The sequence below is a fragment of the Vipera ursinii genome (assembly GCF_947247035.1).
Source record: "Vipera ursinii genome assembly, chromosome: 2".
In the NCBI taxonomy this organism is placed as follows: Eukaryota; Metazoa; Chordata; class Lepidosauria; order Squamata; family Viperidae; genus Vipera; species Vipera ursinii.
Genome location: NC_139513.1, coordinates 153,751,880 through 153,823,968, shown reverse-complemented (window position 1 = coordinate 153,823,968; position 72,089 = coordinate 153,751,880). Strand labels below are relative to the sequence as shown.

At 40.1% G+C, this 72,089-nt stretch overlaps 2 protein-coding genes across 3 annotated transcripts in view; both read right to left on the bottom strand.

Moving 5' to 3' along the window:
• Positions 1-12,684, bottom strand: part of LOC310636662 (17-beta-hydroxysteroid dehydrogenase type 6-like) — a 16,497-nt gene extending 3,813 nt beyond the window's left edge. The window contains exons 1-4 of one of the 2 annotated variants that reach the window (XM_083356662.1): positions 12,320-12,684; positions 11,877-11,937; positions 8,902-9,223; positions 1,874-2,132 (exon numbers count right to left, since the gene is read on the bottom strand). In XM_083356662.1, coding sequence (XP_083212788.1) covers positions 1,874-2,132; positions 8,902-9,223; positions 11,877-11,906 — 611 coding nt within the window. In that variant the 5' untranslated portion in view covers positions 11,907-11,937; positions 12,320-12,684. The remainder of the gene's footprint in view (positions 1-1,873; positions 2,133-8,901; positions 9,224-11,876; positions 11,938-12,319) is intronic. The other variant, XM_083356663.1, reaches the window with a different exon arrangement.
• An 18,648-nt stretch (positions 12,685-31,332) lies between these two features.
• LOC310633420 (retinol dehydrogenase 16-like) lies at positions 31,333-56,938 on the bottom strand (the record flags this gene model as incomplete). Its single annotated transcript, XM_083351125.1, has 5 exons — positions 31,333-31,441; positions 42,244-42,454; positions 46,218-46,375; positions 53,127-53,385; positions 56,626-56,938. The coding sequence occupies 5 exons, from the start codon at positions 56,936-56,938 to the stop codon at positions 31,333-31,335; spliced, it is 1,050 nt and encodes a 349-aa protein (XP_083207251.1).
• Positions 56,939-72,089: the final 15,151 nt, after the last annotated feature.

Sequence of the window (72,089 nt, the reverse complement as noted above, 5' to 3'; positions counted from 1 at the left end):
AATTCTTTTATTGATTTATGTAACAATATTTGTAACTTGCCTCAATTGTTAGATTTTGGGCAAGATACCACAAGAGCAACATCAATAAGAATACAATGAAAAACAACATCAGGGTAATACAGGTAGTCCTCGACTTATAACAGCTCGCTTAGTGACCATGCAAAGTCACAACAGCACTGAAAAAAGTGACTTGTGACCATTTGTCACACTTATCACAATTGCAGCATCCTCATGGTCACGTGATCAAAATTCAGATGCTTGACAACCAACTTATTTTTATGATGGTTGCAATGTCCCAAGGTCATGGGATCCCCTTTTGTGACCTTCTGACAAGCAAAGTCAATGGGGAAGCCAGATTCACTTAACAACCATGTCACTAATTTAACAACTGCAGTGATCCACTTAACAAATGTGGGAAGAAAAGTTGTAAAATGGGCCAAAAGTTACTTAACAATTTTCTCAGCAACATAAATTTTGGGCTCAATTGTGGTACTCAGTTTAATCTTTTCCAGAAGTACTAGGAATGGTCTCCGTATAAGTGTATTCTCCTTTCCTCCTGAGGGGTCTTGATCCCTAGGACCTGATTTAAAGCTTGTCATAATTTATTTTGGCTTTCAACAAGCACAACTAAAACAGAAAGACCTCCAAGAATAGGGCTAATAACGCCAGAATGTAAAAATCAGGATGACCGCTATGTGGCAGCATGAAGACCTAAAACTCAAATTATCCCCTTGCATTTAATTGATCAGGTAACATAGCTTGTTTTGTTTTGGCTCAGCATGTTCCACGAACCAAGCTATTCCTGTTTACAATAAATATTCTATGACATTAGCATCTTAAATTATAGCTTATTCAACAAACCAGTTTGCAAAGCAAGTTTTAGGACAGAAGTGCAGAAGACAAGGCCCTGTGAGAGTCTTAACTGTGGTCGCAGGAAGTTTCCCAAATTAGTACTAAATTATAATTTTGATATAACAGGCAAAAATGCTAAAGGAATGTCTGAATACTCTTTATTTCCATTATTTCATTTTAATTAGCTTTAAGATAAATAAAGTAAAACATATCTAATTTTTCTACTGGTCCCACTTACTACTATTTGGACAGCACACTATTCGAATGTTGAGGCTCAGCTATGCCTAGACAACTTGTTCATTCCTATTTCCTCTGTTCCTCCATTTATTTGTAAATTGTTCTTATTTACTATTGTAAATTGCTTAGAGAGGGCTGTAAAGCACTGTAAACTGGTATTTAAGTCTAAGTGCTATTTCTAGTGCTACTTGGATATTGCCCACCTACCAAAAGATTGTTCCTCCAACACCACTTTTATCTCAAGCACTTTTATCTCATGTTTAGATCTTTGGGACAATCCTTAACAGACACAACTGTATTACACAGTGTCTGCTAGAAATCACTGCAGCTCGGACTATCTCAGACATGTCAAACACAAGGCCCGGGGGCCGGATGTGGCCCGCGAAATGGTTTCATGTGGCCCGCGAAGCCATCCTGGAAACAGTGAGGGAACGGCCCCCACTGCCTTGGCCCTGGCCCAGAGACCCTCCTTTTGCCAGAGACCCTCAGATCTGTCCCACTCCTGCCCAGGCCCCCATAGGCACCCTTGATGTGAATGATGTAGAGCTGGCCACGCCCACCCAGTAGGCCATACGCACTCTAGCCATGCCCACCCAGTAGGCCACGCCCACCCTGGCCACACCCACCTGGCCCCTTGAGGGCAACCGCAATGCTGATGCGGCCCTCAATGAAATTGAGTTTGACACCCCTGGACTATCTGAATCTGTGTATCTACTTGTTTTAAATGGAGCTGGAAAGAGATCCATGCACTTAAAACTAATTAAGAGAGAAAGTTAAATCTTACCTCAAAATGTCCGAGAAGGCTTCCACACCATACTTGGATAGGCAATATCCTCCGCCAAAGCATGCTAATCTTCCCATCACACTGCTTATATTGACCAGTCTCCCTCTGGCTTTCCTCACCAGGGGCAACATCTGCAATGTCACATCAATCAGCCCAAGCAAGTTGACATCCAGCAGTTTGGCAAAATCTTCCTTCGTCAGCCATTCATTGATAGCTATGGGTTCACCTCTACCTGCATTGTTTACCAATCCCCAGAGCCCTGAACAAGGAGAAAGAATACACGGTCATGATGTCACTGTCAATCTCGATCCCCACTTATGTTCACAACTTGAGCATTACCACTACTTTAAGGGTTGCATGAAATATATTTGTTGGCACAAGCAAAATGGCCAATTTCCCAAAACAGAAAGGGATAAGGAGAAAATAACAAAAAACAATTTAGGCTTTTTTTGGGGTGTGTGTTACTTATGCCATGGCAACATCAGAGGAATGACAAGGATTACATTTTGCATCATTTATTTGCACAAATGTCATGAAGCAGACTTTATTGTGTGTTTATCTGATTTCTGTGTTGGTCCTCCACTGGCTAAAACGCCTTTGGAAAATTATGGAGGATGAAAATATTGCATGGGTGGAGGGACTTGTGATTTTGCGCGGTAGCAACTGGTTGCAGGCTTGCGGATTCTCCCACCACCATGGCTAATTTCGCCCTGCCAGGGGACCCTAAATAGGTCTAAGTCACCCCGGAGAGGCGACGAAGAAAGATGGATACTCCAGTAATTCTGGAATGGCGTTAGCCATTCCGTTCGACTTGGGGAAAGCCTTCTAACCAGACTAGAGAAAGGCTGGCTGTATTGCATCGACCAGCCCAAGCTACTAACAACTGAAGTCCCAAAGCACTAACCAGCACTACTATGAACAGTGTGCTTGAAACTGGGTGAGGAATTCGATCTTCTCTTTTCTATTCTACATTTAATTTCCTGGAAAAGATCCCCAAGGAGCAAAATTCTTCCGAAAGGGAAGGAGGGGGATTTCCGCCCCACCCTTATACTAACAGAAGTGGCGAATTAATCTTTTTATGGAGGATCAAAATATATGAAAATGAAATAAATATAAAACCTGAAATTTAAAACTTAAATCTTAATAAATCTAAAATTGTCTGAATGGTTAAGACTCTCATTCTAAAGATAATTGTTCATTTTGGAAATTGAAAAACAAATAGTTGCTGACATGTAGTGGTGGATGAAGACTATGACAGCTAAGACTTAAATATAAGACTCGGCAAAACCTGGGAAAAGCTAATCTGTGTTTTTGACCTTCAAAGCTTTAACAAAAAAGAACAGGTGTGACAAAAAAGACAATAATCTGGGCTGTAGGCAAAGAGAACTATAAATTTCAGAAAAAAAATCTTTTTTGAACTATCTGGATTACAAATATCTATTTAATTGGGGCTCTAAAGCTATTTGCAGAGAAAAGAAAGGAAGAGAAAAACTCAAATTCTTGGCCATCATGGATCAGAGACATGTAGAAAGAACATATCAAGAAAACATAAATACTTCATAGGAGAGATATATAGTATACTGCAACTAATTCAAACAACAATAACTTTAAACCACAGAGAAATCCAAAAATAATTTTGAAAATATAAATCAATCCATTTCCAAGTTATCTCTACAACAAAAACATTCCCAAAAAACAACAATAGAAAAGGAGCAGATAAAACAGATAAATGGATATAGAATTGAGAAGAGAGACTCAAAGATGGAACTTAAGAAAACAAGGAAATGTGATTTAATCCTAGTGGGGAAAAACTGGAATTGGAAAAAACAACTTATCCCTTAAGACTACAAAATAAATCTGAGGTTGAGAAAACATTGAATAAAATGGACTGTAGAGATGTCAGGAACATTGGATAGAAAGGAAATTTAGATTTAGATTTAGATTTTATTAGATTTATATACCGCCCTTTCCCGAAGGACTCAGGGCGGTTTACAGGGCATTTTAAAATCATATCAATATAAGTACAAAGTTAAAATGATAAGAGAAGCAAAGAGAAAGAAAACTATTTTCAACAAACATGGAAAGGCAGAAGCCCCGTACAAAGACACTTCACCTGATTTACTTTTTATATCTACAGCAACATTTATGAACATACAGGAAAAAATTTTGATTCAGCAAAATACATTGATTAAGATAGACTAAAATGGAAACCAAGAAAATAGATGTTGGGACTTACCAGAGAGAATATTTAAAAAAGAAACATTTGTTTGAATATAGTTAAAGAACTAGAAATATATATGGAATATATATGTCATTCTAAGAGGGATGAATTCCCTAAATAATATAGTATGCTTTTTTCCCTTTTTTGTTCTCTTTCTTGATATGAGTAATATAAAAAAGTTGAAATGACTTAGATAAAGGAAATGTTTTGGATACTTAAATGTGATTGAATATAAGAAAATTGTAATGGATAAAAAATGTTTTTTTTTATTGAAAAGTTTTATCATACATTTTATCTTTAACAAACCCCCCTACCCCTCCCCCTCCCTCCTTACCCCTCCCCCCCTCCCCCCCCCCGACTTCCCAGAGCTAAGTACAAGGTATAAAAAACAAAAAAAAAGAATCATAAACAACCATATGCTAACAACCGTAAACTCTAAAATCTATCACTCTCTAGCTCATATAGGATAACTACAAACACTATTAATATAAAATATATAAAAATATATATAAAAAAAGAAAGGGAAAAAAAAAGGAAGACTTATTCAAATGCTACATGAAACTTCTTAGTCCCGTATTTGTTCTGGATATACTCAATCCATTTTCTCCACTCCATAATATAGCGTTCTTGCGAATGATCTTTCAAATAGGCCGATATCTTTGCCATCTCTGCCAGGTCAGAAACCTTTAAAGTCCATTCTTCTATAGTTGGCAGTTCCTCCTTCTTCCAATACTGACCTATTAAGAGTCTTGCTGCCGTAATTAAATTCAACATCAACTTAGTGTCCACAACTGTAGCATCTGTAATTATTCCCAACAAAAAAAGTTGCGGACAAAACTTTATCCTCTGTTTAAAAATCTTCTGCATATTCCACCAGACTTTTATCCAAAAAGCCTTAACCTTTTTACAAGTCCACCATATGTGAAAATATGTTGCGTCTTCGTCACCGCACCTCCAACATTTAGGCTGATAATTCGGATACATACTTGCAAGCTTTTTAGGATCTAAATGCCATCTATAAAACATTTTGTAAAAATTCTCTCTTAGATTTTGAGCTTGTGTAAATTTTACGTTCCTCACCCAAATCCTTTCCCACGTATCCCTTGTAATAACTTCTTGGATATTTTGGGCCCATTTAATCATACAATCTTTAACAAGCTCTGTTTCTGAGTCAATTTCTATCAATGCAAGATATATCCGTTTGATATGTGCTGGACCCTGATTTCTAATTTGCTTTATCAAATTTTCATCAGTCATTGTAAAACCAATTTTCTGGTCTTCTTTCCACCTGGCCCGTAGCTGAATATATTGAAACCAAGTTTGAACAACCTTCTCTTCTCGCAAGAGGCTATATGATTTCAAACACCAGACATTTCTTTCCAAGCTCAAAATCTCCTTGTACGTAGTCACATCATGTTTGAAACCAGCATGTATATTTTCTATTGCGTGTTTTGGAATTGCCCACAGTGGTATCTTGCAATCTAGCTTATGTCTATACTTCTTCCAAACTCTCAACAATGCCTGTCTTAGAATATGCACTCTAAACACATTGTCTACCTTCTTGTCATACAACAAATATGCATGCCAGCCAAACAACAAATCGTGGCCCTCAAGATTTAATAATCTCTCTTGTGTCAAATTAATCCAATCACTTATTCCTACTAATGCAGCAGCTTCATAATATAGTTTAAGATTGGGCATTTTAAGACCACCTCTCTCACGAGTATCCTGCATAATCTTAAGTTTAACTCGTGGCCTTTTCCCTGCCCAAACAAATTTATTGATACCTCGCTGCCATTCCTCCAAATTAGAATCTTTCTTAAGAATCGGTATCATTTGAAATAAAAATAAAAATTTAGGCAGGACATTCATTTTCACTGCTGCGATCCGTCCCAACAAAGACAATTGCAATTTTTCCCAACTCTCCAATTCTTTTTGAATTTCCCCCCATAGTTTTTCATAATTATTTTTATATAACTTTGTATTAGAGGGCGACAAAAGCACCCCCAAATATTTAACCCTTTTAACAATCTCAAATCCAGTTAATCCTTCTAAGAGAGCCTTTTGCGAAACTGTCATATTTTTGGCCAGAATTTTGGTTTTCTGTATATTAACTTTAAATCCAGAAACCTTCCCGTATTGTATTATTATCTCCATCAGGTCCACAACAGAGTTCTCTGGCTGGGTCACTGTAACAACCAGATCATCTGCGAATGCTCTCAATCTATAATCCTGATCTCTAATTTGTATACCCTTAATTTTTTCCGAATTCCGTATTTTAACCAATAATATCTCTAATGTTAACACAAATAACAAGGGCGATAACGGACACCCTTGCCTTGTGCCCTTCTCAATATTACATACTTCTGTCAGACTATTATTAACTATAATTCGGGCAGTTTGTTTTTGATATAATGCCCTAATCGGTTGTAAAAAATTTTCCCCAAAATCCATTTTGTCTAAAACTTTCATCAAAAATTGCCAATTCAATTGATCAAAAGCTTTTTCAGCATCTAGAAAAATTAGCGCCGCAGGGATCTGGTTGTTCCTTTCCAAAAACTCTAACACATCAACTATATGCCTCACATTATTTTTCATTTGCCTACCACTAATAAACCCCGTTTGGTCCCCATGAATCACCTGTTGCAGAACCCTCATCAGTCTATTAGCCAACACCTTAGCAAATATCTTGTAATCTGTATTTAAAAGCGATATCGGTCTATAATTTTTAACTTGAGTAGCATCTTGGTCTTCCTTCGGAATCAAGGAAATAAAAGCTGTTCTCCAAGACGGTGGCACCTTTCCCCCTCTGGATTGTCTGGAACAGTTCCTTTAACGGTTTCATCATCTCTAATTGTAAATTTTTGTAATAAGCCGCAGACAAACCATCCGTACCTGGTGCTTTATCCACCTTCAATTCCTTAATTGCTGTAAAAATTTCTTCTTCTGTAATTAATTGATTAATCCCCTCTTTTTGTACTTGCGTAAGAACCGGGATGCTAGCATTCTCCAAATATATATCAATGTCTTTTTCATTAATCTTCTCCTTAGCATATAATTTAGAATAAAAATCCACAAAAGCATCCTTGATAAGGTCCTGTTGAAACACAACCCTTCCTTTATGCTGAATTTTGTCTATATTAGAAGCCCTTTGCTTTTTCCTCAATCTATAAGCTAACCATCTACCTGGTTTGTTAGCGTTGCAAAAGGTATTATGCCTGGCAAACCGCAAATTGGTTGCCACTTGGTCAGCCATTAATTTATCAAATTGTCCTCTTAACAGTTTAATAGCCTCCTTAGTCTTCACATCCTCTGAATTCAAAATCAAAGCCTTTTATTTTTCCTTTATTTCATTCTCCAGTTCTTTCCTCCCAGCTTCCACAGCACGTCTATGTTTATTATTCATATATATCAACACCCCTCTCATATAGGCCTTACTAGCATCCCAAACCATGAATAAGTTAAAGGACTAGATAACTTGATGTATTAAATGGAATGTTTAAAGATTACACATATTTTTAATTATGGTTTAAAAGAATAAGAAATTTAGGAAGTAAATATATATTAGCTTAGGAGGGATATATATTTTAAGTAGTATGTTATTTTTTATGTTTCTTTACTCTTGCTCTCCTTTCTTTTTTTCTTCTTTTTTTCTATTCCTTGAGAAATGTAAAAGTGTGAGATGGTTCATATGGAAAAATAGAGTTAAAATTTTAAATATAATTAATTTTTGAGAAAATCTTAACCAGTTAGAATACCTAAAATTTGGTGGGAGAAACAAATTAAAATAAGGACTGTAACAGGATCTACGATAAGGCAACCAGAATGACTGGATAGAAAAGAAATATTATATTGATGTGATTATTTTTAGGAATATTGGGGGAAAATTATATATTTAATTGTTCTCTATCAAAACTGTAAGAATTGTATTAACTCAATGTTTGCAAGAGAGGATATTCTGGGGAAAGAGGAAATCAACTAAAACCATTATGAGGATTATGGGCAATAGAAATCAATTGTTAGTGATTGTTTTACAAATGTAACCCAGACAACACACTCTTCACCAATTATTAAGTGATTTTTTTTAAAAAAAATCAATATATTACAACAACAACAAAAAAGAAAATATTGCACGGGTGGGATTAATGGTTTATTCCTGTTCTCCAAAACTGCTTAGATTAAGATAGAATTTCCCAGCAACTGCTTTTAAAGGAAAATTAAATGAAGAGTCCGTCTTCCTATCTTTCATTTTAGCTCCCTACATTTGTCATTTTAATTGTGAATCCAGTACTGGCTGGATTCTCATGGAGAATTCACTTGCTGCCAAAGACATAAAACACTTTATCCTAGCATATTGGTACTCCTAGCTGCTAATATTTGAAATTAGGTACAGGCAGTCCTTGATTTATGACAATTGGGACCAGGATTTCCACTGCTTAGCAAGGCAGCTGTTAAGTGAGTCATGCCTGATTTTATAATCTTTTATGCAGTTAAGTGAATCACACTGTTGCTAAGCGAATCCAGCTTCCCCCATTGCCTTTGTTTGTTGAAAGCTTGTCACAAATGGCAATCATGTGCCTCTGAGACATCAAAATCTGTCATAGATTCCAGTTGCCAGGCACCCAGATTTTGATCACGTTACTGTGGGGATGCTGCAATGTTTGTTACGTTACTTTTTCAGCAGCATTGTAACTATACAATCGCTAAATAAATGGTTGTTATGTCAAGGACTATCTGTATCCAACCCCCTTGATCTACATATGTAGGTATGGCCAGAGCATTAATATAAATAGAAGGAGTTGATTACCTTTGTTCCCCACACATTCTTTCACCCATTCGGTTGCTGCTGCGACACTCTCGGTGCTGGTGACATCCAGCAGAGTAGTTTTCAACCGGTCCGATGTGAGTTTCTCCAGCTGTTGTGCTCCCTTCTCGGTGAGACAAGCGGCCAACACCCTCAGACCCCGAGCATCCAACTGCCTGGCTAGCTGGTTCCCAAAGCCAGAATCACAGCCAGTAATGAAGACGTATTTATCAGTCAGATTCTCCACTGTCTGTCTCTCCCGGTACCATCGGCGAAGAAAGTAAAGTCCCACCAGGACAGCTAGGTAGAACCACATAGCTGAAACCTACCAGGAAGAAGCAAGTGTGGTGAATGAATAGGGAGAGATGCATCTCGCCAGCTTGGGAGGCACGGAATTTACAGTTTGAAATCTTTGGTGTGAAGTTGCTTTTGGTGGGAAGACAAAAGGCCCATTGATGAAGTGAACTTTTTTCAGTGCCACTGTAACATTGTATGATTGCTAAATGATTGCAAATCGAGGACTACCTGTATCCAAGCCCTTTGATCTACATACACAAGTATGGCCATTAAGTTCTTAAGTCAGCATAAAATTTACATGGCAAAAGGGAAGAACAAATATGTTGTCAGAGTACATTTGCACTATGGTTTTATGGAGAGGCAGAAAGTCAGGAGTCCCTGCCCTCTGCTGTTTGGAGCAAAGACTGGATTAAACAATGTTGGGGTTTGAATTCAGCAGGAGCCATTATTAGAGGATGTGCTCCGGAACACTTACAAAGTGTTAGATTCGTTAAACAAACACCAAGAAATAAAATAGCTGTACATTGTCCTAAAAAATATTCGTAACACAATTGTCTTGGAAAGAGATTATGTGCTTAGTCCAACTATGAATAATTCTAAGAGATATTCATTATATTTGAATTAAAAGATAATTTTATTAAGAAATATGCAAGGATGTTAGCAGAAATGGCAAAATTGACTGCTTTGATTAAAGAAATGACACTTTTTAGCTTTGTTTCCACTCAGAAAATATGGTTGGATTTTTTGATTGAAACTTAAAATAATAAGAGTTTAACTTTGGGTTTTGATGGTTAGGTATGTTTATGATGATAGAAGTATTGTTCATTGTGGTTCATTCTAGATCAAAGGGACATTAATTTATAGTTTCTATCTGAACAGAAGAAAGTCAGAAGTTCCTTTATTACTGTAGCTTTATTGTGTTACTGTTGCTTTCACTCTTTAATTTCCCTTGTTTGCTTTTTGAAATTTAACAAGTTTTGAATTAAAAAAGAGAAATATACAAGGACAGAGAAATCTCATTGCCATCCGAACTTCATCTTGAATAGAGAGAAGCACAAGAGACAGAAAAAATTGGAGCAGACTTTTGATCATTTGATTTGTTGGGAAGACAACTAATATTAGGAGTAATTTATCCCACAGTCATATTTCCACTTACTGGACAGGGTTTGAAATATCAGAGGCAGTCTTCCAAAGAAACTTCATTAGAGAGGGCTAAGCATTTACCTTAGAAGTTCAGCTACCCTGCTGGAAATGTTCACAGGCTTAATTTAATATTTCTTTCCTTTGATGTAAAGGCTCTTCTCCCCTTTCCTCTTCACAATCACCACATTACTTTTTTCTTAATTATACGTTGCCCATCCCTGAAGGCTGTAGGTGACTTAATAGTTTAGATTAGCATAGAATAAAAAGGAATTCTGGGAGTTGAAGTCCAAAGTTGCCTACCCTTGATATAAACAAAATTGATATCTAAATAACAAATATACAAAGCAATGTGCCTGCTAGATTCTACCCTTCAGTCACAAGATACCTTCTTCCTGCACTAATGCCTCTCCCAAAATCCAGGAGGGAAGGAACAAACTGGATATCTGCAGGAAAGTAATCCTAAGTGATAATTGAGAATGCCTGCTCCTAAAGTCCCTTAAGATGACTATCTTGTACAGACAAGATCTGGAAGGAGCTGATTCTTTGTGATTAAGTGAAAAAAATAAATACAGGAAAAGACAGCCCTCTAAATACCTGGATATCCACAACTGACGGCTTTAATTAGAGAAAAGAACATATTCATCATTGTTCCTACTTAGAAATCGCTTCTGGACTTTGTGCTCAAGATAGAAAAAAATGAACTCTTGACTTTGGGTTTTGCTGATTAATAGTCTTGTTAGTAAAAAGCTGAGGCTGTAATTTTATGTTGTGCTTTGCTGCATTGAAAAAAGTTGGGAGTCCACGCTTTCCTACTTACACCCTTCTTCCTCTATTATATTTATTTTCATTTGTATTTTATATTATGATAATTTTAGTAAAATTATTACTAGATAACTGGATATCTACCTAGGGATTTTAAAGTGACAATCGATATCCTGAATCACACCTGGAAGTGTGATTCTGTCTGAGATGGTTCCTCCCTTTTCAGATCTTGACAAACATCAAGCATTGGATAAGTACCTTAGTTCTACAGCAGCAGTTTCCAACCTTTTCTATACCCCATGCCCCTAGAACGCTTCTGATATATTCTCGCACCCCTTACAAAAATTCAAAATAATGGCAACGAATTATGCATATACACTATACTATGCTTATACACTATAATTTTGAAAACCCCAGTTTTGTAAATGTCCCAAAAGATTAATAAAATGCCTACTTGAAATTTAAACCCACACAGTGCATGCTATTAACTTACCTTGAACAAAATCCTAGTCTTCAGATACACTAAAAATTGAAGGGTTTTTTTTCAACTACAAAGGTAAATCTTGTAGGGTAGGCAAGGCGGGTTGCGTGTGAGTTCCAGAACTCTTTTTTTTTTTTTTACAAAAAAAGCCCTGCATACATACATACACTCCCTAAGATTCACATTTTTGGGGTGGTACACATTTAATGTATTAAAGGTGATGATCGAAAGCAATTTACAATATTGCAGCAATATAGCACAAATATGTACATTGTACAATAAATTCATCCCCTACCAGATCTGTGGCTACGCATCTGAAGACCATAAATGTCTCCCAAAACCTTGGTGTGCCGTTTCTAAGAGAGAAAAAACTGACAATGCGTTCTTGTCTCACCTATCCTATTCTTCTATTCAGTCTCCCCAGGTTTGCCTTCACTATCCACTTTCCTCTTACAAGTACATTTCTAGATCGAAGTATGGTATCATCTGACGGATTCTCCTTCCATAGGCTGGCGTGGCGGAAAAATCCCAGTAATGCACAGATACACACGTTTCCAACTTTTCCCCTCTATTCTCGCAATAGAAATTCCGCCCGAGGTTTTTCTCCACTTAACGGCGAGATTGCATCTCCCCAAAGTGTTAAATAAACAACAGCCTGCTTTCTCGCGAGTTTTTCCAAAGGGTTAAAGCAAATTATGGATTGGCTGTACCCAACTGGCTAGGGTCCGTGTGACTAACCTGCAGTTGATTTAAGCACGACCTCCGCAGCTTTAGGCGGTCTTGGAGGCTTTTCTCAGCTCCTCTCACCACTTATATCACTCATCCCCCCCCAATGATGTACACAGGCGGCCAGCTACACTGCTGGGTTTGGAGCCACAGCATTGGCCGCCAACAGCTCCTCCCTTGGCTTGAACTTCGTCTCAAGCAAATTGGAACAAACTCTACTTCAGAGCAAGGGTCTCTTCTCGGAAGGAAAAAAAACCATTCTCCATCCTCGTAGACTTTGGGAACGAAGTAGGATGGGCATAAGCGCAAGACTTCCCCATTCGGCGGATGCCTACAGAGCAGATGTCTCCCTTCGCCTAACAAAACTGGAAAAGCCGGAGACCATCGGAAAAAGCCTCGAGTGCGCAAAAACCGCAACTGCGCAGAAGCAGAGATCCCAGATGCCCCCCCCCCAAACTGCCCTATTGTGTTACCTGTAAGCGGGCCACGTTGGCGCACGGAAAATTCCCTCACCTACTTAACTCTTGTGTTTGTGTAAATCCATTTTTTTTGGTAATTGATTACAGCATATACTATACTACGAAGTATATACACACGTTCGCCACCTTAAGTTACTTGTAACTTTAAGGTAGCGAACATGTGTATATACTTTGTAGTGTATATTCTCCGTTATTTGTAAAAGTAGCAAAGGCGGGATATAACTAAATACAATAAATAAATAAAGTACATGACCCGTATGCTTTCCTCTGTTGTGAATCGGCCAAGTTTGCAAAAAAATGTCCTCAAAATTCCAAAGCGAGCATAAGATGGTTTAAAAGCTCGGACGTGTGTAAAAATGCAGACATGGGAGACTACTTACAATAGCAAGGGAGCTTTTTAAAATTACTTTTAAAATAATGACAAACCACACAGTAAAACAAAACACAAAGATAAAAATACATACATGGTCAAAGAAAAAAACTTGTAAAAAACGACAGGAAAAAAAGGCAAATTATTTTAGCAAGTAATTATTTACAATTCTATATATAGTTATTCAATGCAATTAATATTCAAGTACATATATACTTCTAATGCATTTATGTGATTCAAGTTTTTTTAAGAAACCTATTATATTTTATATAAACGAATCCCAAGTTTCATTATACTTGTGCATACGAAGTCTATATCTACAGGGAATTCATTCATAGGTAGCAAGTGGAATCAGGCAGCTTTTATTTATTTTTTGCTTTATTTAATTCGTCATATCTTATCCTACAAGAAAATGCCTTTTCGTGCCACAGGGACCCCATTACCTACAGGGTGTACAGGGTTTGAAACCCCAAATGCAATAATGAATATTTTGCTGGCATTTCTGATAATAGAATGATTTGTTGATTTTAGAAAAATGATTTGCTTCATAAGGACAGATGCCTATTCAGAATGAAACTGTATTAACCCTCACCTCAAAATAAATTGCAATATGAGCAATGTTTGTAAAGCAATGCATTGAAACAGTATGACTAACAACCAAATGAAATGAGATGTACAGTAACTGTGCAAGATTCTGGCTTCTGTCTCCCAAGGTGCTACAAAGCAAATGGGAGTGTGAGCCAAGCATCTTTTGAAGACTGAATCCAAACTGAAGAGGACTGATGGATCTATGTGAAATGGCATAATGAGTTTCTATGCAATAAGAAAAAAAGATGCAAGGTGTGCTAACTTTACTCTGATATTTTCTGATTTGCACAAAACAGAAATGAAGTGTCAAACGAATGAGGGAGCCTTTCTTTTTCTTTGTTCATTTCCCAAGTTAGGATTATAATAAAAACACCAAATAATCAATTGAGGTTAAGGTTATTATATTTTTGACCCAAAATTGTAATTACTTTGGATGTGAGGCCATGCTAGGGCTGCCCTTTCATTGCCTTTTCATTGCTTTTTATAGGCATTTTAGTTTAAAGATTTAGCCAGTTGTTATCAATAGAATATGTTAAAACAGATGTTTTCTTAAAGTGAAAGCAGATGCCTCCTTATTTAGAATATAGTTAAATTTATGTCAGCTAACTGAGAGCTAAAACAATGGGCATAATATCTTTCCTTTTCATCTTTCCTCTTATATTGTTCTATTCATAAGATACATGTTTTCCTTTACATAGATTTTGCTACATGATATTTATTTATACTGACAGGAACCAACATTACTATATTCCTTTTATAATCTTCCCTTATTGCAAACATATAATGAAAATATTCCAATAAAATGCTTGCACATGGAAAATTATGACTATTAAATGATTTACTCTACTAACATATATTGATATGTTAGGCTGAACATATATTGATAGTTCTCCAAACTTTCTCAAAAGTATTGGAAACATGTCTGTATGTTTTCATTGGGGACTAACAGTTCAAGTAAAATCCCAATACATAACAGTACTCATGATTTGTGGTTTTGATGATTAGAAAAAAGAATTAGCAACAAAATAAATGGAGTTTTTCTTTAAAGAAAACAAAAAAGAAGATACAACACTACAAAACTTATGGGATACAGCCAAAGCATATTTTAGAGGTATAGCTATAACATATACGATGAAAAAAGTAAAGAAAAAAGACAACAATATATATTATTAAGGGAAGAATTTGAAAAATTAGAATTAGAACTGCAAATGAATCCACAAAAGAAAATACTGAAAAGACAAATGGAAACAATAAAACATAAATCTTTTGGAATCAGAAAAATTGGCACAGCAAATTAAAAGAGCAAAAAAAATTTTTTTAAAAAAATACAAACAAACCAGGAAGCTGGTTATCTTATAAACTCAAAAAACAGAAGGAGAAAAAACTGATAAATAACTTAGTAGATGACAAAGGTTGCTTACAATTTAAAAATGAAGAAATAAAAAAGACAATTAAAGAATACTATAAGAAACTGTATGATGTAGAAGAAATTCCACGGGAGAAAATGATTCAAAATTTGGAAGAAAATAATCTACCAAAAATTTCAGAAAATTGAAGGGTTCTGGAACAAAGGGAAATTGTTTAGTCTAACTGTTGCTTTCTTGTTTTTTGTAATCAACCTTTGCACCAGAGAAATTTCATGCAAGCTTGGGAAACATGTACATGGATGGGATATACTGAAGGAAGGAATAAGGGAGTGTACAGGAATGATTGATGTCTTTCTTATGATGTAATGCTCCTGTTGTCTGATTTTCTTTGGCTAACAAAGTTTATAAAGCAATGCTACCAATTTTCTAATGCATGGGACTTCTGGATGTAACTCTGCCAACATTCCAGATTGTTGGCCATCCAGCTGCTTAATCTGATCAAATAAAGTGCTGCTTGATCAAGAAGTCTCCCCTTGGGTTATCTGATTAGATTGATATGATATCTCAAGTTCAAGTAATGAACTGGGACCTTACAAAACTTTAAAACTATGTTAGAGGAAAAAATAACAATGATGGAACTAACAGAGGCTATAAGAAGACCCAAAAAATGAGAAAACGGCAGGACCAGATAGGTTACCGGCAGTGCTATATAAATCTTTACAAGATACATTAAGTGTACCATTGAAGAACGTATGTAATGAACTTTTGTTGGAGGCTAAACTCCCAAATACATGGACAGAAGCAAATATTACCTTAATACCAAAAGAAGATTCAGACTTTATGATCCAGCAATTAAAAATAATGGACTTTGGACAAAACTTTATAAATATGATTAAAATAATATATAATAAACAAACAGCAAAAGTGATTGTGAATGGAAACTACACAGAGAACTTTGAGATAAGAAAAAGTACAAGACAAGGATGTCCATTATCTCCATTGTTATTTATCTTAACTTTGGAAATTCTAAATAAAAATATTAGACAAGATACAGAAATTAAAGGACTAGAAATAAAAGGTGAAACATACAAATTGCAAGCATTTGCAGATGATTTGCTATTTATCCAGAAGAACCTTTGGAGACGATCCCTAAGCTACTGGAAAAGATAGAACAGTATGGAGAAATAGCAGGAGTGAAAATAAACAGAGAAAAAACTAAAATAATAGTTAAAAATCTCTCAGATAAGAAAAAAAAAACCCCAAACGTCAGAAAAAATAGAACTACAAATAGTAAAGAAGGTTAAATACTTGGGAATATAGTTAACAGCAAGATGTTCAACGATAAAAAAAGATAATTACACAAAATTATTGAACCAAATAAAATTGGACTTGGAAAAATGGAAGAGCTTGCAACTGTCCATATTAGGAAGAATTGCTACTGTGAAAATGAATATGCTACCAAACATTTTATTTCTATTCCAAACAATACTTATAAAACTTGAGGAAAAAATTATTTGAAGATTTAAATTCATTAATTTTGAAATTTATTTGGCAAGGAAAGAAAGCTAGAATCAAGATGAAAATGTTACAAGACGCCAAGGAAAAGGGAGGTTTTGGTTTGCCAGAGTGGGTCTTATATTATCAAGGATCTGTATTAACATGGGTAAAAGAATGGGTAACTCTTAGAAACAAAAGATTGTTATATTTGGAGAGAGATGATTTACAACTAGGGTGGCACGCTTTTTTATGGTATGGGAAAAATAAAATCCATAAGTACTTTCAAAACCACTATATAAGAAATGCATTATTATTAACATGGGAAAAAATAAAATGCAAAATATATCTAAAAATTTGAGGATGGCTTTCAACAATGGAAGCATTTGTTCATCCAAATTTAGTTAATTTTGAAAAAAATAGGACATACAGAGATATTCTAAATTCTGAAGGTAACTTAAAATCTAAACAAGAAATAGAAAATCAGGGTGTCAATCTATCATGGTGGGCATACTTACAAATGCAAGTTAGATATGATAAAGTCAGTGGTGGGATTCAGCTGGTTCGCACCAGTTCAGTAGAACTGGTAGCTAATTTTTTGTTGTCCAGACCCAGAATGGATTTCCGGAAGCAGCATCCACACAGAGAACTGGTTGTTCACATATTTGAATCCCACCACTGGATAAAGATGCTAAACTATGGATTTTATAAGGAGCAAACCATGTTTGATAAGATATTAATGACCTCTGATGAGAAATTAATTAAGAAAATTTATAATTTTCTATTAAATTTGAAAATGGAAAGCGAACAAGTTAAAGAAACAATGATAAAATGGGCAAAAAAGTTTGGATACAATATAGAATTAGAAAAATGGCAAAACCTGCGGGAAAGAAATTATAAATTGACAATGTCAACTTCTTATAAAGAAAACTTATATAAAATGTTTTATAGATGGCACTTGCCACCAGCAAGATTAGCAAAAATGTTTAAAAAACATGTCAGATAGATGTTGGAAGTGCTAACACAAGTCAAGTGCATATTACCATGTTTGGTGGACATGTGCTAAAGCGAAGAGTTATTGGAAAAAAATACATACGTGTCTGGAAAAGATGTTGGCAAAACATGCAGATTTCAAACCTGAATTTTTTAAATTAGGTATAATGCCATAAAAGACTGATAAACAAAGCATATATTTGATTTTACATGTAACAACAGCGGCAAGAATATATTCACACAATGTTGGAAAAATGAAGAAATACCATCAGATGAAGAAATAATTAAAAAAAATACTAGAATGTGTGGAGATGGATAGACTGACTTTGAGGTTGAAAGAAAAAGAAGAAACAGAATATTATCAAACTTGGGACTTATTTTATCAATGGCTAGAGGAAAGAATAAAGGATTCGGAATTAAATTTGTATTAGCGAATGTAAAACTCAGCACTTTTGTTGAACAAGTACTATTGAATGTCTGAAAAAATTAATAAAAATCTTTAAAAAAGAAAAATGCTAGATAACATAATAGTAGTAGTAGTAGTAGAGCTTTTTAGTTTTGTAATTATAAAATGATAATTAATATTGTAAATGTACTTCTGTGTGTTGCAAAAGAAATTGGAAGCTTCTTTTTTCTATTTTTTTTGTTCTCTTCTTTTTCTTTTTTTTCTTCTTCTCTCCTTGCTTCTTTTGCTCTATATTAGTTTGTGTTAGTTTGTGTTATGTTTCCTGTCCTTAGAATTTGGGTGGGGTGTGTACATTTTAGGTGTCCAACCTTTCTGAAAGGATTATTGAACTGGCATTTCTAAAAGCTGGCCTCTGCCTAGGGACTGGGGACTGGGGACGATTTCTGGGGGCTGGTTTCTGTCTTTTTAAGAGCTTCTCCATTATTCCTTTAAGGAAATATATTCTGCCTTTTTAATATTTCCCAGAATATTTCTTTCTCTGGATTCTTCCCACACATGGGAGAAGGGCGGTATAAAAATTTAATAAAACCTAAACCTAAACCTAAACATGTTTCAGTTAAATGTCTCATTTCGGGACAGAGTTCCAATCTGGCAAAATTATACTTCAGTTTTAACAAATTGGTAGGAAATGTCAGCAAGTAAGACTTGGGGCTTGCAGAACTCCTTGCTAAACATTATGAAATAGCCTTGAGCAGGAGTTTTCAAACTTTTCCAGGTCACACAACCTATTATTTATATATCTTTTATTTATCTTTGACATGTTGTCAGTCATTGTACACACACACACACATACACACATCAGTTGTGTAATGATTGTCACCTGCAGTAAGCACTCAGCGCGCGACCACATGACCAATCACAAGCCGAGCAGTATCCTAAGCCTAGTAGCCGGATGAAGTACGCATGCATCGGACTCAACACACAAGCAGCCCACATGCAGCATTTTAATGATTTTTGCCGCCTACCTGCTACGCTTGACAGGGCGATTGTGGACCAAACATCAAATTTTGAAAAGTTACTTTTAAAACTTGGAAAATCTGTCAAAAAAGGTGCCAGAACTCTGTTCTGGTGAGTTCTATGACAAAAACAGCACTGTATATACATAAACCCCAGAATTTATTATTAAGAAAAAAGCTCTAGTGATGAAAAGCTGGCAATAAAATGAAGTTTGTGTTCCTTGTAATTTATTTATGGAAATATATGCATTCAACTTATTTGAATTTCACAAAAAGGATTCCTCAGTTACAGCACTGGGATTTGTGTTGCCTTTTCTGTTTCCCCCTGTTGGTACGTTGTCTGCATTTACTCTCTCTCTAGCTTGTAGCCAATAATAGATAATGATAATGATTTTTGTAATAGAAAAAATGTTTTATTACATAAATATTTATTAGGCATGTATGCATGCTTGTACAATAAATAATGGAGATGTAACAAAAGGTGTGACAATTTAATCTTGTAAGCTGAAACATTTTGTGGGGAAATCACGGTTTGTGATATCACTCATAATGAATCCTTTACTTAGAAATGCTGATGGCCTGCTGTACATAAACATGATGTTTGGCATAATAAAAAAGGCAAAAGTATCGACTTAATACAATGACATTAAATTGGCTTATTTTATTGTGAAAGTCTGGGTGAAGCCATTAAATATTAAATTCTTCCTATCTGCTTGCCTGTGAAAGTGGAATATTTAATGTTTCCTCAGGAGAAAATCTCCCTCAAAAGCAATTTGAGGCACATGTGTAGGACAACCTGGTTGTGAAATCCTAAAATTCTTTTTTTTTAATTAAAAAGTTTTAGAATACATTTTATCTTTAACAAACAACAAAAAAAGAAAAAGAAACCCCCCCAGTCCCCTTCCCTCCCACCCTCCCCAACCCTCCCCAACCCCACCCTCCCTTTCCCCTCCCCCCCCACTTCCCAGAGCAGAATACAGGGTATAAAAATACAAACAATCTTAATCTAGCTTACGCAAACAATCCTGAACTATATAGACTATCGAACTTTAACTCATATAGATAAACTCCAAACATATATATATACATCATATCAATAATTATTCAAAAACAAGATAATACTTTTCAATCTACCCAATAAAAACAATCACAAATAAAACAATTTATATCAATTGTCTAAAGCTGTTCTTCTTCCCAACTAAGCTTTAAATTCATATTATCCTGATATATTATACAAATTAAAATACCATAGATTACTTCCAAACTTAAAATTTTTTATATAATCACATCATTCTTATATTCTTATATTCTATTACCTACTCCAATATTGCCCATAAAAGTATTACAAATTAATTTCAATCACACATAAAACAATTTATATCAGTTTTATAAAACTATTCTTCTATCCAACTAAACTTTAACATACTAAAACCAAGTTTATACAACCTTTCCTTCTCCTAATGTAGTATACAACTTAAAATACCATACATTACCTTCCAGGCTTAAAACTTTCCATCCAAATAACAAAGCATAACCTACAGAATATCAATAAACACTACTACAAATCTTCCCAATTAAATTTTCATAATCATCTTAAAACTAAAGCAACACAAAATATTATATAATTTTTTTATAAGGGTGAAAAATGAATCCCCAAATACTTAATCCTTCTAGCATCCTTATTACATTATTATCTCTTGCAATTATGCAACTAAATCCTCAGGTTTGCTTCATTCTTCCAGAAGCAGCACACCTCTTCCAATTTCTGGCCTTCTCCCGTGGTGATGAAATTTGACCCACTCCTGTAGCTTTCACATCTGTCTGCGTTAACCCTTCAACATCTTGTGGATTCTCTCTGGAACGTTGAGGCTCTCTGTCACCTTTTTTCTTTGTAGACTCCAAAGACGGTATGGGGACTACTTTTAAAACATTACTGTAAAAGTCACGTGCCTTAATCACCGTGGTAAAACAATGCCTCGTACCTTCATAAGTCACCACCATACCCTCTGGTATTTGCCATCTAAACTTAATATCACGTCGTCTCAATTCTTGTGTCAAAAAAGCAAATTCCTTCCTTTTTCTTAAAATTCTTGCTGGAATCTCTTTTAAAATCAAAACTTTTTGCTCATCCATTACAAAATCAATATTATAGGAGGCCTGGATAACTTCATTTCTAATCTTTCTCTTTGTAAAATAAACCACCACATCTCTGGGTAATTTCCTTTGTCTTGCAATCCACGAATTAACACGGAAGATTTTATCTATATCTTCCATTATTTCATCTGCTGGTCGCTCCAACACCCCTTCCAAAACCTCAGAAACCATTTTCATCAAATTTTCCTTAGGATTTTCTTTTAGGCCTCTGATTCTCAAAGCAAACTCCATCTGAGAATACTGTGTCGAAATCAAATCATAATACATTTTCTCTATCACAATTTCAGTTTCTGTCATTTTGGCTTCCATTCTAATATCATTTTGAACAAGATCTTCCACTCTTTCATCCAAAATCTCAATGCTTTTAGCCATATTTGACATTACAGATGTGATGTCTGCTCTCATTTCTGCTAATTTCTCTGTAAACTTCTCCTCCAACTTTTTCTCCATTATCTCAACAAATTGTTGCATTTGCTTTTCCATAGTCTCTTGCAGCAAACTGCAAATCTTTTACTGTAAAAGCTGATACAGATTCAGATGCAGAGGACAATGAAGTTTTCACTGAAGACTGCTGCCTCAGGGCAGGAACTTTAGAAGATATAGCCGCCATTTACACCCTCTATTGTTAACTACGCACTTTCACTTGCAGATTCAACAAAGTCGATTGAGTTAAAGATCAAAACATCATCTTCACCAAAATCTCCTGCATCGCTCTGCCTGCGTCCTCGTTCTCAAAAGCTCTTCCTTGCTAGCAGGGATGGTTGCGAACGCCCTGTTCTGCTCCAAAAAACCCGGAGCAGAGACGCCTCGCAGTCCGGAGCATGCCCAGGCTTCGGGGGGGGCTCAATCCTTCCGCCACCAAAACTCTAAGTTCTGGCGGCCCCGGAGAGCTCTACCCCTACCTGTACACTCACCCCCTCCTCTTCTCCTGAGGTGGGGGCTTCCGAGCCGCCAAACAGCTGATCGGCGCTGTTTTCGGCGGCTCTACGGAGCCGCGAGGCTGACAGCCAAGAAATGGCTGCCTCCGGTGTCGCCTTGCCATCCGGAAGTCCGTGAAATCCTAAAATTCTTCATTAATTTTTACACAATTCAAAGTTATTTCTAACTTTGTGAGTGGGCACATATCTGTGGCTCAATATGGATCATATGCTTTGGCTGCTTTCAAGAAATTGATGTGTTTTCATGTTTGATGGAGCTCATGTCTGAAACTAAGCCTGAAACATTATATTTGTATTAAAAAAACCTAAAAGTTTCAAAATTGATATTTTTGACATCTACAGCTATATAGACTAAAGAATTGGGACATCCAATAATAGAACATCAAAGGTTAGAGGTCTTACAAATGTCAAATTGATTTTATTAGATTGAGGATTAAAAGGGATTAAAATATTTTATTTCAAGTCTACTGGACACCACAGAATATATACTGAAAGAATACATGTCAGTTTTTCTTTGCTGGTGATGTAACAAAAATGAAGAGTCATTGATATTTTTTGGAATAATATTTTTACATACAAAAGTAGATTTATAGGAAAATCTTTTACTATTAAAGATTAAAATTTAATATTTAATATTATATTACATTATGTTCCAAAAATTTGTAATCAGACTATTTTTATGATTGTACCAGACCTGTGATGTTGCTTAGAGAATTATTCTGAGAAACTGGAAAAAGATATTCTTGATATTAAGGAATGAATTCAAGAGGTATGTAATTTTTCTGTTTTTGAAAAGGCAATTGCAACATTTTAATGAAAAAATGACAAAATATGTTTCATCTTCAATAAAAACAGATTAAATAAAATAAACTTCAGGGATATACAGAGTTTGAATATTATCTTTACACAAGGTTGGCTTTAAAAAGTTTCTTCAAATGGATTCTACATCCTTAAGCAGTGCATTTCATTCCTTAGGGCAAGGGTGTCAAACTGCCAGCCCACAGGCCAGTTGCATCATGCGGAAGCCGCACCCACCCCAGGTCCGGCAATGCATCACGTGATGTGGCGAGTTTGATACCTGTGCCTTAGGGTGTGAGCACATATACTGTATGTATGGATTATATGTAATATATTATGCAATATATGCAAAGTGTAGATACTTTTCCATTCCAGAAAGTGATAACTTACTCTGTTGGAGTTTTTTGATAAAATTTGCTATTTGGCATTGCTCCTGCCTTTTCTTCAGCACTTCTTTAGAATGAATAATGGAGAACTTCAGGTCCAAATCCTAATAGAAATATTATATAAATAATTCTGCAATGAACCATACAACTATTATGCAAAAACATAGGTTTATGGAACACATTTTATAAATATTACAGGAAAATATTTTTTTTTTGGTTTGTAAACCATAGCAGCTTCAGGGCTTCTAATAAATGTACATTACATTTCATCATTTTACATTTCAATTTCCAATTGGAAATTGGAAAACAATTTACTCCTGTACATTATAAATGCAGTTTGAAATACAGTAGAATATGAAACCTGGGGCGCGGAGCTTATTACTACAAAAATCAAATATACTGTAATTATCAGTTTTGTTTTTTAGCTACAATGACTAGTCTGGAATCAATTTTGGAGATAGCTTCCTTTTCCCTTGCTGTCTTCTTTGCTTCTGTTTGAGTGGGTTTCTTTTACATTGAGGTAATATGTCCCTTAAGATATAACTTAATCAACATTCACAAATGACAGATTCTGATTAGACTTTTCCAACAAATACTGCTCAAGTTCTTCCATAAGTCAGAAGAAACCCTGTCATCTCTCTTCTGTCTTCTTCGGAGAACTCTAGGACAAGTCAGGGAAATGTCATTGCACCCCCTCCTCTCTTTCTGCCTCCCTTTGATGATCAGTTGCCCAGGCAATACTTCTGTGTAGTTGAGTCATTGTTTGAATTACTAAATTCCGTAAACATTGATCTTTGTTCTTTTCAACACTTGTATTAAGTATTATAACTTAAATGCAATGTAACAATGTTATCGGATGACTAAGGGATGATTGGGAAGGTGAACAGAAGTCAAAAAAATAGTTGAGAGTGAGGTTAAAAATTGCAAAATGGGGACTTCAGGAATGGCACACCTGGAAAGCTGACATTCAGAACTCATGGAATGACTCAGGGAGAGATCAGAATCAGGATACCAGGGGATTTTATAAAAAAAATTATTTGGCCAAGGAATTTGGTAGAAGTTACAAAAAATGTGTCATATAAACAGCTGCTGGATGACTCACAAAAGAGATCTTAGCTGGCCAACTAAGATTTTTGACTTCTCAAGAAGAAGGAAGGAAGGAAGGAAGGAAGGAAGGAAGGAAGGAAGGAAGGAAGGAAGGAAGGAAGGAAGACTTCCTTACCAAATGAGCGATGCTGTGTAAGTATGAGCAGGAATTATTATTACAAACAAACAAACAAACAAATAATCTTAATAAAATTAAAATACAAAATGTTGGGGTTGGTTTCATAGTTTCACATGTCTCTCTCATCATCTGCTAATGCAGAATTGATTATTCTAGTCCAATTGCATTTGCAGGATTTCAACAGCACAAGTTCAGTCCTTTCATGTGTGTGTGCAATGTCATGATCTAGCATCATGGCAGTGCAATGCTGCTTTTGACATTTGTTCCTCTCTTCTTCCTTGCCTGCAGAGACCTCAGTTTTAGCTTGTAATCATGGTTAAATACAATCACTTAAACAGAACTGTGTTTCAACTTCGCACATGACCATTCTGGGGATAATTTTATCTCAGCTTAAAACAGTTGTAACTACAATATTACTTTTTCCGCATTGTGTGCATCTATTTATTTTTCAGTTCTATTTTGATTGACTGCAGATGGTTTGGCTCTGGAGGTCTTTGGAAGAAATCCTACTTCTGTTGAAGATCTGTGGGCACTTATTTTTTTTTCTTTTTGTCTGTCCTGAACAGTGGGTGGGAATAGTAGAGATTCTTTTACAGACATAAAGCAACTGAAAACCTTGTTTTCATTAATGCTGACCCACTAGATGAGGAAATAGCTAAGACAATAAACACCACGCCAGATTTAACAGATTAGTCATTCTTTTTTGTTGTTGTTATTTCGTTTGGCATTGGCATTTCTGCTTTGTAGTCTTTAGTCATGTGGTTCTAATTTGTTGTCCAACTGGATTTTATGTTCTTTGCCACTGGTACCAAGAGAGGCAGATCATGAAATGAAAACACAAGCGTGTTTCTGGCTCTGGAAAAGGGCTTCCTAGGTGGTCAGGAGCTGGGGTCTGAAGGTAATGTCATCCAGAATGTAAAAGTGATTAAAAACTACTGTTCTGGATGTTGTTTCCACTGAAAGAAGTCAGGCAGTGATCCTTTGTTTGAATGGCAAAAGATTTGTCTGGCCAAAGTCGACAGATTACTGTGTAGAAGAGGTGAAATTTAAGGTGCATATTGAAGATGAGAGTGGGGAGTGGGAGAAAATCTGACTTTTCAAACCACCCAGATGTCCTGGGGGGCTGTTGAGCCATCTATGGGTCCTATACTTTATAAGGGCTTGCGTGGTCTGCCTTGATGTTGACTCAGCAATGGATATTCAATGATTCAACTTTTACAGGTAATCCTTGACCTACGACCACAGTTGAGCTCAAAGCTTCTGTCGCTAAGCAAGACAGTTGTTACGTGAGTTTTACCCCATTTTACAACTTTTCTTGCCACAGTTGTTAAGTGAATCACTGCAGTTGGTAAATTGGTAACATGGTTGTTAAGTGAATCCGGCTTCTCCCATTGAGTTTGCTTGTCAGAAAGTTGCAAAAGGGGATCACATGATCCTGAGACACTGCAGCCATCATAAATACATTCCAGTTGCCAAATTCTGATCACATGACCAGATGCTCCAATGGTTGTAAATGTGGAAAACAGTCAACAGTCATAATCTACCGGATCCCTTGCATAGATTGCCCCTGTGATCATGTAGGACAAACAGGGAGGAAGCAAATCACCAGATTGCAAGAACACAAATGAGTGGTCAGACCCGAACTCATTGGTAGCCTCACATTGCAATGAATAAGGACATACTTTTAATTTCGCAGGAACTAATTTCTTTCAGCAGAGAGAAATTCCCTGAAGATGAGGTTCAACTTGAGTCCAAAAGTTCAGAAGAGTAAATCTCTGGTCCCGGTGACCAACCCAAATTTGATCTCTCATCATTGGGTCACATATATTTACCTTCATTCAAGAGTCATAAGTCACTTTTTTCAGTGCCAGTCACTAAACAAACAGTTGTAAATTGAGGATCACCAGTATTTCATGATTAGTTATCATGCCTCATTTGCACTTAACCATAATGCCATCTTGCCTTGACTGTTGTTCTCCTTCTTTTCACGAGGTCACATATTTCTCACCAATTTCTTCTTAAGGACTTCAGGGAGTTGGAGGTGATTGTCTCTGGCACTTCTTGCACCTGGTGGGGTGAATCTAGCAAGTTATCTGCCCTGCTACCCAGTGCCCCAATTTGGAAAGACTGTAAGGATATGCAGAAACGGGTTTATGTTAAATAGCATGCTGGGAATGGCTGGGTGATTAAATGTTAAGAAATTTCACTCTGAACAGCTGCCAAGGTCAACAAACGAGATTACAGCAAAGGAACTGAGGTAAGGATTGAGCAATGAACTTCTTTGATCCCTACGGGCTTCTGTTAGTATTGTTGAACATTGTTAAGTCCGGAAAGACGAGCGGAGACAGCGAGGTAGAACAAGAGAACGTTTATTGAATGCACATTGGGTCAACTGGCTAGCAGCCATTGAACCCTACCTTATATACTATGTTCCATTCAAACATAACCAATCCCCGGCTCAGAATCTCCCGCCGGGAAGTAACAGCCAATGATTGCACTAGCTTTTCCCGCCGAAGGGAAACCACTCCCATAACTATGGACACAACACCCCTTCCCCCCTGGATGAAATTTACTATTTGACATAGTCCTTCAGATAGCTAGGAGGTTTATGCTTCCTGACTGGGTATTTGCTGGCCGTACTAACTGCTGAGGTGTCTTCAGTTCCGCCATTTACTACCGCCTCTGACTCAGTTGTGTGGGGTGATGGCTCTGGTGATATTTCCCTATTCGGTTGTTGTTGTGGTTGCTGATGTTGGGGTTCATTGGACTGACTGGATGACCCTGGTGGGCTGTCAGGGGGTGCTATTTCTATTTCTGCATTACAATTCTGGGGGTTTGCTTCTACTGTCCTGAATTGTATTCCCCTCCCTTTACCCCCTGGTGCTGTGTTAACCCTGGCCGGGGGAAACACAGTGTTAGCTGTAGTGATTTTCCCCTCTTTGTTAGCCTGTACGCATTCAGGGGCCCTTTTCCTTAACTGATCGATGTGTCTCCTAATCAGCTGATTCCCTTCCCCCTCAATTAAATAAGATAAGGGTCCGGTTTTGTCAATTACTACCCCTTGTGCCCATTTGTCCCCTTGTCCATAATTTCTAGCCCATACAGTGTCCCCAATGTTCAGAGACCGGGTCGGGTTGACCGGTTCATGTTCTGCAGGTAGCCTGTCAGGGTGTAGTCTGTCCAATTTTGTTATCAACCGCCTGCCCCACCTCATTTCAGCAGGGCTCTTCCCTGTGGCCGTGCACGGTGTAGTATGTTGGGCCAAAAGGAACTGCGCCAGTCTCTGATGCCAGTCGCCGTGGATGATTCGTCTGAGGGCGTCCTTGGTTGTTCTGATGTTTCGTTCTGCCAATCCGTTGGAGGAGGGGTGGAAGGGTGCTGAAGTCGCATGCCTAATCCAGTTGGCCTTGAGGAAGTCCTGTAATTCATTAGATGTGAATTGGGGCCCATTGTCCGAAACAATTACGTCAGGTAACCCATGAGTGGCAAAGAGTCCTCGTAAGACCTGTATGGTTTTGGCTGATGTCATGGACTTAACAGGCACGACCTCCAACCACCGGGAGTAGCTATCCACTACTACTAGGAATGTGAGGCCCTGGAATGGGCCAGCAAAGTCAATATGGATTCTAGACCACGGGTTTCTGGCCTCTTCCCATTTGTGGACCGTTGTGTGTGCCTGCTCTGGTCTGGATCGCTGACACTGATAACACCCGGCTACTTTGTCCTCTATGGCTGTGTCTAACCCTGGCCACCATAAGTGGCTTCTAGCTAGAGCTTTCATACGCACAATTCCAGGGTGCCCTTCGTGTAATTCCCCAATCACTGTGTTCCTATGACTCTCTGGGATAACAACCCTGTTTCCCCACAAGAGACATCCTAAGTGTGATGACAATTCATCCTTCCTTCTAAAGTACGGTGTGAACTTAGGGTCAGGGTTTTTGCTAGGCCACCCCCCTTGTACCCACGCTGCTATTCTGCTAAGTATGGGGTCTTTTCTGGTGGCTGCTGCAATGTCGCTGGCCGTCAGGGGGCACTCAGAGAGTTCTTGTAGGGACATGATTTGTCCCACCGGTGCGGGGTCTGTGCCAGTATCTTGTAGAGGTAACCTGCTGAGGGCATCCGCGTGCCCCATCTCTTTGCCCGGCCTGTGTTTAATTGAGAATGTGTATGCAGAAAGGAAAATTGACCATCTGAGCATCCTGGGTGACATGATTTGTGGTGTCTGTCTATCGGTAATGAATAACCCTAGCAGGGGTTTATGGTCAGTGTAAATGGTAAAGTCCCTACCATACAGGTAATCGTGGAACTTTTTTACGCCTGCCACGATGGCCAATGCTTCTCGGTCAATCTGTGCATAATTCCGTTCCGCCTTTGTTAAGGTCCTGGAATAATATGCTATAGGCCTCTGTTGACCCTGCTCATCCATGTGGTTTATGACTGCTCCCACTCCATAAGGAGAAGCGTCACACGCTAAGAATATGGGTTTGTTTTCTATAAAGTGAGTGACCGTAGAATTGCTGGACAATATGTCCTTTAGTGTTTGAAAACTAGTCCTGTGTTTTTTCTGCCACTGCCAGGGGGTCTTCCTGTCTAAAAGTCTATGGAGGGGTTCAGCAATAGCTGCTTTGTGAGGCAGGAATGTGTGATAAAAATTAATTAAGCCTAGGAAAGCTTGTAATTCCGCCTTGTTTTTTGGTTCCGGAGCTAGTTTAATTGCCCTAATTTTTCCTTCTGTAGGGTGGATGCCTAGTGCATCAATTCTAAACCCTAGGAATTCTGTTGATTTTACCCCTATGCAGCACTTATCCTTTTTTAATTTTAACCCTGCCTCTCTAAACTTCCCCAATACCTGTTCTAGCCTCTCAGCTAGGATGTCCTCAGTTTTTCCAGCGATGAGGACATCGTCGAAGTAAGGGCATACACCTGGAATGCCCTTCAAGGTCCTCTCCATCACCTCCTGGAAGATGCCTGGAGCTGCAGCTATCCCGAACTGAAGTCTGTGAACGCGGAACGCCCCCTTGTGGGTAACTATCGTTTGAGCCTCGGCGGCATCCTTAGACACAGTAAGTTGCAAATACGCCTGCGCCAAGTCAAGCTTGGCGAAAATGGCGCCGTCCTGGATCGTCGCGAGGACCTGCTTCACCGTCGGGACCGGGTAAGCGTGTTTTTTCATGGCGAGGTTCAGGGTGGCCTTATAGTCGGCACAGATCCTCACATCCCCGTTCGGTTTCAGGGGTGTGACGATCGGTGTCTCCCACAGGCCCCCTTCTACGGGTTCTAAAACACCCTGGCCTACTAGCTTATCTAGTTCGGCCTCGATTTTCTGTTTAAGGGAGAAAGGCACCCTCCGGACCTTAAGCCTAATGGGCCTGACTGCGGGGTCTAGATTAAAGTTAATGGGGGGTCCCTTGTACCTCCCTAACGACCCGTCGAATACGTCTGCGAAGTTATCGCAGACAGATTTTAGGGTTTTACTTTGTATGGTGTTAATTCCCCCAACCCAGATGCCCAGGGCCGAGAACCAATTAAGGCCTACAAGACTAGTTCTCTGGCCCTCAGTGACTAGAACCGTTAATAATCCGCTAAACCCTTTGTATTTAACCATAATAGTAGCCTCTCCCACTAATTCTATAGGTGTTTTCTGGAAGTCGGCTAATTGTAGTTTAGTGGGTTTAAGGGGAATTCTATGGCCACTTCTGTTTTCTATGTACCTAAGGGTGTCCCTTGAAACTATAGATACTGAGGCCCCGGAGTCCACTTCCATCTTGCAAGGGATGCCTTGCAGTTGGACTTCTATTCTTAATTTAGGCCTCAAAATGTGATTAATTCTAGGGGTGTGATTTAGTCTAGGGTTTTCCACGTGATTGACCCCCACCCCTGTCCCCAGGTTGGAAGCGCGTGCCTTAGGCCTAGGGATCACTCCGCCACTCCGTTCGGGGGTTACCTCACCTGAGGCCCAAGCGTCGAGCTCGTGGAGACGGTTGTTGTGCGGTCGGCTTCGGCAGATGGCCTGGATGTGGCCCGTTTTTCCACACCCTCGGCATTTGGCATTTCTGAATCTGGGTCGCGAGGTCTGGATGGGTTGTCCCTCTGGGGTCGTTGGAACGCAGGGGGTTGCTGTCTTTTGCTCTGGTCGGGTCCATCGGCGCATGATGGTCTCGACGCCATCTTCCCGAATCTTCGGGCAATCTCGGCAATGTTGGCTTCCCACTGGTAGTCCACCTCCCCACCGTCCACATGGCTCTCAAGGTTTACTTCGGCTGAGGCAGCCATGCTGTTGTAGGGGGGGTCGCGTCTGCCTGTAGACTCGTACGTGAGTAGCTCGTCTAAGACTTCTTGGAGGTTGCCTGTGGGCTTGGAGATAATCCGATTTTGCAAGTGTTCGTCTCGCAGGCCCAAAACCACTCGGTCCCTAATGCGAATCTTGAGGTTGTCATATTTACAGCGCAGGGCTGCTTCTCTGACTGCTGCCACAAATTGTTGGATAGATTCGCCCAGCCGTTGGTTCCGCTTCTCGAATATCCTCCACCAGAACAGTTCCGACCTTTTAGGGGTGAAATGGACCCTTAGTTTGGCCAACAGGTCGGCGTACGATACGCTGAAGACCGGCAGGGGTTGGCACAGGCCGACAGCCACCCGGTAAACCGGAGTGCCGCTGATGGTTAGGAGAGCCGCCGCCTTCTTCTCCGTGATCCCGTTGACCAGCATGTACCAGCATGTACCCTTCGACTTGACCGACATATTCTTCCCAGTCTTCAGGGTAATTTGGGTCGAACTCCTTCAGGGAACCGACTTGCGCCATCCTGTAGGTTCAGTTCGCTTGCTGCCCGGTTGACTGTGATTCAAATTTCCCGCTTTTCGCTCTGTCGGCTTTCCGCGGCTCCTTCGCTGTTCGGCCCTCAATCTCACCTTCGTCGCCACTGTTAAGTCCGGAAAGACGAGCGGAGACAGCGAGGTAGAACAAGAGAACGTTTATTGAATGCACATTGGGTCAACTGGCTAGCAGCTGTTGAACCCTACCTTATATACTATGTTCCATTCAAACATAACCAATCCCCAGCTCAGAATCTCCCGCCAGGAAGTAACAGCCAATGATTGCACTAGCTTTTCCCGCCGAAGGGAAACCACTCCCATAACTATGGACACAACAAACATTATCCATAAAGTAATCAGATTGATCTGTAGGAGCACTTATTTTTAAATTCGCTCCCTTTCCTCATAACCAGGTTCCCTTCTTTAGGGACTTTTCTGACTTGAAAATGGAGGCAGGTTCTCTTTGGAGAGATCTGGAGCAAACAGCTCACATTTGGCACAGAGGAAATCTGACTCCGTTGCTTTTGATATTTTTGGGGGGCGGGGGGAGAGGTGACTATCTCATATGGCAATTTTAAATAGTCCACCCTTTTCTTAGCTTCTTATATAGCTAGTCCTTGACTCATTACCCCAATTGGGCTCAGAATTTCGATTGCTAAGCAAGGCAACTTTTAAGTGAATCACGCAGTCATTAAGTGAATCCAGCTTCCTGCCTAAATGTAAAACTTTGCTTTTCTACCAATTAAAATTAATTTTGTTGGATAGGGTCCATTGTTCAAGTCTGTCAAGATTGTTTTGAATCCTGAGCTTGTCTTCTGGGGCAGAGGTCCCCAAACGTTTTGGCACCAGGGACTGGTTTCATGGAAGACCATTTTTCCATGGACTGGAGTAGGGGTGGGGCGAGGGGGGGGAGTAGGTTTCAGGATGATGCATTATATTTATTCTAAATTTTCTAAATAAACAAACAAATAATGCACTTTATTTCTATTATTATTACATTGTATTAGATTAGACCAGTGACTTTCTGCTTTTAAGAAAGTGGAAAGGAAAAGAGACAATCCCAAACTCAGCCTTCCAGCAAAACAAAACAAAGGCTCCGATCGACAGAGACAAATAAAGCAGAACTCCAAGGCTTGCAAATTCCTCAAAGAATATGTTTATTGATACAAAGTATTGGCACTTCGAAAGTGAAACCAAGTCTGAAGAGATGCCTAACAATTCCCCAATACAAAGTTAAGAAATCTCATCCCCAAGCCTATGCAAGCAACTACATTTCCCCCATTCACCTTGTTGGCAGGCTTTTCATGAAACACCCAGCCCGCAGTCTTGGGAGCACCCGATGACCTTGGTTCCCATGAGAGAAAGTCTGAGAGAGAAAGTCTGTTTTGTCTAGCACAACACCTTGCAACCCTCCTAGAAATGAGAAGGAAAAAATGGCTGCAGCCATGCTCATACTAAAGTTGACAATCATCTCCTCTTCAGAAAGAAAGAGTCTCCTGCAGGGGAAACAGAAATCAGGTTGGCCATCCCCTTGTGAGGGTACTTATCATAAAAAAATTTTTTATTAACCTATCCGCCTTCACATTCGTACATTTCACACATGTAGCCTCTGAAAGGAGGTAACTTTTCCACTGGACAAGGTATTGTAGTTTTCCCTTGTGCAACCTAGAATCCAGAATACATTTGATCTCATAAGGTATCTTTCCCTCTACCACTACTGGACCAGGCGACTCTTTAGGAATTGGTCTTAAGGTAGATTCTGACACAGGTCTTAAAAGACTGCAATGAAACACAGGATGAACTTTCCCCAACAATTGTGGAAGCTTTAACTCCACTATTACAGGGTTTATGATCTTGACAATGGGAAAAGGACCAAGGAATTTCAGACCCATGTTTTTGCTGGGCAATTTTAATCATAGATATTTCTTTGAAAGATAAACTAATTGTCCAACATAAAAAGGGTTTTGAGGGGAACATTGCTTGTCTACTTGCTCCTTGTAAACCTTTGCAGCTTTAGCAAATGCTTTCTTCATGTTTCCCCAACCCCCCTGGAAAGATGCCACCCATTGGTCCAAGGTCTGAGAAGTAGGAGGCTCCTGTGAGAACTCAGGCATGGGCACAAAATCTCTACCCATCACTGTTTTGAATAGGGTGAGACCAGTACTACCAGTATTATTGTAAGCTATCTCTGCAAAAGGTAAATCAGCCCAATTTGACTGCTGGTAATTTACGTAACATCTGAGATACTGTTCCACCATTGTATTAGCTTTTTCAGTGGCTCCATTAGTATCTGGATGAAAAGCAGATGAAAGCCCCTGGGAGGACCCAATCAGTTTAACAAACTCCCTCCAGAATTTTGCAGTAAACTGTACCCCCCCGTCAGAGATAATCCACTTTGGGGCACCATGGAGTTGGTATATATGCTTCAAAAACAATTTTATTAGTTTCTGGGCAGAAGGAAGTCCTGAGCAAGTGATGAAATGTGCCTGTTTGGAAAATAGATCAATCACAGTGTTGTGATTCAATGTCAGCCTGTGCTCTCAGCAGCTGAATCTGAGGAATCGGGGGAGGAGGAGGAGGAGGAGGAGGAGGAGGAGGAGGAAGAGGAGGAGGAGGGGTTTGGAGAGCCTTCGGTGTCAGAGGGAGGCTCTAATGCACTGCAGGACTCTTAGCCTGGCCCCTCCAGTTGTGTTCCTCATGAGGCTTAGCTGTGTGAGGAAGAGGTGTCGGACTTAGAGGAGTCACAGCTGAATCTGTTCAGAGACGCTAGAAGCAGAAATCAATCCAGCAGAGCAGAGCAGAGAAAATCTATGAGGCAACTCAGTGAAAGGAGGAGAAGGCATTGAGAAGCCACACCTTGGGACAGATAATAAAAGGGGAAGGTGTGGGCGGTGCTGGTTACTGAAGGCAACCATTCGGAGACATTCAAAGAGAATCCTGGTCTGTTCTTGTTAATCTGTTTGACTCTTGTTGGATGCTTTGAATTATGTATTTTTGGTTGAAGAAAATATTCTACTGTTTTTTTGTTTGAAAGACTTTATTATTTGGAACTGTGTGTTGGGGGAGAGAGCACGGGGGGAGGCTCAGCTAATCTCAATGTACACATGTTGTACTTTGATAATAAAGGTTTATTTATTTATTTATTTATTTATTTATTTATTTATTTATTTATGTATAATAATAAACTATTATTTCATCACTTCTCGCCTGGATTACTGCAATGCTCTTTACATGGGGCTGCCCTTGAAGAGCACCCAGAGGCTTCAACTGGTGCAAAATGCGGCCACGCGGGTGCTTACGGGAGTATCTTGGTACTCCCATGTTACACCACTCCTGCGCGAGCTGCATTGGCTTCCAGTTACCCTCCGAGTGCAATTCAAGGTGCTGGTAATAACCTTTAAAGCCCTACATGGCTTAGGCCCGGGGTACTTGCGAGACCACCTGCTGCCATTGTCAACCTCCAATCACCCGGTTCGCTCCCACAGAGCCAACCCTCTGGAATGAGTTGTTTCTGGAGCTGCGGATGGCCCCTGACCTACGGTCCTTCCACTGTGACCTGAAGATGTGGTTGTTTCAACAAGCGGGCTTGGACTGACTACGGTTTTTAATTAGGCTTTTTACTGGGTTAAATTGTCTCATAATTTTGCATTTATTGTTTAATTCTCTTTTAAATTTTTTACTCTATGTTTTTAATTTTTTTATTGTTGTGAGCCGCCCTGAGTCCTCAGGGAGAAGGGCGGCATATAAATTTAATCAAATCAAATCAAATCAAATCAAATAAATTTGGATTGGATTTTTTTCCAGCCTATTGATTGTTAAAAGGAAAAAGGGGTTGTCCCTGAACCACAAACAGGGCCGGTCGTAGACTGGAACAGAACACACAGCCCATATTACAGTGTTCCCCTTCCTCTCGGATAATTCCACTATAAAATCCATGGCTATCTCCTCCCAAGGCTAAGAGGGGTCAGCCACTTGTTGCAATAAACCTGGCAGTTTCACATGTGCTCCTTTGTCTACATACATGTTTCCATTGAGCCTGAGAACTTCTGGTTTTTATCTTGCCAGCTTCATGCCACCTTACACCATCTCCCACCTCCTACTTTTGGTGGTTCCAGTTGCATTTCCTTCTACCATCTGCCCTTCCATACAGGCCAGTCAAAGAACAGACACATCCAAGGTAGGATGAAGGCAGACGGGACTCCCTAAGTATAGCCCAAAGTGGTGTTCCTCGCCCTTTCATTGCTTAAATGACAGACCTTAAAGACTTGCAAAGTGTTGAAAACTAAACTTGAGTGTGGCAGTAAATGAATCAAAAGTATGATAGCTAGGAGGAGGGGGACACTGAGGTGCCTCCCACCCCGTTTCCTTGCTAAATGACTAATCCAGGGCTAGACAAAGTAAAAAATCTGGGGATGTGACTTGATTGCTGTAGGGTGTTTTCACAGAATATACCATCAAATCTGACACCATCAAAGTTGACACCATCCAGAGCATTGAAAAACTCAAAAAAGTAGAGCAAGATCGGAAGATGTGAAGAGAACTGGCCCATAGAATTGCCAAGATTCGGACATGGCTGAATGGATAACATCCTCCTCCTCACATTCACAGAATATTCGTCTAAGATTTTTTTTTAATCCTAATATCATTCCAGAAAACAAAGTGTTATGTATAGGCTCTTCTTGACTGAATTTTTTCCTTGTCAACATGGGTTGACCATTTCCCAATGATATCTCTGTGCTTTGCAAACTTGCTATGTGCATCTCCCCCCCCCCATCCATTCACACTGCTTACTTCTTCCTGGTAAGTTTCAGCTATGTGGCTCTACTTGGCTGCCTTGGTAGGGCTTTACTTCCTTAGTTGTTGGTACTGATACTAAGATAAGATAAGATAAGATAAGATAAGATAAGATAAGATAAGATAAGATAAGATAAGATAAGATGATAAGATAAGATAAGATAAGATAAGATAAGATAAGATAAGATAAGATAAGATAATCTTTATTGTCATTTTTTACTATAGGCACAAAGTGAAACACACACACATAACACACACCTAAAACATACTACATACAACATATGTATAGACCCACACCCACACCCCTACACATACATAACAATAAGATATTAAATACTGTCCAACTTGAATATATAATGGAAGGAGGAAGCCTGAGAGTTCACAATGTTAATGCTGTATGGAATGAAACTATGGCTAAATCTGTTCTGCTGCAGATACCACGAAGCCTCCTCCCAGAAGGTAACAAGGAAAACAGGTTGTGAAGAGGATGAGTAGTGTCCCAGATAATCTTACGGACCCTGTTCAAACAACGCTTCTGGGTGGGAGGGAGGGAACTGCCAATGATCTTTTTGACCATCCTCACCACTCTCTGCACCGCCTTCCTGTCTGAAGCAGTGATGCTTCCAAACCAGACTTTGATGCTGTATGACAGGATGCTCTCGATCGTCCCCCTGTAGAAAGTGGTCAGAACAGGGGAAGGAAGATGTGCTTTTCTCATGCGACGCAGAAAGTGCAGGCGCTGCTGTGCCCGCTTCACCAGTTTCTCAATGTTGAGTGACCAAGCCAGCCTACTCGTTAGCTGCACATCCAGGAATTTGATGCTGTAACAATATCCATAGGTGAATCATTAATGCACAGAGAAGTGTGGTTGTGCCTGCCTTTTCTGAAATCGACAATGATCTCTTTGGTTTTCCTGGTATTTAAAACTAGGCTGATTTCCTTACACCAGTTCACCAACCCCTCAACCTCCTTGCAGTAAGCTTCCACATTGTCATCATGAATAAGGCCCACTACTATTATATCATCTGTGAACTTCACAATATGGTTGGTGGCAAACCTAGTACAACAGTCATGGGTCAACAGGGTAAACAGCAGCAGACCTAGGACGCAGCTAATATTACATATTCATCACTGGTTGTGATTCTAGCTTTGGGAACAGGCTGGCCAGGCAACTGGATACTTGAGGTCTGCGGGTGTTGGCCACTTGTCTCATTCCGGAAGGGGCATAGCATCTGGAAAAAGTCACATTGACTGTTTAGAAATCACCCTGCTGTATATCATCAGCACCAAGTGTTGCAGCAGCAACTGACTGGGTGAAAACATGTGTGGGGAACAAAGGTCCTATGCCTGATTAACTCTTAATATGTGTCCTCAGTGCACCACATAATGCCCACTCTTTTTTTTTACTACTGTGTTTCCCCAGAAATAAGACCCAACCAGAAAATAAGCCCTAGAATGATTTAGGATGCTTGTAATATAAGCCCTACCCCCAAAATAATCCCCAGTTAAGATTGTCAGCCAGACGGATCTTGGCTGATCACCATCTTCTAAAACCGGCTCATTGATTTAGGCAAGAAAGCACAATATTGGCATTCTACCACATTTCCCCAAATATAAGCCCTAACCGGAAAATAAGCCCTAATGCAGACATGTCAAACACAAGGCCCGGGGGCCGGATCCGGCCCGCGAAGTGGTTTCATGTGGCCCACGAAGCCATCCTGGAAAGAGTGAGGGAACGGCCCCCACTGCCTTGGCCCTGGCCCAGAGACCCTCCTCCTGCCAGAGACCCTCAGATCTGTCCCACTCCTGCCCAGGCCCCCAAAGGCACCCTTGATGCGAACGATGTACAGCTGGCCACGCCCACCCAGTAGGCCATACGCACTCTAGCCACGCCTACCCAGTAGGCCACACCCACCCTGGCCACACCCACCCGGCCCCCTGAGAGCAACCGCAATGCTGATGCGGCCCTCAATGAAATTGAGTTTGACACCCCTGCCCTAATGTATCTTTTGGAGCAAAAGTTAATATAAGATCTGATCTTATTTGGGGGGAAACATGGTTGAATGTCAATATTATGATTTTCTTGCCTAAACCAATATGCCAGTTTTAGAATATGGTGATCAATCAAGGTTCCGGCTACTTTTTTCAAAGTCTCTCACATGGTATAGAATCACGGGTGGCCTTTTGGTCCAAGAAAACAGTGCAAGCATTGCCTTTGGGAAAACTATATTTTTGGCTAGGTGGTGCAATATTGTGTATTAGTCCACAGTTGGGTTCAAACCCTGTCTGCTGTAGGGCTAAATTAGTCTCAGAAAGCATCCATTACAAGGTTTAGAATTCAAATATCTAGTCTATAAGCACATATAAGGGAGTAATAAGGAGATAATTTGCAGGAGCTCCTTTTTTGTATATAGGAAGAATGATGGAATTAAAACATTTTTTGAAGATCTGTAAGTTGTTATTTCTGACAGGAAAAAGGGGGACTAGCAGAGATGTGCATTAAGCAGAGTTAGAATTTAAATATTCTGGTAAAATTATGTCTTTGCCAGGGGCTTTATTATTTTTCAGAAATTTTTAAAGTTTTGTGTGGCATAACATAACAACCACTACTTGAAGGTGCATTAAACAGGCCATGGGAATATCTTTTTATAGCCTGCTGGAGCTTAGTCCAGTTCTTTAATGGATAACTTCTGTTTCTTGTCCTTGAGAAGTTTTTTCTAACTTTTTTAGAGTACAAAAATTTTCTTGAGAAGGGTCATGCATATTTGGTTGTTAGCCTTACTTTCCTTCAACACTTTGTCTATCAAACCAGAGTTTAGATTGCTATTTTAATGGAGAAGTGAGCCGACTACATTTTACATATTTTTGAGTTAAACCAATGATTTGCTGTAATATACTAATTATTTCATAAACATTGCTAGGCACACTTATAGATGGCTTCAAATGAACAACTGCTGAGGCTCCAAAAAATTGAGCCACAGCCACAGACATCTTATTAGACTGTGCTGTGTTTTCCTTCAACTCATATAAATCTTTCGCTTATAAGACCTGGATGAATTAAACTGTTGGAGGCAAGGGAATCAAGGCCTGGTAAAGAATGGCCCAGAAACCTATCATGGGAAAATGGTCACTTACTACATGGAAAGACATAAAAATGTTTATGAGAGGCAAAAACATTAGTAATTAACATATAAACCTAAAGGTGTTTGCAATAGTGGCAAATATATGTAGCTTGAGTGTAGGATGAGGGTGAAAGTTTGTTACTTGAGCTTGTGGGTTGGTTTCTAAATGGTTCATTCAGTGGAGTTTAAGGGATGTTCAGCGTTCTTCTGTTTATAAGGGTTTCAGGTGTGGGTGTGTCAAGTGAGGGTCTGTGATGGGTCAGGTGTGAGTCATCAGAGAATCTTGTGACTCACACCTGATCCATCATAAGACCTTCACTTGACACGCATACACCTGAAGCTCTTATAAACAGAAGAACACTGACATCCCCTAAATTCAAAATTACAGCAGCACTAAAAAAGGGACTTATGACCATTTTTCAGTTACAACCGTTGCAGCATCCCCATTGTCACATTATCAAAATTTAGATGCTTGGCAACTGTTTCATATTTATGATGATTGCAAGGTCCTGGCATTATGTGATCCCCTTTTGGAACCTTCTGACAAGCAAAGTCAATGGGGAAGCCAGATTGACTTAACTAGGTTACTAACTTAACAACTGCAGTGATTCACTTAACAGTTGTGACAAGGTTGTAAAATGGGGCAAAATTCACTTAACAAATGTCTCACTTAACAATAGAAATTTTGGGCTCAATTGTAGTCGTAAATCAAGGATTACCTGTACATGACCTGATAATTGGTAGTTCTCATCTTTTATAGCTCCCATTCCAGAATTAGTCTGATCTTGACGAATGATTTCCTTGGGAACTCTAGTCAGTGCCAGCAGACATGGTTAGGTAGCTTCCTTGTTCTTCACCCTCCTTTGTATGTGCCCATTTTTCCTCAGCTTTGGATTTCATTTATCTCTCTCTCCCAAAATTATTTTCTTTTAGTATGCTCATTCTGGATGCCCACCCAAAGCAAGCAAGTTTTCATTTATTTATTCCAACTCAAGTGGGGTAAAAGGGACAGGAGTGAGGGATCTGAGGTGAGAACTGCTTATTTTCACTATAACCAAAAAAAACCCCTGACCCTTATTATCAAAAATAAGTTGATTGACATTTGACATCATTACTGGTCAGCAGGTATTATATGATTATATAAAGGTTGTTTGTACCCTTCTTAAGTGGGCAGGACCTTGTGGTCTGTCCTCAGTGCTCTTCAAATAAATTTGGCTCGACCAGATTGTAAACTGGGATGTAGGGAATTTTCCCTTTCAGTGGTGCCCTTGCTTAAGCTCTCAAATATGACAATTTGCTGTTTGAGTCTTGACTGGGTCAGAATGCATGGCATGGAGCTGATGGCTGAATTCAGCAAGCTCTTTAGCAAAGAGCTCTGTTGCAATAGCAGTGGTGTGATCCAACTAGCAGCAGCTTCTGACAATAGATTAATAATGAAGCCTAAATAAATCCAGTCAGAAGGCATGTCTTCAGGACACAGGCTCAGATAGAGATGGATACTAAAAGGTAATGGGTTGGGAATAAACTGTCCTGTTCAAAGCCTGATAAACATAACTCACACATGCACAAGAAGTCCAGTCCAAGTCTTTACTTAGTTTGAGTAATTACAGCAAGGTGTCTATAATATGCAGACATGCACACACAATCTCAAACAGTCCAAAATAGCTTATAAATTTAACAAGCCAACTCCAGATAGGCAAAATTTCAAGCAGTAGGCAGAAAGGTCATCTGAGCACCATCCAGACTTTTGTAGAGCCATTATGGGTCATCTGCTGGTCCAGGTTCAAAAGCAGTGTTTCCATAGGCAGGAGTTCAGGACACAATGAACAAAGATTCCAGTAAATCGAGTAGTTGTTGCCCATGAAAGATTGCTTGTAGCTGTGGCCCTAAAATAGAGCCCCACCAGTTGCAATTAATGGTGGGAATACCCTTGCCTTGCAAGGAGCTGTGCAGATCTCCTCTGTTGAGCCCTTCATGCCTTAGAACTTGGGGTGTTAGGTGAGAAGGATCAGGACCATGCATTAAGTTGCATTTTAGGACATTTATTGCTCAAACCTATACACAAGAATCTAGTCAACTAAAGTTCAGTACTAAATTGGCAACAAATAAGGTTCAATGGAAGAGAACCTGGACTATTTGTGGGAATGTAGTGACTTTAGGTTTATGACATGTTTAACTCCATCCCTCAGCTCTCCTTGCTCTTCTCTGACATATTTGATTCTATCCAGCAGATCACATTTTTTAAAAAAGCCAAAACATCTTGCTATAATCTATGTGTGTCATCATTTGTAAACACTCACGTCTTGTTTAGCAATCAAGTTATGTTCCAACAACCAGTCTGTGAAGCGAAATGATTGCTGACACAAATACTACACACTGATTGGTTATGCATTGTTGGGTGGATGAAATTTGGTCACAAATGTGTCAATTGGTTAGAAAATCCATTTTTTATTACCGTAGTTTTGCAAACGGACATTGATTAAGGTAGTTGCTAAATGAAAAGTGGATGTAGTCTTATTCTTGTACAAACTATGAGTGTTCTGGATCAAGCACGTTGTAATCGTGATTTTAATTCCTTGTTAAGACACTTGCTGGTCTGTTTAAGCAAATTTAGTCACATTTAATGGCTCTTTCCAGACAGTGAACTCATAAAGCACCTGGTTCATCTGAAATACCTTTATTTTGCATGTAGAAGAAGGTTACAGCAGAGAAGGTGTGGTCAGGTGAAGACTGGATGGTACTTTAAAGTCGAAAGACAGTAACAGGATTACTGTCCGCATGGCTTGTGTTCAGATGTTACAATGGAGGATGGAACACAAAGGAAAAAGGAGAAGGAGGAAGTCCAACCCAGAAGGGGTGGATCCCAGTGCAGCATCATGAGCAGGATAGGAAATACATCACAAAGGGGGAAGGTACTGGCAGACCCAATTAGCATATTATAATTTCCCAAGAACAGCCACGTGGTGACAGCACAATGAGGCTGTGATCAATACAGACTTTTGGCTGGTCTGGGCCGGCCATATCTTAGAATATAATCTGTCAGTAGGGTTGGCAAGTAAGAGAGGGGGATGAAGAAGAATTTAGTATCTCGGCCTGCAGCGTAACGGCTATAAGGGTAGGCAGAGATTAAGGCATGTTCCATGCAGTCTGTAACTATGTGGAGATTTTTCTTCTTCCATCTTTTGCCAACAAATGTTTGGTTAACTGTGGATAGAAGGAAAAAATAAGAACAAGTCAGCCACCTGGGTTGGGCAAGCCATCTGTTTGTCAGCATGAAAAACAGTAATCAGCAATCTGAGTTGAGATCCATCCCTCAGCTGTAAAATAGTACTGTGTCTTTAATGCCACAATGACACGATCCTATATTTTCTCCTATAGCACAGCTATGGCTACTACCCAAAGAGATTAAATTATATATTATTCTGCATACTGTTTTTGTGCTTTTAATATTTTATTGTACACTGCCCAGAGTCCCCCTGGGAAGGAGATGGTGTTTCTTAAATATGATGAATGAATGAATCAATGAATAAGTAAATAGATAGAAAACGTGACCGAAAATTGCTGTTCTGGGTGTCATCTTGCAATTTTTAATATTCCTTTCTAAATTACGTTGTGCAAGTCATTGGCAATATCTTCATGTGCCACTGCATGATCTTGCCCTTGACATTGGCATCCATCATATAAATAACACTTTTAAAGTGTTTAACATCTCCTGAGACCAGCAAATCTCATGAGATCTCAGCCATTGTGATCTCATATCAGAATTCCAAAATTTTGAGTGATTTCAACATTCTTGCCTGAAACTTTCCAGTGTTTATTTTTTTAAGGTGATAAAATTATTAATTTGATGTTTTGAGGTGGAGCCTCTGCAGATTTGACAATGGAGCAGCTAATAGTAAATTTCTGATGTCTTGGGAGGCATAAAGCAAGAAAGCAAAAACAACAGTTCATGGAACTGAACTCTTTAATATGTAATATGGGACCTAAATAAAGCAAAAACAACAGTTCATGGAACTGAACTCTTTAATATGTAATATGGGACCTAAAGAAAGCTGAGGGCTAGCTGCTGGATCTGGTCTTTTTTTAAAAAAAAGAAGACACAGAAAGCTGGTTTTGCTCTCTGTAGGAAATCCTCAGGTGCTATGGTGAATCATCCGTTAGGATGTTATTACTGGAAGCATTTTATACTGTAAAAATAGTACAAGTCTCCTGTAATCTATATCTACGGAAATTGGGTCCTGAGTAAATCTTGGAATAACTGACCTTTTCCACTATTCCTAAGTAGGGTACAACTAGTTAGTAAGATCTAAAGGTTTATATTGTATTTAACATCACAATTTTCAGAGAAGAAAGAAAAATAGGAAAAGTACATTCCATTTTGCTTCCTCATCTAGAAGTCCCAAAGGTGCTTTTTCAAGAGGCAACTGGACTTTCTTGTTTTTCTTTGAAGATGTTTCACTTATTATCCAAGAAGCTACTTCAGCTCTTCAGCTCTTCTTCAATGAGAAAAGAGAAATGTCTTCAAAGTAAAATAAAGAAAGTCCAATTGCCTCTTGAAAAAGCACCTTCGGGACAACCATGACCTGGATAACTGAGAATCTCCATAGACAATCCTCATCTGGAAGTTTTAATCTAACATGCACATTAGATCCATGCATGCTATTTCCTACACACACTTCCCTTTTTGTGTGTCTCTGATCAGATATAACATTAGCATGATAATTTTGGGCATATTTTTAAAATCTGAATAGTCATGCACAGGCATATAAACCTAATTTAGATGAACATTTGTTACTTTGCTGTTGTTGAATTTCTTTATTGTATGCTATGGTCTTCCAACTGCAGAGAAACAAGTATTCTATCTACTTGTTATTTTTTAACATGTCTTAGTATCATTTGTAGCTTAATTCATTTTTTTGCAGATTTTCATATTGCTTAAAGCTGCGTCCTAGTTAGGATAATGCAAACCAGAGTTTGTTAGAACAATAAAGTCTAAAATTTAGTGTGGTTGCAACAGCTGGAGAAGGGCAATGATTGATAAAATCCATCTAACCACAATAAGAATTTTCATATTAAAAGAAGTATTTTAGAGGAAGAGAAGGAAAGAGAATGACCACCAGCAAGATGGATTGACTCATTACAGCAGCAATGGCTGCACTGTCCAGAATCTTGAAGGACCAAGTTGGAGACAGATTGTCATGGCGAAAATCTATGTGATTACTAAGGGTCAACATTGACTTAATGGCACATAATCACTCAATCAATTTTAAAGCAAGTATTATATGCATACACATACACATACACACACACACTCATTTTATTTTGAAAATGATAAACTAGGAATTAGGTAATGTATAATTTTCCATTTATTAATTCCTGCCTGACATGATGATACTTTCCTCTTCCCCACTTTATTTCATTGGTTACCAAGCTAACAACTACGAGCCAGAGCTAGTGCTACTATACTTGTAAGTTGGAAAGTGGCTGAAGAAATAATCCAGCGCAGTTAGGCTAATTAATTGTACAGAACAAAAATGCTTCCACCTGAATTCTGTTTTATCAAGTTGCAAAGCTATAGTCAACATCTCAGAGTGTCAGGTATCACTGATAAAAAAAATCAAGAATGTTAAAAATGAAGCAGAAAAAGCTTCGTCTTGAGTAGTTATGAATAACTTACACCAGCGCCATCTGGAATGTTTAGGTTACCCATTAGTTTAACAGAACATACAGGATATAGTTAAGAGCCATCACCTTTGTGTGTGGGGGGATCATTAAGAAAACAGCATACTTTTTCTGGGGATAGTCCTCAGGAATTGGAAATATTCTGACATGTTTACTTAGTGAACCATAGAATGAATAGGTTGGAAGGTACTTTGGAGATCCTCTAGTCCACGGTAGGCAACCTTGGCTCTTTTATGACTCGTGGACTTCAACTCCCAGAATTCCCAGCATGGCTGGCCCAGGAATTCTGGGAGTTGAAGTCCACGAGTCATAAAAGAGCCAAGGTTGCCTACCCCTGCTCTAGTCTCTTTCAGGGCCAGTGCAAGATTTCATGACTGGAGTAGTGGTAGTGGGATGCTCTTTGTTTTGAAAAACAAACCAATTTTCTTCATTTCTTTCACTTCACTGGGATGCTACATCATAAAGACCCCAAGATGGGTGTGGTTTTCTTTAACAGAGTTGCATGCAGTTTTACCAGCTGCACACATTTCTTGTGAGCAAAATCCTGCCCCCTTAAAACTCAGTGGGACTTTGTTTCTCAGCAGTGGTTTTGGCAGGGCTGAATTTAAGATTAGAACGTGACTCTAATGCACCACAGACAAAAGTGATCACCCCTCTTTTTCTCATGCCACCCAGTTTTGTTTTTTTTTGCTTTGGTTACTAGTGCCCTAACTCCATGTATCCTCTTTCCCTCCTTGGAGCTCATCACCCTGTTTTCAATATAAATGGAAATATATTTACACTTAGATTCACGTACTGCTCTTGAGAGAATAGTTCCTGCATCTGATGAAATGTAGTTCACAAAAACTTATGCTATGAGAAATAAGGTCCTGCAAGATTATCTTTTGCTGACAATGTTATCTTCCCGGTTTACAGAATTTTAGCTTACAGTTTAACTTACAGCAGACATGTCAAACACAAGGCCTGGGGGCTGGATCCGGCCCGCAAAGTGGTTTCATGTGGCCCGCAAAGCCATCCTGGAAACAGTGAGGGAACAGCCCCCACTGCCTTGGCCCTGGCCCAGAGACCCTCCTTCTGCCAGAGACCCTCAGATCTATCCCACTCCTGCCTAGGAACCCATAGTCACCCTTGATGTAAACGATGTAGAGCTGGCCATGCTCACCCAGTAGGCCATACACACTCCAGCCACGCCCACCCAGTAGGCCCTGCCCACCCTGCCCCCTTGAGGGCAACCACAATGCTGATGCGGCCCTCAAAGAAATTGAGTTTGACACCCCTGACTTACAGTTTCTCCAGAATTCCTGGCCATAGAGTTCTTTGATATTAGGTGGCACCTTGCTCCAGAAGGTGCTGAAGAATTCTTCTGCACATTTATCTACTCCTGTTGAAAATGAACCTGGCTCGATGATGCTGACTTTGACCCCAAAAGGATGCATTTCACGTCTACAAGAAAAAACAACTCTTTAAAAAGTAGGGATTTTCCTCCTGCCTCCAACTAGAATCATTCCTTGCTTCGTCTTGCTAGATCCCCAAACATGCCTTTCTTCTGTGTGTGAGATAGTATAGCCCCAGAATTCAACTAGAATTTATGAAAGTAGTAAGATTTTGATAGCCTAAGAGCTGAATGAAAGAAAGTAACTCAAACAATGAAGGAGATAAAAGACACTGTCCTTCAAAATTTTCTATCGCCCAAAGTGATTTGATATTGGCAAACCAAAAAAAATCTAGAAGATAAATTTAATTAGAACAATTGCAGTTTTGGAAGATAGCAGCAAACTCATTTAAATAATAACTTCATTATGAAAGAGATTTTATACCCTTCATAAAACAACACCAAGCTGGCAGGAATAGCCAACACTCCAGAAGACAGGCTTAAGATACAGGAGGATCTGGACAGACTCGAACACTGGTCGCTATCTAACAAAATGAAATCAAATGTACAGGTATAATATAGGGGGTACCTTGCTCAATAGTAGTAAATGTGAGAGGGATCTCGTAGTCCTAGTGGACAATCACTTAAATATGAGCCAGCAGTGTGCTGCAGCTGCCAAAAAAGCCAACACAGTGCTAGGCTGCATTAACAGAGGGATAGAATCAAGATCATGTGAAGTATTAATACCACTTTACAATGCCTTGGTAAGGCCACACTTGGAATATTGCATCCAGTTTTGGTCACTGATGTAAAAAAAAATGTTGAGACTCTGGAAAGAGTACAGAGAAGAGCAACAAAGATGATTTAGAGGTCTGGAGGCTAAAACATATAAGGAACGGCTGCTGGAATTGGGTATGTCTAGTTTAATGAAGAGAAGGACTAGGGGTGACATGATAGCAGTGTTCCAATATCTCAGGGGCTGCCACAAAGAAGAGGGAGTCAAGCTATTCTCCAAAGCGCCCCAAGGCAGGACAAGAAGCAATGGATGGAAACTAATCAAAGAGAGAAGCAACCTAGAACTAAGGAGAAACTTTCTGACAGTTAGAACAATTAAGCAGTGGAACAACCTGCCTCCAGAACCTGTGAATGCTCCAACACTGGAAGTTTTTAAGAAGAGACTGGACAGCCATTTGTCTGAAATGGTATAGGGTTTCTTGCCTGAGCAGGGGATTGGATTAGATGACCTCCAAGGTCGCTTCCAACTTTACTATTGTGATTATGATTATATTCCCTTGATTGTACGGTGACTACCATGGTGAGTTGGGTGTCATTAACACACCAACTGTGTAGTTTTCCTGGCCACAGTGGTTTGCCACTGCCTTCCTCCAGAATATTGTTGGCTATCAGGCTACACCAGGGGTAGGCAGCCTTGGCTCTTTTATGACTCGTGGATGTCAACTCCAGAATTCCTGATCCAGACATGCTGGCTCAGGAATTCTGGGAGTTGAAATCCATGAGTCATAAAAGAGCCACAGTTGCCTACCCCTGGTCTACACTGTGGATTTGCTAGTTGCCCACTATCCAAGAATGAAACAGGTTTGACCCTACTTAGTTTTTGGAGATCAGTCAAAGTTGGCTTTTTGATGCCACCTGCTGGACTACCCTTCCTATGATGTCTTCTTCTAGTCTTCAAGCTGAGCTCAATTCTTTTTTTTATTGAAATGTTTTAACATACATTTTATCTTTAACAATCCCCCCTCCCCCTCCCCTCCCCCTCCCTGCCTACCCCTATCCCCCTCCCCCCCCCCCGACTTCCCAGAGCTAAGTACAAGGTATAAAAACAAAAGAAAACAATCCTAAACATCCATATGCTAACAACCATAAACTCTAAAATCTATCACTCTCTGGCTCATATAGGATAACTACAAACACTATTAATATTAAGTATATATAGAAAAAGAAAAAGAAAAAAAAGAAAAAGGAAAGGAAGACTTATTCAAATGCTACATGAAACTTTTTAGTCCTATATTTGTTCTGGATATACTCAATCCATTTTCTCCACTCCATAATATAACGTTCTTGCGAGTGATCTTTCAAATAAGCCGAAATCTTTGCCATCTCTGCCAGGTCAGAAACCTTTAAAGTCCATTCTTCTATAGTCGGCAGTTCCTCCTTCTTCCAATATTGACCTATTAAGAGTCTTGCTGCCGTAATTAAATTCAACATCAACTTAGTGTCCACAACCGTAGCATCTGTAATTATACCCAACAAAAAAAGTTGCGGACAAAACTTTATCCTTTGCTTGAAAATCTTCTGCATATTCCACCAAATTTTTATCCAAAAGGCCTTAACCTTTTTGCAAGTCCACCATATGTGAAAATATGTTGCATCTTCATCGCCACACCTCCAGCATTTTGGCTGATAATTCGGGTACATACTTTCAAGCTTTTTAGGATCTAGATGCCATCTATAAAACATTTTATAAAAGTTCTCTCTTAAATTTTGAGCTTGTGTAAATTTTACGTTCCTCACCCAAATCTTTTCCCACGTGTCCATTGTAATCACTTCTTGGATGTTTTGGGCCCATTTTATCATACAATCCTTAACAAGTTCTGTTTCTGAGTCAATCTCTATCAATGCAAGATATATCCGTTTAATATGTGCTGGTCCCTGATTTCTAATTTGCTTTATCAGATTTTCATCAGTCATTGTAAAACCAGTTTTCTGGTCTTCTTTCCACCTGGCCCATAGCTGAATATATTGAAACCAAGTTTGAGCAATCTTCTCATCTCGCAAGAGGCTGTATGGTTTCAGACACCAGACATTTCTTTCCAAGCTTAAAATCTCCTTATACGTAGTCACATCATGTTTAAAACCAACATTTATATTTTCTATTGCGTGTTTTGGAATTGCCCACAAAGGTATCTTACAGTCTAACTTATGTCTATACTTCTTCCAAACTCTCAGCAATGCCTGTCTTAAAATATGCACTCTAAACACATTATCTACCTTCTTATCATACAACAAATATGCATGCCAGCCAAACAACAAATCGTGGCCCTCAAGATTTAATAATCTCTCTGGTATCAAATTAATCCAATCACTTATACCTGCTAACGCAGCAGCTTCATAATATAATTTAAGATTAGGCATTTTAAGACCACCTCTTTCACGAGTATCCTGCATAATCTTAAGTTTAACTCGTGGCCTTTTCCCTGCCCAGACAAATTTATTGATACCTCGCTGCCATTCCTCCAGATTAGAATCTTTCTTAAGAACCGGTATCATTTGAAATAAAAATAAAAATTTAGGCAGGACATTCATTTTCACTGCTGCGATTCGCCCCAACAAAGACAATTGCAGTTTTTCCCAACTCTCCATTTCTTTTTGAATTTTTCCCCATAATTTTTCATAGTTATTTTTATATAATTTTGTATTAGAGGGCGACAGAAGCACCCCCAAATATTTGACCTTTTTAACAATCTCAAATCCAGTTAACCCTTCTAAAAGGGCCTTTTGCGATGCTGTCATGTTTTTAGCCAAAATTTTAGTTTTTTAGTTTTTAGTTTTTTAAATCCAGAAACCTTCCCATATTGCATTATTATCTCCATCAGGTCCACAACAGAGCTCTCCGGCTGGGTCACTGTAACAACCAGATCGTCTGCGAACGCTGAGCTGAGCTCAATTCTTGTGATTTTACAAACACATTCAGTTTGTATATGGGCTAAAAGCAAAAGTTGATCTTGTGGCACCTTAAAGTCTAATAACATTTTCATAAAACTGAAAGCTACTTATTTTTTTGAGATCAGTCAAGTTTGGGTATGTGGGGTAGGAAATACAATCATCCTCATTGGATGAAAACAGATCATGCCAGACAAATCTTATTGCATTCTTTGACCAAGTGACAAAATTAGTGGACCAAAGGAATGCTGTAGATATAATTTACTTGGACTTCAGTAAGGCATTTGACAAAGTAGATCACAACCTACTACTTGATAAGATAGAAAAATGTGGGTTAGATAGCATCACCACCAGATGGATTTGTAGCTGGCTGACACGCCGTACTCAGCGTGTGGTCCTCAATGGAACTGCATCTACATGGAAGGAAGTGTGTAGTGGGGTGCCCCAGGGCTCTCTTCTGGGCCCAGTGCTCTTCAATATCATCAATGATTTGGATGAGGGCATAGATGGGGAACTCATCAAATTTGCAGACAACACCAAGCTGGCAGGAATAGCCAATACTTCAAAAGATAGACTTAAGAAACAAGAGGATCTGGACAGACTCGAACACTGGGCGCTATCTAACAAAATGAAATTCAATGGTGAAAAAAGTAAGGTTCTACATTTAGGTTCTACATCAAATGCACAGGTATAGTATAGGTGGTACCTTGCTCAATAGTAGTAACCGTGAGAGAGATCTCGGAGTCCTAGTGGACAATCACTTAAATATGAGCCAGCAGTGTGCTGCAGTTGCCAAAAAAGCCAACACAGTGTTAGGCTGCATTAAAAGAGGGATAGAATCAAGATCAAGTGAAGTACTAATACCACGTTACAATGCCTTGGTAAGGCCACACCTGGAATACTGCATCCAGTTTTGGTCACCACGATGTAAAAAAGATGTTGAGACTCTAGAAAGAGTACAGAGAAGAGCAACAAAGATGATAACATCTAGTTTAACAAAGAGAAGGGTGAGGGGTGACATGATAGCAGTGTTCCAATATCTCAGGGGCTGCCACAAAGAAGAGGAGTCAAGCTATTCTCCAAAGCACCGGAAGGCAGGACAAGAAGCAACGGATGGAAACTAACCAAAGAGAGAAGCAACCTAGAACTAAGGAGAAATTTCCTGACAGTTAGAACAATTAATCAATGGAAGAACCTGCCTCCAGAAGCGGTGAATGCTCCAACACTGGAAGTTTTTAAGAAGAGACTGGACAGCCATTTGTCTGAAATGGTATAGGGTTTCCTGCCTGAGCAGGGGGTTGGACTAGATGACCTCCAAGGTCCCTTCGAAATTATATTATTATTATTATTATTATTATTATTATTATTATTATTATTATTATTATTATTATTATTATTATTATTAGGGTGGGAGAGGAGGATGCTGAAAAAATTGCAGGCATCTGTGCTGCCTCTCCCCCCTCTGATTTGACTCTTCTCCCTAGCAGCAAAGTAGAGCTGTCTGTAAAAACTGCAGTTGTGAAACAGATGGGGGGGAGAGATGTGCACTTTGGAAGTTGGGCACCTAGCAACAAATATAAAGCATCCAAATAGATGAAGCTGTTTTTTCTTCATAGAGACTGAATGGTCCACAGGAAAAAAGAAGAGAGACAACAAAGCAAAACAAACCAAATTGTGGAAGGTGCTAGTGCTTAACATTCTGTGTATTAATAAAGAAGAAAAGAAAAGAAAAGAAAATAAAAAAAAATTGGAGGGTGGAAGGGAGTTAAAGACTGAACAGTGTAAGAAGACAATACTGCTCTATGTTAGTAATAGTATGGAGGTAATAAAAACAGTATAGAAGTAATAATAGAATACAGTAGAGAGAAAATTGTATAGTAGCAACAATAATAGAAATAGTATAGGATATGATAATAATAGAAAGCTCTCAAACATATATATGTGTACATTTTACTTTTGAATCTTGTTTTTCCCCCCAAACCAAGATATCCCCATCCCTTATAAGGAGATATAAAAATTCAGCTGACTCAGCATCTTTTGAGTGCATCAATCAAAATTGGTTGCAGTTTTTAAAAAAAGAATCCATGCCAATTATCACCACCACCAAAAGTGGAATTGGGAAAATTAAAACCAAATGACTGGAATGACAATTTTCTTTTCAACATCCTTTTTTAAAATTTTTACTGCTAATTGCAAATCCATGTAATTGCATTTAATAATGCAAATACATGGATTTCCATTAAATGAAGTGTACTTTAAAAAAAAACCAACCCAAACGAACAACAATCCAAAATGCTAGGGTGTGGGAATCTGAAAGGGAAGCCAAATCAAGGGTTATCAATGCTTCATTTTGAAAGGCACTTGGACTTAAATCTGAGTAGAAAATGTTCAAGATTTCTATGTTTTTGAATTTAATTTACTTACTGGGAGACTGTGCACAAATGCTTCTTTTTGGCTAGAATGTCCAAGCCCCCAAAGAGACAATGTCCAAGCATGAGATGACTAGCAGATGGTGGTGATATGTATTCAACAAACACAGCTTGTTTGTTGTGAGATGAGAGGCTAGATGAGTTCTAGTTTAGTTTAGTTTAGTTTATTAGACTTATATACCGCCCTTCTCCCGTAGGACTCAGGGCGGTTCACAAGGTTTTTAAAAGAAACAATACCACAATTACAAAATTTAAAACAATTAAAATGATTATATTAAACCTTGAATATAAAAATCTTAGTTAAAAATCCAATTAAAACCCCAATTAATACCCTCAGCCTGGGCCAGAGAGCTCAAAGAGCCAGGTCTTCAGGTCCCGGCGGAATGAACGGAGGTCAGGGGCAGTCCTAAGCTCTACAGGCAGCTGGTTCCAAAGAGCCGGCGCACCCACTGAGAAGGCCCTCCCCCTGGGTATTGTCCGCCGGCATTCTTTTACCAGCGGTACCCTGAGAAGACCCTCCCTGTGGGAGCACACAGGACAAAGGGAACTTGATGCCAGCAGCAGGTGCTCACTCAGATATCCCGGACCCAAGCCATTTAGGGCTTTATAGGTCATCACCAGCACCTTGAATCTTGCCTCATCTCTTCTTTCCCATGGTGATAGCAGGCATAGGAGAGACAGAATGAAATAAATATGCAAGGGAATGACTTGCCGGAGGCTGTCAGAGAAGGCTTCCAGGGCAAATTTTGAAGGGCTGTAGCCGCCTCCACTATAGGCAATTCTTCCAGCGAAACTGCTCACGTTGACCACTCTCCCTCTGGCTCTCCTGATGAGGGGCAGCAAATGGAGTGTCACATCAACTACTCCCAGCAAGTTGACATTTAACACCTTTGCAAAGTCATCCTTGGTCAGCCACTGGTTGGGAGCTATTGGGAAAACAACTGCTGCATTGTTCACCAAGCCCCAGAGTCCTGTGGAAACAAACTCATTACTTCTCTTATAATCTGACACCATTTCAGAGAGGTGTCAGATGTAGGCATCTTTTTAAGGTGAATGGCATCAAACCACTTCTTTGCAGTGGTTTATCATTTTGATTAAATGTTTATATAGGGCACAGAGGAATTTATGTAAATAAAGATGATGCTAGAAGCTAGTGCTAACTTCCCATTTATTTATTTTATCTAATAAGAAAGCAGAAAGAAGCCCGTTGAGCATCATAGGCACACTTGTCACATTTTCTATGCTCGGTCTGACTAGTATTCTTGACTAAGCAGGACTTTGCTAATTTGGAGCTGAATGCAGACCATTCTTATGTCAGGTAACTTCCTGGGAAGATTTAGGTTGGAACTAATTCACCATTCTGCAATGGTGGTAGACCCACTAAGTTACATAATTCTTGGATTCCTTTGGAATTTGATGGAGTCTTATATGTTCTCAGGGACTTTCTACCTGACAAACTGGCATTGGAAGAGCATGATGAAAAGAAACAGTGATGTAATCATTCTCAAGTATCCTCTCTTGAACAATGGAGTCCAGCTAGTCCCAATTTACTGAAGAACCAGGAGCAGTATAACCTATCAAATCACAGCTAGAACACAAAAAGAACAAGTTTCCCTGCAACTATGACAAGTGGCTACTAATAACATATTCATATGCCTTCCATGATATGAGGATGAACAGGTTTTCTATAGTATCTATTCTAGAGTGTCTCACTGTTGTATCGTCATATAATTAAATAATCAAGAAGAGTTTTTTTTAACAGTAAAGGGGCTATTACATCTAGATTTGGAAATGAGGAGTTGCAATAAAGGTAAAGGTAAAGGTTCCCCTGCACATGCATGCTAGTCGTTTCCGACTCTAGGGGCCGGTGCTCATCTCTGTTTCAAAGCCGAAGAGCCAGCGCTTGTCCGAGGACGTCTCCGTGGTCATGTGGCCAGCATGACTAGATGCCAAAGGCGCACAAAACGCTGTTACCTTCCCACCTTAGTGGTCCCTATTTTTCTACTTACATTTTTATGTGCTTTCAAACTGCTAGGTTTGCAGAAGCTGGGATGAGTAACAGGCGCTCACTCTGTTACGCGGCACTCGGGATTCGACCCGCCAAACTGCCGACCTTCTGATCAACAAGCTCAGCATCCTAACCCACTGAGCCACCACATTCCTCTTAATATTTGAGGCCTATGGTGACAAACGTTTAAACAATCTGATGATACAAATATTTTTTCTCTCTCAGTTAATGTTAGTTTTGATTCAGTTTAAGAGAAGTAACCAAAGTTTACATAGAGTCATTTTCAGTTGAAGCAGCCTAGCAAAGGATAGTAACAAGATAGCTTGAGTGATTAATTTAACCTTTTAAAGACTCAGTCCTTTGTCACTGAAGTAAAATATTTCAAACGGCTGAAGTTTGACTGAATGGTTCAGAAAGAAATTGAGATCTTCTGAAGAGAAGAAATTGTTTCAGGTATCTTGAGAAAGATTGGGAAATCATTCTTTATGACTGAAAAACGGACTCATGAGAAGACTGTACAACTATAAACTAGTGCATTTTGGGGGACAAAAGGTTCCCCCAAAAATGTAACAGATTAACTACAACCGCAATTGCATAAATCTGATGACTTGGACCTTTCTCATTCTAGATATAGGCTGGGATTTAGCACTGAAACTTGATTGTCTTTATGGAAGAAGTGCTAAAGAGGATAGCTAGTGAGAATGCAGCTATTTTATTTCTGCCTGATTTCTCAGTAGTTTTCAAAATTGTCAGTCATGGAACCTTATCTGTTCAGCTCAGGAAGCTGATACTTGGGACATAGTGATATGGTAGCTCCACTGATTTTTACAGACTAGGTTTTGTGAGCAATATTGAGGGAGTTTCACTTGCTTATAATAGGTTCACTATGGAATAGGTCAGGGGTAGGCAACCTCGGCTCTTTTATGACTCATGGGCTTCAACTCCCAGAATTCCTAAGTCAGCTATGCTATGCTATGCTGACTCAGGAATTCTGGGAGTTGAAGTCCATGAGTCATAAAAGAGCCGAGGTTGCCTACCCCTGGAATAGGTTATGCAAAACTTGAAAGACAACTTGATTCTTTGTTGTTGTTGTTGTTAGCTGCAAGGTCGTGTCTGACCCATCGCGACCCCATGGACAACGTTCCTCCAGGCCTTCCTGTCCTCTACCAAACTTGATTCTAAGTTGGTTCAAATATTCTATTGAATCAAATCCACAGTATTACATGACATAGTTGTTTTATTTCTGGATAAGAGCTTCATTCTGCTTTGGTTACTTCTTTGATCCTCAAGTGGTCTTTGACACATACATCACATGTGCAAAAGCCACTAAAAAGTGAAACCACCAACCAGATCCTGTCTTGGCACTCATCAAGGCAGAGCAGTTATCTCCACCACTTTTGAGTTGCATTGATTGAACTGTTTGAGGAAGACAGCATAATTTTCCTTGGTGACATCTCATTAAACCTGGTTTTCAACTATACTCAGTTACTGGGTGAAAACCTGAATGCTGATGTCATCAACTCTATTTTTCTAATTGTATCTCAGTTAGGCATGGCAGAAAAAATGCTGAACCTGCCTAGACTAGCTAATGCTGAATGATAGCTAATAAACTGAAAGAAAATTGGATTATGGAAATATTGCTGATAGGTGGTTATGAAAGGTACATTTATTGGAAAACATTGCCCAAAAGAACAACATGGAACTTCATGATTAGAGATAATGCTTTTTTATATACCAGATTTTGGGGAGAAATTATACTAAAGGATACTATATTTTGTGTGTAGAATTCCACTTGATGGCTAGATGGTTCCACTTGTTGGCTAGAAACCAGGAGACTGTGAATTTGAATCTCACCTTAGGCATGAAAGCTGCCTGGGTGACTTTGGCCCAGTGGTGGGATTCAGCCAGTTGGCACCAGTTCGGCAGAACCGCTAGCTATTTTTTTGTTGCCCAGGCCCAGAATGGACTTGCGGAAGTGGCATCCACACAGAGACCTGGTTGTTCACATATTTGAATCCCACCACTGCTTTCAGCCAGTTATTCTCTCTCAGGCCAACTCACCACACAGAGTTGTTATTGTGGAAGAAACACTATTATGTACATTCACCATCTTGAAATGTTTCTCAAAATAATAAAGGTGGAGTAAATAAATACAAATAGTTAGGTCCAAATGGGTTCATGCAGAACGGTAATTAGACTGTACCTTTGTCTCCTACTTGCTCCTCCACCCACTCAGTTGCTGCTGCAACACTCTCAGTGTTGCTGACATCCAGCAGAGTGGTTTTCAAACAAGCTGATGTGACCTTTTCCAGCTGTTCTGCCCCTTCTGGAGTTAGACAAGCAGCCAACACCCTCAGACCCCGAGCATCCAGCTGCCTGGCCAGCTGGTTCCCAAAACCAGAATCACAGCCAGTGATGAAGACATATTTCTCTGTCAGGTTCTCCATCATCTGTCTCTCCCGGTACAATTGGCAGAGGATGTAAAGCCCTACCAGGGCAACCAGGTAGAGCCACATTGCTAAAACCTGCAAGATAATGAACAGCAAGCCAGGAAAATCATGTGTATTAGTGAAATAGCTTCAGGAATCTAAAAATGTCAGTAGCCAATTGCATTGACAATAACCTAATGAATGGAAATATGTGTTGTTGCATCATCTCAGCTTTTCCTAAAGAGTCTGATGAAAGGGAACATGGCATTTTATGAGACAACCTTTCCCACTGGTTGGCAGCAATTACCATTAGGATACTCTTTCTAATAACTAACCTACCTCTACTTTTCCAGTGTTTTTCATACAGGTAGTCGTTGTTTAATGTCCGCTTGTTCAGTGACCATTTGAAGTTACAATGCCGTTGAATGGTAGATACTTATGATAGGTTCTCATGGTTGGAGCCATCACAGCATCCCTATCGCTGTCATGCGATCATGATTTGAATCTTGGCAACCAGCTCACAATTGTGACACTGCAGCATCCCACAGTCATATGTTAACCATTTATAACCTTCACTGTTGTGATTCAGGGTCAGCCTGTGGGTTCGGCAGTTGGGTCGGATGATTCAGAGGAGGAGGAGGGGGGTGTTGGAGAGGTTGCTGAGGGTGTTGGAGAGCTCGCTGATGAGAGCCCTCAGCCAGGCCCCTCCCATCTGGTTATGACGCAGACCCAGCTGTGTGAGCCTGACAGCATAGATGAAGATGACCCACAGCTGGCCCTGTTCAAGGACGCCCGACGCAGGAGGCAGTCAATCAGGAGTAAACAGAGGAAAGCAATGGGGCACCTTGGAAGGAGGCAGAGAGAAGCCACACCCTGAACTGTTTAAAAGGGGAATGCGTGGGAGGGCTGGTTTGCTGAAGGCAACCATTTGAATAGCTCCTGTTTCATGGTTCGTGTCTTGTTTTGCTCTGTTTTATGTTAATAAATTTGGCAGGCTTAGTTCCAGCCTCTTGCTGTTTGTAAAGGGGTTGTCCCTGCCTTTTCTGCAGGGCCGGTAGTAGGCTGGTACAGAACATTCACTGCCTCCTTCTGTCAAGGACAGTCAAGGGGGAAGCTGGCAGGAAGATGCAAATGGTAAAAATGTGACTGTAAGACATTGCAACCATACACATAGTCCTCAAGTTACAACCCTAACGGAACCTGCCCATTAGGTTTGAAGGTCAGGACAATGTTAAATGAACTGCCTCAAGTAATGATCAGCCATCCCTGCTCTTTCCAGTGCATTCATTAAACGAATGCACAGGTCATTAAGCAGGAGTCGGAGAGACCCAGGCTCTAGATAATACAGGCAGTAGCCCACCTGCCTCAGGCCTCCCAAGGCCTCCCCTACCCTGAGACAGCCATGCTTCCCACCCCTTGAGGGTCTTGCATGCTGGCCTGAGAAACAATGGGGAAGGAGAACACTGAATGCACCCGCCTTTATTAATTCTGCCTCTGCCCTTCCTCCTGTCAAGGTGTCCTGCCTTTCTCTGGCAAAAAAGGAACCAGTTCTGTAGCCTTTTGGAGCTTCTTGGCTAATCAGCTCTCAGCCCATCAGCTGTCCATGAGCCAAAGCTCTCCTGCCTCTCTAGGCTTTGGGAAGAGGGCCCTTGCACAAAAGGCAGCAAGCTTCCCAAAACCTTTCCTTAACACTTTTCCCTCTTTCCTCCAAAAGCCACATTTCTTCAATTAAAAACAACAAACAGACAAAAAAGCTGGGAGGGACAGACTTGTTGATCTTTTCTCCCTGCCCCATTTAGCTGCTAAAAGTAAACTCTCTCTGCTCTCCCATTTCTATCCCTTTTAAAAACCTTGCCTTGATTCCAGGCTGAAGAGCAGAGGAACCAAGCGGGCAAGGAGAGAAAATCTTTCTCTAGCTTTTTCCCCTGAACTTTTTTAAAAAAGTCATCTATAAACGTTGTGCCAGAAAATGGAGGATGCTGGGCAGTGGTGAGATTCAGCCGGTTCGCACCACTTCGGCAGAACAGGTAGCTAATTTTTTGTTGCCCAGGCCCAGAATGTTTTCCCAAAGTGGCATCCACACAGAGACCTGGTTGTTCAGATATTTAAATCCCACCACTGATGCTGGGTCTTCACAAACTTTAGCTATTCGTTTTGACTAATAGAGCCCAGCTAGGACTTAAAGGATAGACCAGTGTTTCTCAATAATGACAACTTGATGTGTGGACTTCAACTCCCAGAATTCCCCAGCCAGCTCTTAAAAAATTAAGAGACAAAAATCAGAAATAAGCAAAGAAAAAGGTAAACTATTATAAGACTATATAATTCTAAGTCATTGGCTCCTGACCCACTCCTTTACATTTGTGAGGATGAAACCATACATAATGTGAATGGCAATTTTGTTCAGATACTGCCTTTAATCACCCAGTATCAAAACTATATTCAGAGGGTGGCTCCACACGTTTGATTTATGTCCCACTGTGTGTACAAAAGCTCAAGGCAGCACACATACAGCAGTGCTCCCTTCTCCTATTTTTCTCAAGAGGTGAAGTTGGTGTTGTTGTAAGAGAATAACTGGCCCAAAGCCACTCCATGCAGGGTTTCGGTTGGTTGAGGGCACACTACACCATTCTTCACTGTTACACCTTGCTCCAAGGCTAATCCTGTATTATCTTCCCTTCTTGTTTTTACTACAGATACTCATTGAGTTATGACTGTAATGGAATCTGCCCATCACTGTTGTAACTCGTGACAGTTGTAAAGGGATTTGGTCATGCGACTGAGCCAATTTTATGTCTTTTTTTGGGCAAACACCACAGTCATTAAGCGAACCCATGGTTCGCTATGGAATAGTTTTGCCAAAAACCAGAAGTAAATGCTGGTTTTTGGCAAAACTATCATAAAACGTGGTCATGTGACCATGGGAGGCACTTCAAATGGCTGTAAATGTGGCCTGGTTGCATAGTGCAACAGTCACATGTGGTGACTGTTGAAATTTTGAATCCGGGTTGTAAATACTCCCAGATATGTCTGTTAGAACTTTCAATGGTCACTAAATGACTGGTTGCAAGTTGAGGAGTACTTAAAATTTGTAAAGTAGTAATTTGTAAAAAAAATGTATTTTTTTTTAAAATAAAGCCTTTTAACAGACTAATTGGTTGGAAAAGTGTTCATTATTCAGGAACATCTGTTGAATCGCATCAGAGCAAAGCACTGTGGGAATTGTAAATGGGGACAAAATGCACCATTAGGGAGAGTAGCACACCATATTCTCTGCATTCCAAATGTGCCCACTAGGCACACAGAACAGCTTTCCTCCTTAATAGATTTTGTGAGGTAAGAAAAATGTTGGATGAAAATAGGATGGTTTTAAGGGGAAAATATTGTGGTTTGAGTCTCCATTCTCTGAATGAAGTTGCGGGACTGTACAACAGACGTCTCCCCTGAAAATACTCTTAGATTAATACAATTTAACATAGTGTTTTTCAAATTTGGCAACTTTAAAATCAGTGGACTTCCAGAATTCCCTTGCTAATTTGCTGCTCAGGAAATCCTGGAGGCTAAAGTCCACATATCTTAAAGTTGCCAAGTTTGAAAAGCACTAGTTTAACAATTCTCCCTTTTAGACCCAGAGAGGTGGCAACATTCATCTGACTTTGAGTAAAATAGGAATGGATCTTTTTTAGGACTTGGGATAGGAAACCACCAGGAAATTCCTAAGATGTAGGGATAGATTTGGAGAGTAAAAATATATTTCCAAAATTTAAACCATGAAAGTCCTGAAAATATCAGTCATGTTACATTCACCTTCAACTTTCCTTACAATTTTATTCCTGGTATTTGTGAATCCAAAAATTACACTGGGATTGGAGACTGGAGATATCTCTTAAAAAGATGCTTCAGTAAATATGGAGAATTCTGGCATTATAGAAAGACAGTGACTGATATCCTTTTCAGCATGTAGTACTCTAAAAGGTAAAGGTAAAGGTTCCCCCGCACATACGTGCTAGTCGTTTCCGACTTTAGGGGCTGGAGCTCATCTCCATTTCAAAGCCGAAGAGCCAGTGCTTGTCCGAGGACGTCTCCGTGGTCATGTGGCCGGCATGACTAGACACCAAAGGTGCACAGAACGCTGTTACCTTCCCACCGTAGGGAAGGTAACATTTTTTATGTGCTTTCGAACTGCATTTTTTACGTGCTTTCGAACTGCTAGGTTGGCAGAAGCTGGGACGAGTAACAGGAGCTCACTCTGCTACGCGGCACTCAGGATTCGACCTGCCAAACTGCCGATCTTCCGATCGACAATCTCAGTGTCCTAACCCACTGAGCCACCGCGTCCCTAGTACTCTAAAGGAAAGCTAAAAAAAATAAAATTCTTTGATAAATGAATCTCTTACCTCTTTTAGCTGTTTCAGCTCCTGATATTGCAGAATTTCAAAAGATTTTGGTGAATCTTAATTCTGAAAGCTGCTCACTGAAACCCTCAGTCTGCAGGTGGTGAGATCCAGAACAGTTCGTTATTACTAGCTAGAGGTTTCAGACAGGTTGGTTGATATGAGCTGAGAAGGCTGGACTTGATACTTACAATCAAGTGACTGGCATTTTAATGTCAGTTAAGAGAAAACAAGCACTTGCATCCTTGATTGGCTTATTATATGAATTGAATCCAATTCCCATGAGCTTGCATTTTTAGAGTTTAACCAAAGTGGAAAAAAAGCACCCAGTGCTTTGTTCAAAGGTTTGTCCAAAAAAAAGGAACTAGAGTGGGCTCCAAATTATTGCATAACATAGCATGGTTGGGTAAACTGCTGACTGAGATCTGTTCTCATTAGTAATAACCATGCCAAAGGGCAAGTTGGGAAAAGCTGGAAAGAGATGAGGAGAAAACAACAGAGATAGCAGAGAGAAAGGAGATGACAATTTTTTTTCTGCAGCAAAGATGTGAGCTTCATTGTAAAATCCTAAAGAAAATATGGATGCTGAAAGGGAAAACCAAAAGGAAGATAGACCAAAAGTGGGGATGAAGGGAGAGTTGGCAAAGCTCAAAGAAGATACTGGGTCAGGTTATCATAAACATGTGAGCCAGGATCAGGGAAGAGTTGGCAGCACATTTGTAGACTTCCAGGAAGTCTCATTTTGTGCAATTCCTACATACCAAACCTGGCAAAGCATAAACAAGAACTGGCAGGAATAGCACCCTGCAAGTTTCTGTGTTGCAGACAGAATCCCCTCAACACTTTCCCTGTGAAGGAAGGGCATGTTCTCTGAAATGGTTACTAAATGAGGAGAGAGTGTATTGCCACTTGTGCATGAACGATTCTTGGAAGCATCCTAGAGGAAGACTTATTGTGTAGCCATTTTTTTATTGGTCTTTAGAAAGCTATCTGGCACTGAGGAGGAGGAGGAGGAGGCTGATGAAAACTTTTATGGATAGAAATAAAATGACATGAGTGGGGGAGATATTCAATTTGCTTAACTATTTGAGTACAGCAAGTAAATCAGTGACACTGTTCTGCTCGATGATGCTTCTTTTGGAGTAATTTGTATGGGTAGAATGATGAAGATTTTACCTCTGCTTGAGATAATGCCAGATGTTGGAAGAAAATCCTTCTGTGGGCAGTCAACATTGGTGTAGGGATTATGTACTTAAGAGCAGCAAGTGATCTTTAACAGAACCAGGCAATATATGCCATACAAAATAGCCTTCTGCAATTGAAGATGGAGAAGTGGCTGGAATACAGGTTTCTGTTCTTCTCTCCACAGACCTAAATTTGTCTGGAAGGTGTAACCAGCCCACGGGCCGGCAGTTTAACTCCCCTGGTCTATAAAGAGAGACTGTAATCTAACCATTGTTTAGACAATTCTTTCCTGCTTCCCACTATCTGTAACTGTCAATAAATCAAGCTGTGCTTTCACAGAAGTGTACTCATCTGAACGTCCAGTTCAGATGAACTTGAAAAAAGGAGGAAAAATATATATCTTACAATACTGTCAGGGACTGCGCCTCCTAAAAGGGTCATGATTTACATATTCTGATTAGAAGTACAGGTAGTTCTTATGAGCAGAATTGGGCCTGCAATTATGGCTGTAAGTTGTGATAGTCTTTGAGTGCCTTATCATGTGACCATGCTCAAATTTACAACTTTTGCGGCTGTAAAGTGAACCTGGTGGTCATTAAACAAATATGATGGTTGTTAAATGAACCTGTAAATGCAGGCCAGTTGCTAAGCATCCAGAATGAAGTCACATGATAAGGGGGGGTGGCCACTGGAACTAAGAATCCAGGATGTAAGTACTGTATTATATTATACTGTATAATATTCTGCCTTTTTTAATATCCCCCCAAATCAGCGGGAGGATTCAAATATGTGAACAACTGGTTCTCTGTGTGGATGCTACTTCCAGAAGTCCATTCTGGGCCTGGGCAACAAAAAATTAGCTACCGGTTCTGCTGCAATGATGCGAACTGACTGAATGTCACCACTGCCAAAATATTTCCTTCTCTGTGGGGGGGGGGGGAACAGTACCTTTTTCAGGGTCCATTATATTTTTCAATGGTGGTTATGCAACCAAATGTAAAGTGAAGACTACCTACAGAAATCCATGCTTGTAACTCCAGCACATTGAAGGACGTTATGTTACTGTTACTGTTCTTATTTCAAAATGGCCTCTGAATGGAGAAAACTACTGTGCTGTGCTTTTAGTCCTTGCAGAATTTTCTTGCAACCCTCTTTGCCTTCTTTCCAAAGGATAAGAAAAACAAATCCCTTGAACATTTTTCTTACCTCTCCTATCGAAACCTCACCTCCAGGTATCCAAGCAGAACAGATAGTTCTTGAATTATGGTCATAATAGAGCCTGCTATTATGGTGGCAAGTCATGATAGTCATTAAGTGATGCACCCAGGTGATTGCCTTGCATAATGACTCCCCCCCCAGCCCTGTGTCCTTGAGGAGGACTGTGCAGGCCATTAAGTGGGGCATGGGTTGCATGCAAAGCAAACAAAATCTTTCTGAAGCTTTTTTTTTTGGAAAGAACCAGCTAGGACTTTTCTAAAAGCTTTTTATTGTTTGACTGACTGCCAGCTAGGACTCTAAAGGCAGGTCAACCAAGATCACACATTGTTTTGGTTATTTAAAAATGACACTGTGAAGTATTTCTACATCTACATCACAGCCATCAGCAAAATTAATAATTTATTATGTTGATGGGGATTACACAATCATAGAGCTAAGTTTTGACAATTCCTGACCATAAGAGGGCACTAGCAGCTCATATATTGTACAATATGAAGCTTTATTTTAGCATTATTTTTACAGCTTACTGAATCGTAATAAAGGACTGGTGGGGGTGTCTCTGAAGTTAGACATACTTCAATAGTAACTAGGTCTGCATGCTACATTGACAATAGAAACTGGCTCTTCCAAATACAGCCTGAATTTAATATGAATTAAGGTTCTTGATTAACCCTGTGGTTCTACAAAATTGTGGCTTGTGCTTCTGGAAAAAAGCATAAGAAGAAAAAGAAAAGAAATGTGGCTAAGAAAGTAGGATAATGGCAGTCTTGAACAATAATGCTGTCTTATGGCTTGGGTTAGTTTTTAGATGTATTTCCAGACTAGACAGTCTCTGAAAGTGACATTTTTTAATGGAATTACTGCCTTCCTAGTCAAGCTTTTCCACTAGAGCAGCAGGTGATACTGCCTATCCACCTAGAGCAGGGGTGTCAAACTGCTGGTCCACAGACCGGATGTATCATGCTGAAACTGCACTCACCCCATTGCTGGCAGTGGAAAAAAAGTTGCGATACGTCGCAACACATCACATGACATTGCGAGTTTGACACCCTTGACCTAGAGGTGTCAAGGTGCCCAAAGCCACCTAAATGTTAGGGGGTAGATGATGCAGTGTCTGTCTCTCCCTCCCTTCCTTCCTCAAACTGAGAGTTTTTGTTTGCTCGCTGTTTTTCCCATTCCTTATCTGGCAAAGAAACTCCAAAGATAACCATGTCAATTTTTTGAGGATTTCCTGCTACTTAAAAAACATTAAATTAGACTTACCCAACTGTTCTTCATAGGCTTTAGTCTTCAGTCTCCTAATAATCTTTGTTGCTCTTTTTTACACTCTTTTTAGAGTCTCAACATCTTTTTTGTATTGTGATGACCAAAATTGGATGCAGTATTCCAAGTGTGGTCTTACCAAAGCATTATAAAGTGGTACTAACACTTCACATGATCTTGATTCTGTCCCTTTGTTACTGCAACCTAGGATTACTTTGCTTTTTTGGTGGCTGCAGCACACAGCTGGCTCATATTTAAATGATTGCCCACTAGGACAGTTACTGCTACTGAGCCAGATATCACCTATACCAGTGATGGCGAACCTTTTAGAGACTGAGTGCCCAAACTGCAACCCAAAATGCACTTATTTATTGCTGGGTGCCAGGTGGGTGTGGCCTACTGGGTGGCTGTGGCTGTGGTGGTCATGGAAGATTGGGTGGGTGTGGCCAAGGTGGATGTGGTCACCTTAATGTCGCTCGTGGGGAGGGACACCTGTGGGGGGTGGGCAGGGTTGGGGGAGATCCAGGGGGTCTCTGGTAGGTGTGGCAGTAGGCAGGAGGCTCATCCTGTGGGATAAGGTGAGGCAGGGTGGAGATGCCATTGCCATGGAGCAAGGCAAGGGCTGTGGCGGCTGCTGCCTGACAGAAGTCAGCGAGCGCATGGGGGGCGACAGTGTCCGTCAGTAGCCACAGCCTGCCGGCCTCTCGACCGACGCACTCTGGGGCTCCGCAGGCCATCACCAGCAGTTCAAAGAAGCCGCCTCCGAGATGGATAGTTGGCCGACAGTTGAGGAGGCGATGCAGTGGGTCGTGCCTGGGAAAAGAAGAGCATGCAAGGCCAGGAGGGATGGGGTGGGAGGGAGGGAAACCAGCCATGCTGGGATGCGTCCGGCCACGTGGGACCTCGGCAAGTTAGCAGGCGGCTGGTTGAAGAGGAACAGTTGCCACCTCCGAGGCATGATGCGGGTGCCCACAGAGAGGGCTCTGAGTGCCGCCTCTGGTACCCGTGCCATAGGTTCACCACCCCGGATCTATACTGTACCTGTGCATTTGGTTTTTCTTGCCTAAATGTAGAAACTTTCTTTTGTCGTCACTGAATTTTGTTGTGTTAGAAAAATAAGGGCAGATCCAGTTTCAGTCTAAAGAAAAAAATGTATCAGAAAGAGTCAAACTTAAACACATTTCCGAGATCCTATTTTCAGGAGATCACTTTGAATCTGTCCTGTCCTCTCTGTTTGGGCTCACCTGTGCCAATTTCACTCTAGAGATGCTGACAGCCATTTCAGCTGGCTGAAGATTCTCTTGTTTCAAACCCACATAGGGCCAATTAGAGTGGACTTGACTGCCTGACATTCCTAATGGGTTGGTTTTTGTGGTGGGAAGTTCTTATCCCTGAGGAATAGATATTTTCAATTCCTCCTCTTGGTTTCTAGCTGAGTGATGGGCTCCTTTTTTATCTTTATTTTTTTTTAAACTGCCTGAGAAATGTTAGGCATAACTCTGTAATGAGGGCAGGCAACTGTTTGCAGGTCCACTGTGTTTTTTCTCCTAAATGGTAAAGAGGCTTATTTGTGTGTGTTTGTTTTCATAATAATGGTCATCCATACTCTGGGCTGGTTTAATTGTTGAATAATTAAACTTTAATGGACTGGTGGGTAGGAATGATTAGGCTGGTAAATCAAGTTATTCTGAAAGTAGAAAAGAAGGAAGCGGTGATGGTTGCCAAAACTAGTTGTTCACACTTGCAAATTAAAAGTGTAGATTTATGATGCTGTCCAAAATCTACACAGACCTACATACTGAATTAAATATGTAGAACTAATAGAAAGAAGTAGCTTCTAGAGTTAAATTGGATGTTTATAGATGTTTATAGAACAGATGTTTATAGAACAGACTTCTCTCATATTTTCCCTAATAGGAATATCTATTTAAATATGGCAGTTTTTATCAATCTTCTTTCTTGAATTAGAATGTCAGTCTTCCAGAGCCAACACAGACATGGGCCCTGCTCACTGAGAGGATGGGAATTGTAAATCTAAGTATGTAAAAAGCATAAGTTGCAGAAAATTCTAATGGATGCCACATTCTACGTTAGATGAGAGAAAATATTTCCAGGGATCAAGAACGGAAATTACCTGTCTGTATTGCCATAGCTTTCCTTTAGAGTACTAGGGACGCGGTGGCTCAGTGGGTTAGGATGCTGAGCTTGTCGATCAGAAGGTCGGCAGTTTGGCGGGTCAAATCCCGAGTGCCACGTAACAGAGTGAGCGCCTGTTACTCGTCCCAGCTTCTGCCAACCTAGCAGTTCGAAAGCACATAAAAATGCAAGTAGAAAAATAGGGACCACTACTGTGGGAAGGTAACAGCGTTCCATGCGCCTTTGGCGTCTAGTCATGACCACGGAGACGTCCTCGGACAAGCGCTGGCTCTTCGGCTTTGAAACGGAGATGAGCACCAGCCCCTAGAGTTGGAAACGACTAGCACGCATGTGCGGGGGAAACTTTACCTTTACCTTTTAGTGCCATAGCATCCATTTAGACAGGATAGTCTCTAGATTCACCATGAAGGTTGCCTGGAAAAATGCCTGAAGAATTTCAAATTCAGGTGGGGTGGGGTAGAGGAAGGGGAACACTCATGAATGGGCCAACAGTCTGACACAAAGATATGTGGATTTCCTGCACTGCAAATGGTAAAATGGAAATTTTGCCTTTTCAGCTCTACCACAGCCAGGCCAGAAAAATCACCTTGGCTGCACAAGAACAATATGAAACACAGCAGCACTCATGATGGTTTGACACAAATGCTGACCATGGAAATGGCAGTTACAGAATGTTTCATTGTCTGGCACTTGGATGAATCAAATCATGTGTGCCCTCTGGCTATCTGCAGGATCCACAAGAGCATCCAGTGAACATAAACTCCTGTGGTCCACTCTCTGGCCTAGTTCAGCATGCATAAATGCCACAATTGACAAATGGGGATGGATATGTCTCAGTGTATTCTGTGTGACAGTTGATATTTGCCTGACCAATGAAGTAAACCTGGTATTTACCTGCAAACCTGGTCTACGCATTTTTGGAACCACTTTACTGGCAGCCAACTTCTCTTCAAATGCCATAGGTCTTGCCATTTGTTTTCTGGGCAGAAAGGTCAACAAGGATGCTTGTGTTAACCGAATGCTTTCAGACATATTATATAAACTCATGTCATGTTCTGACACAAGTTCACTAAAGGTTTCTATTGTTTGTGGTAACAGTTTAATCTGGCAAATTTTGAAGCCTCATTATAACATATAAGTCTTCTAAGCATGCAAAAAGTATTTTCAGGGAAGCTGAGTAAACATTGTGTGTGTGTGTGTGTGTGTGTGTGTGTGTGTGTGTGCATTACAATACTTATAGGTTGCTCCAGTTGGTACAGACTTTAGATAGCTTGCAGTATAATAAAACAAAAGATTAAAATAACAATGGCATGTAAATAAACCAGAATACACTATTTGAGGTAGGCTCCAGTTATGTTGCTTGAGTCATATGGGGGGGGGGGAAACAGTATTAAACTGGAGTATCAGATATGTTTGCCACTTTGAGATGATTATAAAAATAATAAAGGGGGGGGGGATAAAAATATATACATATATACTATTCTTTGGGATAAAAAACCCTGTCCAGTGGTCTAGCGTGTCTTAAATATTATGAAGTAGGAAGGTCTTACTTGGAAGAGACAGAAGTAGATTTGAAACCAATACAGAGGAATATTTTGAAGTAAAGGGTCTCTGATTGTACAGATCTCAACTGGGTATGCAAAAGAACTGAAGTTACTCTGAACTTGGCCAGACAGTGTAAAGGTTAATCCAAAACAATTACTTGATTCAGCTCTTTAGCCAAATCCATTTTGTTGTGTGGGGAGAGGGCAGGTGGAGAAAACTTCATGAGAAACAGAACAGATTCCATTATTACCCCTTGTTTGTTAACAAAAGAACATTTTTGGGGTATTTCCGCAATATTTATCTAACAATTTATCATACAACTTTCTAAGATATTAACTGTGTAAGGTAGTTATAATTACATAGCACAGCTGAATTTCATCTTTATTTAATGGCTTTGTACGGCTGCCCGCTTGTCAACGAGATTGGGCAGCTTATACAACAGAACAATAAAAAGCAAACAAGCCACCCACCCATGTGGAGAGGGACAAACTAGATGGATTATACCATTGCTGGTGCTTAGTAGAGTCACACAGAATTCTAACTCTGATCTTAGCACTATTGCTCCATTGTAATATCAGATACAACCAGGCGCTTGCCTTGATCTTCTAAAATACCCCTGCCTCTATGTTGTTCAAGAGCTGTCAAGCCCATCTCCTCTTTTTAAAAAGTTGGTTCAAAGAAAGATGTCTGAGCGTGTGCAGCATGCTTTTTCCAATACAACTCCTCCATTACATCTGTAGATTCTCAGTTTCTCATTTTACTTGCCTGTTTCATCATGTCTTTTCATCCTGATGAGTGGATAAATGTAGGCCATGATCTGTCCTTGGCCTGCCTGCTGACTGGAGCTGAACTTCCATCATGCCCTACCCAGGGAGCCAAGACCCATGTGGCTGGAAGCCTAATTATTTTTGGCAATTACCACCTGCAGCTGGAGCTTCTCACAGCTTCCCAGTCAGTTAGAATAGTAGTAGGTTCTCTCTGCACTGGGAACTGGATGGCAGCTGCAGCAATCTAGGTGCCAACTCTCTGCATCCAGCAGTGCCATGTTGTGAGTTCTTCCATCTCCGTTGGGAGGGAGACTCGTCCAACTGACCACACCTGTTTGGAGTTGGGCACTTTCTCTGACTTTCCTCTTTCCCAAATCTGCTTATGCAATGCATCCTACTCCTTACACCAGGGGGCTTCAAATGTGGCCCTTTTATGACTTGTGGACTTCAACTCCCAGAATTCTGGGAGTTGAAGTCTACAAGTCATAAAGGGGCCACGTTTGAAGATCCCTGCTTTATACCTTTCTGTTTTTCCACAGCTGCATGATTTCCAATTGTTTGGCAAAAGAGCTTCTGGATTGCTCTTTTTTTCATTCTGGGCACTGCACTTCAAGCTGGAAAAGGATCAGAGAACAGCACCCTCAAATGGAAGTTGGTGGAACAAACCTGATGGTAGCATTGCATGATGACCCCCTTGCTTTTGTTCTATTTTAGCTACAGTAATTGATTGTCATTTAAAAATATGGCAGATTCAGTTATGAGCACCTTGCTGTCTAAGAGCACAATTAACACTAGGTTGGCTCAGCAATCAGAGTTCCAAGACTTTCAAATGCAAAGACTCCTGCCTTAATCCCCATGTACTGTGAGCTGCAATGATATCTTCTTAATGAATATGAAAGACTCCAGTATTTTATATGGACATGTAAGAACTGAAATGTGTGAAGCATTTTTGCTAAGCTAAAGTGTTCCATTGTCCACAGTCAGATTTTGGTCTGAAGATCCAGGAGGATGTGGGTGAACCTCAAGTTGTAAATTGTACATCATCAATACCATTACTTAGTCCATACAATATTTGTTAAGAATCTCCTTCCAGTTTTTTTAACTCTGTAGAGGCTAATCCCATGGTGGCGAACCTCTGGCACGTGTGCCACAGGTGGCACACAGAGCCCTCTCTGTGGGCACGTGTGCCGTCACCCCAGTTCTAGGCCTTCAGTCCCGTCCATGAGGAACCTGCATCAAAATCTCCCAGGCAAGTGGCTTTTTAAGCTGGGTTTTATAAAACCTTTTTGCTTTAGGCCTCTGCCGCCATGTGCAAAAAAAAAAGTTCAATCAATCAAGTTCAACTTCTCGCAGAAAAAAAAAAGATCTCGCAAAGTTGGAATTGATTGCACATTATTTTTAGTCCCACACAGCGGCAGAGGAAGTGACACATCGGAACTGAAAAAAAGGTGCCGCGTGGAGGTGGGGAGACTGGTGGGAGCAGGGCACTTCTTGCAAGGGGTGGGGCAGGGCCTGTGCATGGGGTGGAGAAGCACCGTGGCAGTGCTAGCATAGTGGTAGGCCAGTTGCTTCCCTCCCCCTGCCAGACACCTGTTGAAGCCGTGCAGGGTTAAGTTGCCACGCCTACCCCTGCCCAGATGCCCTTGCCTCCCCCAAGCATTTTTTACTAACTTGCCTTTCAGCTGCATTCCATTTCTCTGTTCACTTCTCAGCCTTTGCCATGTGTTTGTGGGACTATCGGTAAAAAAAAAAGTTTCAGCTGACTAACTTCTCAGGAGACCTCAAGATGCCCTTCCTGTGCCAGGCCAGCCCCTGCAGCCCTGGGGTGGCCGTGCTGGGTGGCAGTGGGCAAGGTGTTGAGATGGGGGCTGGCAGGCTGACCAAGGCAGCAGGTGGAGCACCAGAGGCTCAGGGAGGAAGAGTGCTGAAGTGGGCGGTTGGGCCATTGGCAAGAGCAATGTGGTTGAGCGGAAAGCGGCCTCAGAACATGTGGGGCAGGTAAGAAAATAAATCCTCACTCCCCCCCCAAAAAATTGCCTTCCTTTCCTTACCTTACTCCCAGCCCCGTGCCATTTCTCCTTTGCGATCCACTGCCGCCGCGTGCAAGGAAACAAAGGAAGGGGGGTTTTTTGGGGAAAAAAGGTCAATCAATTCCAACTTCGCAATTTTTCACGAGAAGTTGGAATTGATTGATTGACCACATCCTCTTGTAGTACCATTAGTAGTAGTACCAAGGCTACTGCTAAGCTTGTAAGCCGCCCTGAGTCTTCGGAGAAGAGCGGGATATAAATGGAATTAAAATAAATAAATAAAAATTATGAGTGGAAATGGTACAATATGGAAGAAAAAAAAATCTAGGCTTTTTGGTGCTTCCATGAGAATGATGAGAAGGGAGAGTGGCTGCTTTAAATTTGCATGCCTTCTCAATTGATCTGGCCTAGCCCTTTTGGTGTGTGATTTTTGACATGCTTTGCAAGACATGGTAGGTCCTTGAACCACCAGAAGTCCTATATGTCTGCTTTGAGCATACTTTTTATCCAAAGGTAAGCATTGTTTCTCTCCCTGCCTTGGAACTTTGAGGTAATAATAATGTACAGCTGACATTTATAGGGTGTACTGAAAGTACGAGTGGGAGATTGCATTGGATCACTGTGAATATGCAAATAGCTCTAATGGTGCATTAGTAACCCTTCTGGCTGCTTTGTGCCA